The sequence below is a fragment of the Dendrobates tinctorius genome, unplaced genomic scaffold (genome assembly GCF_039654945.1).
Source record: "Dendrobates tinctorius isolate UK_male_01 unplaced genomic scaffold, ASM3965494v1 ptg000297l, whole genome shotgun sequence".
Lineage (NCBI taxonomy): Eukaryota > Metazoa > Chordata > Amphibia > Anura > Dendrobatidae > Dendrobates > Dendrobates tinctorius.
In genome coordinates, this window is record NW_027361964.1 from 649707 (window position 1) to 708652 (window position 58946).

The 58946-nt window shown below is 48.3% G+C and overlaps 2 protein-coding genes across 2 annotated transcripts in view; both read left to right on the top strand.

Moving 5' to 3' along the window:
• LOC141073124 (uncharacterized) overlaps positions 1-2202 on the top strand; it is an 8089-nt gene extending 5887 nt beyond the window's left edge. The window contains exon 4 of the mRNA XM_073560480.1: positions 1155-2202. Within this exon, the coding sequence (XP_073416581.1) occupies positions 1155-1663 (509 nt within the window). The 3' untranslated portion in view covers positions 1664-2202. The remainder of the gene's footprint in view (positions 1-1154) is intronic.
• Positions 2203-24319: 22117 nt separating this feature from the next.
• LOC141073162 (uncharacterized) lies at positions 24320-52428 on the top strand. The gene is made up of 4 exons (XM_073560548.1): positions 24320-24707; positions 26154-26277; positions 40366-40439; positions 51382-52428. Exons 1-4 carry the CDS (start codon positions 24392-24394, stop codon positions 51888-51890), a joined length of 1023 nt encoding a protein of 340 aa, XP_073416649.1. The 5' UTR covers positions 24320-24391; the 3' UTR covers positions 51891-52428.
• Positions 52429-58946: the final 6518 nt, after the last annotated feature.

The window sequence follows — 58946 nt, forward strand, 5'->3', positions numbered from 1 at the left end:
GCGCAAGGCAGCGAGTCCCTCCAGTGTGTAAAGCTGGCGTCCAGAACCGGCTCTCTTGAATTGCCTTCCATCCCTCTAGGGCCGTGACTCGTAGCTGGCCTCCATGTCCAGTCTCACTAATCTTATGTGTGAGGTGCGGTAGCAGACGTTTTCCCCATAGTGGCTGTGAGTAGCTTACTTCTGGATGACCATTCTTCCTGTGTACCAGGCATGTTTGCAGTGGCAGTCAGCTTGGCCTTGTGTGCTCGAGAGAACCAAGGTCTCCAGCCCAGTAGTAGACATGCAGATGCTTTCTCACACCTTTCTCCCATTAGCTACTCCATAACGGCCTGGCAGGAACAAGGGAATATTCTCCCTCACATGTTTTTCTTGAGCTGTGCTTGGGTTATACTTTACTATTAGGTTCTGAAGTGATCTGTAGACTCAAGCTATACTTGCCAAAACTTTTTAGTTTACTTTTAGAGATGAGGAAATCGAATCAACCCGAACATCCACAGGTTCGCTCATCCCTGTGTACCTAACCCACCCACCAAGCTATTTTCTTAACAACCTGACTTGGCGAGGAGATCTAACTGTTTCTTGTCCTAAAATCACCAAGTCCAGGAAATAAAGTGGCTTCAGGCACTCACCATCCCATACAGATCCTTTATTTGGTAAAATATAACAACAGCATGGAGGCAGAAAAGTGGAGACGCACTAGACGGCAGCTGTTTCGCGCACACAAACGCTTCTACCTGTATTTATCCCAGTGCCTTGGTTTACTGTAGTTGTGGTTGTTTTATGATGGAGCCGGGTCCATCCATATCCAGAAGTCATGCTGTGTAATCTGGGTGCATTGTGTCCTTTATTGTACTGTAATAAATACAAATGTTGTTGTGACATCTTCATTAACGATGTGTGAGTTAGTAAGGGTTTACTTTGCTGACATTTCACTACTCCGCACATTCTCGAATATGGAGCCGCCGTGGCCAAACATGACTCAATGAAGGCCGATCCGTAGTCCAGTATTTCAGCCGGCACTGACTTATACACGGGGCTGCGCCTCAGTCATTGAATGTGTGTGAATTAGTGAAGGAGGAAACGCTGAATATTCATCGATCCGTTCATCTGTACCTGGAATCAGTTCTGATGTTTCACTGTTACTTTTGTTTCAGAGGTTGTTCCCACCGTTGTCCTCACTCACCGGAATCACGAGAACTACACCGAGATGGAGAATATGTTCAGGGACATCGGAGTCGATAAGTTTTTTGGCGTTGAAAATTACACAGATAGGAATCCAAAGAAAAAAAGGGAAACTCACGAGGCGGTCATCCAGTTCCTCTACGAAGTCATCAGTGATGCCCAGTTCCGAGCCAACGAGCCCCGGGACGCCGATCAGGAGATGATTGATCGGAAGCTATTTGTGATGAATTATGTTCACCAAAGGGAAATGAAGATTCAGGAGGCAAATCTAGCCACACAGAAAGATGTGGAGAGCACTCGGATGGAGCAGGCCTTCAGACTACGGCTGCAAGAGGAGGAAGCGAGGAGGCAAAAAAGTAGAGAAGAACAGAAGGAAAAAATGGAGAGATTACAACGAGAGTCCGATAGACAGAGATTACGGGAACAGTACGAGCATGAGAAGAAATTGGAAGATATGAAGAAAAAAGGAAAGAAAAAGTAGAAGAAAAGCTAATAATGTGAAAATACCGTCCACATGGTGCAGATGGAGGACAGTGGTGAGCGTGAATATGGATCTGCGCCATGTCCCATAATGTCCCCATATGTATATTGCACACAATAATTCACCCAGAGAGCAGACTATGGTTATAAAGGATAAGATTTTTTTGAAGAAATCATGGACATCGGAGATCCACCACAGGCTACGTCAGCACAAGGAGAATTTGGTGCAAACATTTTACGACTGTTTCTTTATGGAGTCTCCAATGTATGAACATAGCCTAATAAAAAGCACAACATTGTGTGAAGTTCCCAGGGTGTAGACACAGGACTAATCATTGGTAAGGGCACTATGGCTACTATTGGCCCGATGTTCTTGAGCCCCCCTGGTTGTAGGATGACAGGGGCAGGTCATGTAGATGGGTGACAGACTGGAGCTTCAGACACCATCGCCTTTATTATACCCGGATCTGTACTTTGATTGGTATTTTTATCCAATTTACACTTATTGTATGTAATCAAATAAAATCAATCCACCTCCCATTTCTTGTGACATTTTCTGTCTCGAGCCATATCTGGAGGCCATTTCTTTATGACTGTATGGGGCTTGCGCCCATGTGGGTGTGGGCCATCATCCGAATATCCTTACCCCAGTCTATACACTCTTTAGTTTGTGGATAGAACCACACAGACAGGATGGAAGTCTGGATATAATACACACAAGACTGAGCACATTGGGGAGGGAGGAGAGTGTCAGTGTAGACCTGCAGAAGGGTGAGTAGGTGACCTTCTGTGACCATCATCAAATTCTACCCAAGGAGCGATGACGAAGAAGAATTATACAGGTGAGAATTAGATGACTGTGACACGTATGGTTGTGCTGAGCAGCTGAGCAGGGACGGACACTGACAGCTTGGGGGGCCCCTGTGTAAGAAATGTGTCTGGGCCCCCTCCTTTTATGTTGACAAAGCTACATATATATATATATGCATTTTACACACTGCTCCAAAAAATAAAGGGGACACCACTTCTGTGAAAATAATCTGAAGCAACCCCAATTGTGAATCAATTTTTGAATCAAGGGGTATGTAATGAATACAGATTTGCAACTGGAATATTTCATTCAGTGGTATCTAGGATATGGTACTTTAGTGTTCCCTTTATTTTTTTGAGCAGTATATATATATATAGCCACACACATGCATGTATATACCTTACATAGTCTCCTTTATTATGTATATTGCCGTCCCTTATTATACAGTCCCCTCTCTTGTTATGTACAGCAATGTCCCTTACATATCGGATTATATAGAGCCCTGTTTTTTATTACAGACCATCCTGTCTTGTTAGCTGTATAATGCAGTGATGGCTGATGGAGCATGGGAAAGATTCTTTTCTAATGGAGGAGCTAATGGACTGGTAGTCTGGTCACCGGCTGCTCCAAGAGCAGTCATTTTATATCTAACAAGAAAGGGGACTATGTAATAAAAAAGGGCGTTGTGAGTAACAAAAATAGCCAGAGTACACTATGTAAGAGACAGCACTGTACCTAACAGCAGAGGAAGCTATATAATAAGGGACGGCATCATATATAACTAGAGAGGATGGTACGTAATAAGGGACGGTTTTAGATATAGCAAAAGAGGAAACTATGTAACTAAGGATGGTGTTAGACATAATAAGTGAGTACACTATATACTAAGGGACTGTGCTATACATAAGTGACTACACTATATACTAAGTGACTGTGCTATAAATAAAAAGTGACTACACTATATACTGAGGGATGGTGCTATACATAAAAAATGAGTACACTATATACTAAGGAACTGTGCTATACATAAAAATTGAGTACACTATAAACTAAGGGGCTGTGCTATGTATAATACGTGAGTACACTTTATAGTTAGGGACTGTTAGACATAACAAGCGATAATAACGTCTTCCTCCACCTCCCCCTGTTCCTAAATCCATTATAAATCCCCCTTCCACCCATCCAAATCCCCCACACCCCTCATTGTCCTCCTCCTCCCGCATACCATTATTGTCCTCTCCCCCACCCCCATCATAGCCCTCTTCACCACCTCCATCTTGTTTTCTCCCCCACCACCCCATTATTGCCTATTTCACCACCTACTTCATTACCTTCTCCACTACCACCCCCACCATTGCCCATTCCACCACCTCCACCATTTCCTCCTCCCCACCACTACCATCATCATTTCCTCCCCCACCGCCACCATCGTTGCCTTTTGCCCACCACCTTCATTATTGCTTTATCCTCCACCACCCCCATCATTGCCCTATCCACCACCTCCATCATTGCCTTCTCCCCCACCACTTCCATCATTTTCTCCTTCCCCACCACCCCCATCATTGTCCTTTCCATTGCCACCATCATTGCCTTCTCCCCCACCACCTCCAACATTACCCACTCCACCACCTCCATCATTTCCTTCTAACCCACCACCCCCATCATTGTCCTTTCCACTGCCACCATCATTGTCTTCTCCCCACCAGCCTATCATTGCCCATTCCACTGCCTCCAGCATTTCCTCCTCCCCACACCCCATTATTACCCTTTCGACCACCAAAATCATTGTCCTTTCCACCATCCCCTTCATTGCTCTCTCTGTCAACCTCATCATTGCCTTCTCCTTATCACCCCCATCATTTCTCTCTCCTCCACCTACACACACAGACACACACAGCATCATTCACCTATCTGTACACACACACACACACACACACACACACACAGGGGTGGACACTGACAGGTTGGGGCCCCTGTGCAAGAAATTTGTCTAGGCCCCCTTTCTTTTCTGGCAACAAAGCTACATATATATATATTACACACTGCTCAAAAAAATAAAGGGAACACCACTTCTGTGAAATTAATCTGAAGCAACCCCAACTGTGAATCGATTTCTCCTGCTGTTGTGCAAATGGAACAGACAACCCCTATAAAGGGGTATGTAATGAATAAAGATTTGCAACTGGAATATTTCATTCAGTGGTATCTAGGATATGGTGTTTTAGTGTATAGCCATAACACACACATACATGTATATATATATATATATATATATATATATTACATACATAGTATCCTTTATTATGTACATTGCCATCCCTTATTACACACTGCCCTCTCTTGTTATGTACAGCTACGTCCCTTACATATTGGATTATATAGAGCCCTGTCTTTATTACGTGCCATCCTGTCTTGTTAGATATATAATGCAATGATGGCTGATGGAGCATGGGAAAGCTTCTTTTCTAAAGGAGGAGTTGATGGACTGGTCGTCTGGTCACCGGCTGCTCCATCAGCAGTCATTTTATATCTAATGAGAGGGGACTATGTAATAAAAGAGGGTGCTGTGAATAACAAGAATACACTATCTAAGAGATAGCACTGTACATAACAGCAGAGGAAGCTATATAATAAGGGACATCATTATATATAAATACAAATGATGGTATGTAATAAGGGATGGTGTTATGCATAATAAAAAAGGAAGGCAGAAACAAGAAAAAGAAGCACAGGATGAAGCGTACTCACAGCTGAATATCAATATGCAAAGACTTTTATTGTTCATACAATGCCAAGAAAACATAATAAAAACAGTTAAAAAACACCAATGAAAACAATGTGGGCAAGTGGATGTGGACATAGATATACATGCAAAGTATACATGATATAGCAATCACAAATATTCAAATAGCATAAGTTTGCAGCAAGGCTCTTTTTCTCCCAATGAATAATGAATAACAATAAATGTATATTAAATTTCTATATGTGATTTATTAGATGTCTCTTACCTTTTGAGAATATGAAAAAAGGACTAAGAACTAGTTAATGAATAGCTTGCACTATAAATAATGAATCTGTATCAATTGTGCATGCATTCTCAGAGAGGGTTTGTGCCTCCTGCAGATGAACAGGTGAAAAGAGCAATGCTAGTTCACATAATGGTAAAATACCCAGGGAAAGCCATGCAGATCTCAGATACCATCCCATGCATATGGGGAAAAAAGGGGGAACGAGAACAGATTGAGTCACGTCATAATTACCAAGGGTGACCACTCAGCCCACAGGCACCCGCGAATACTGAGTTACCGCGCATGCGCAAAGGATAGACCTGCGATTCAAACGCCAACAGATTATGCACTTGCGATCCAGGAATAAGAAGTTGTGCGTTCCAGGAGGTTTTAAATGACATAGCCGCAAACAATGCTGTACTGTATATAATGGCGTTACCGTTCCACAAGTAAGGGGGCGGACACAATCAAATGCTGTAAAAAAACCCGCTCCTCCACACCTCACCGTGTGTTAGAGAAAGTAACTGGAAAGTATATGACAATCAACCATGACGTCATTAGTAGCCAGATTAAACATCCAAGATGGATGAAAATACTCACCACCGGTGTGATGTACAATATCAACGATTTATCAACGATTTAGATGAAGGAATTGAGGGTAAACTGATTAAATTTGCTGATGACACAAAGCTAGGAGGGATAGCTAATACTAGAGAAGAGAGAGAGGATTCAAAAAGATTTAAATAAACTGGAGAAGTGGGCAGCAACTAACAGAATGGTTTTTAACAGGGAGAAATGCAAAGTACTACATCTGGGCAATAAAAATGAAAAAACCATATACAGAATGGGAGGAATAGGGCTAAGTGACAGCACATGTGAGAAAGACTTAGGTATACTAATAGATCACAGACTGAATATGAGTCAACAGTGTGATGCAGCAGCAAAAAAGGCAAATGCAATTCTAGGATGTATTAACAGAAGCATACAGTCTAGATCACGTGAAGTCATTATTTCCCTCTACTCCTCTTTGGTCAGACCTCATCTGGAATATTGTGTCCAGTTTTGGGCACCACATTTTAAAAAAGACATCAACAAACTGGAGCAAGTTCAGAAAAGAGCGACCAGAATGGTGACCGGTCTGCAAACCCTGTCTTATGAGGAAAGGTTGCAGGATTTGGGAATGTTTAGTTTGCAAAAGAGAAGACTGAGAGGAGACTTAATAGCTGTCTACAAATATCTAAAGGGCTGTCACATTGTAGAAGGATCAAATTTATTCTCATTTGCACAAGGAAAGACTAGAAGCAATGGGATGAAACTGAATGGGAGGAGACACAGATTAGATATTAGAAAAAACTTTTTGACAGTTAGAGTGATCAATGAGTGGAACAGGCTGCCACGAGAAGTGGTGAGTTCTCCTTCAATGGAAGTCTTCAAACAGAGGCTGGACAGACATCTGACTGGGATGATTTAGCGAATCCTGCTTTGAGCAGGGGGTTGGACCAGATGGCCCAGGAGGTCCCTTCCAACTCTACGATTCTATGATTCTATGATTCTATGTCTGCAAGATATGTTTTCTGTTGCAATGTGCTAACAAACCCTCCATTTTCTTTGAGAAGCTGCCTGCCAGTGTCTCAGTTACATTGCACACTACAGCAGCTTCCCTTCCCCCGAGTGCCATAAACCAATTTCCTGCCACACCATTTGGCTTCTCTCAGCCTCAGCTGAAAGAGAAAAAAAGTGCGGGAAATAAACTCTTTGTTTGAAATAAAGGTTAGTAGTAAACCTTTAAGAGATTGCCCTGCGAAAACCGTACCAAGTAGAGATATGAAAATCATATTTTTGTAATCCGGGCGGTCACAGCGTCGCTGCCGTGGTTCTGGCGAAGCGTAATCCTTTCAGAACCTGAGATATGTGTTCCAGCTAAATGGTGTATCAGAACTACTGCATATTTGGTCTTGAATTATTGTACTCAACAAATCACAGCCAATGATGCCCTATATGTGTCTGTGTGGGCTGCCCCCACAGAGTTATGATTAGTATAAGTTTTCTAGTGTAATTCTAAATCCAAAAGGGAGAGGTGGGATTAACCCAGCATGCATCTCTCCGTGATGTCACATAGCAAGTCTATAAAGCATTTCCTGGACAAAACCAGGGCAGAACAGCTCAAGTCGTCGTGCTAGAAAGACCCACAGATGAGCGGAGAAGAGCAGCTCCGCCTCCACCCCCCTTAAAGCTGCATGGTCTGCCTAAGGAACAATATGGAACTGTGAGTGTAATCTCTTTGTTTTCTCCACTTTTATTTTATAGTTGTACTGTACATATTTTATGTCTCAATTTTATAGCAACTTTTATCTGTAATCACTGTCCTCTTTCGGAAAATAAATGATATGATTATTTAGATCTGTCTCCATGCTCTAAGAATCGAACTATACGCCTTTGTTAGATAATCGCTACTAATTCAAGGGGTTTGCCACGGACCCTCTTAATTTAACACTGTGAATTAAGTAACCGTGACTGGTGGCAGCACGTTGTGCACGGCTATTGCGGCTTGCTGGCAGCCTAGAAGGGTCTTATATTGCTGAATAAGGGGTTGCAGCCACAGCATTGATAATTCCCTTACTGCAGAAGCCTAATTGCCGGTTCACAACAGGCAGTCCGTCCGGCGACTAATTATCCTAGGTGCAGTTCCCTGACTGACCTGAGGGTAAGGGGGGCGCCGGAGAGCTGCGAGTTCCAAAGTGAAAGTGGGATATACATAAATCCCCGCAGTACTTGGAAGATTGATAGCAGTGGTGGGGCATCCAAATTAAACTCCCCCTGCGGCAAATTGTAGAGCGAGATTAGCTTGCTGGATATTTTTGGTCACATGGTGCCAGTGTTGGGATAACTAAGATAAGCCCCACTGCGCCTGTGATAGCCGTGTGCCGGCATTGTGTCACGCCCCTCCGTCCGCTGATACACCGGTGTCAGTGGTGGGATTGTGACATAGTGGTGACACAGGGTCCGCTGTACGTCGCGTTTTGGTGGCAGCGGGACCCCCGTTAGTCGCCTCCGTATTTGGACGAACGGCCGTGGGCTGTTCGTCACATATTGGTGGCAGCGGTGGGATAATCCTAGAGCATTAGTGATTTGGTTTGAGCAATCATTCCTCTCACTAAAGACCTGCATGGTTCCTGCGGGAATCCTGCATCATAGGTTTTGGAGAACAGACTCAGTGGTTACTAGTCCTGAGACATTAGGGTGTACTTGCAAGTATCCCCCTCCCGTTTCTTCGTTTTTCTTTTTCTATCTTTTATTTGGCAACCATGGCGGCAAAAGGAGAACCTTGGTACAACCGGCAGACAAAGGAAGTTCTTGCTGCGTTATGCACGTACCAAGGCCTTGACGCCACGAACAAAAACAGAGCTCAAATGATCGCGGCTCTAGTGCAGCTGGACAACGACCAGAATCCAGCGAGCGCAGAAGTTGGCCCAAGTTGCAATGGGGCTGCAGCAGAGGCTCCACTCCTGAGCGCTGGCCCCACATTCAACCAGAACGGGGTGGACCCCTATCTGCAAATGGCCTTGGACGAACTCCCCGCCGAAGACAGGGATGGGCGGGTGAGGCTGATCCAGCAATATCGGCAGGAGGCCCAAGCCAAACGTGAGCGCCAAGCTGAGGCTGAGAGGGTCGAGCGTCAAGCCCAGGCTGAGAGAGCTGAGCACCATGCAGAAGCTCAGAGGGCCCATGAGCTGGAGATGCTCCAGCGGGGGTGGAATGCCCCCACAGCCCGAACCAGTGAGCCCAGCAGCATCCAGACTCCTAAACCCCGGCCAGAGCATTTTCCCGTGATGGAAAAGGACGGGGACTTGGACACGTTCCTGCGAGCCTTTGAGAAAGCCTGCAGACAGTACCAGCTGCCTAGAGACCAATGGGCAAGGTACTTGACCCCAGGGCTAAAAGGCAAAGCCCTGGAGGCATTTGCTTCTCTTCCGCCAGAAGCCGATGACGACTATGACGCCATAAAGCAGGCGCTGATCGCCAAATACCGGCTGACACCTGAGGTATACCGAAAGAAGTTCCGGCACCTCCAACGTGGCCCACATGATAGCTACAGTGATGTGGTGCAAGGACTCAGGACCCACTTTGACCAGTGGATCCATGGACTGTCCGTTGAAACCTTTGAGCAGCTACGGGACCTGATGATCAAAGACCAGTTCCTGCATCTCTGCCCAGCTGAGGTCCGACAGTTCATCCTGGACCGCGAACCAACGAACGGGGACAAAGCGGCGCAGATCGCCGACAACTATGAGGCCAACCGGAAGCCCGAGACGCGGAGACCAGTCGCCACCAGCTGGAGAGGGGGTAAGCCTGCACCCAACCCCAATGCCCCAGCTAGCCGTCCCTCCGGAGGCCCTGTCCCTGTTGCCAACAACAGGCCGGCTACTGACAGTCGCCTGTGTCACCACTGCAAGCGGCCTGGTCACTTCTCTTACACCTGTCCGGATAGGCCGAAGAACCCCCCAGCCAAGGCCCCCGGGCCCAACGCCTCTGTTCTTTTGGTGGGAGGTGTGGTTGGGAGGGCTGACGACAACGTTCAACCTGTTCAGGTGGGGGCCCGTCTTGCTACAGGCCTCAAGGACACCGGGGCTGAACGAACCCTCATCCGTCCTGGACTGGCGGCCCCTGAAGAGTTTGTTGAGGGGAAAACCCTGACTGTCACCGGGATTGGAGGCACCCGTTGTCCCTTGCCAGTGGCACGAGTTTTCCTGGACTGGGGTGCCGGGAGCGGGTTGAGGGAGGTGGGAGTGTCTGAAAACCTGCCCACTGATGTTTTATTGGGGACTGATTTGGGGAGGATGGTTGCATACTATGTCCCTGACACCCTTCCCCAAACTGATAATAAGGGTAACGTTAACCCTGATGATGTTGATGATGGGAAACTGAATGTGTTACCTGCTAATGCCTTGATGAGTAATGATGTAACTAACAACCATTCTTTCCCCAGGTATGATGCTGATGTGAATGTACCAAAGCAAACTGATAACCATTCTTCTCCTAGGAAGGATGATGATGATGTTGATGTATCTGTGCCGACTGAACCCGTTAACCCTTTCTTTGAAACGGTAGATGTGTCCACAGGTACCGAAGTGCTCAGTCCCGTCACTCTGCGGAGTGAGACGGCTGAGGAACCCCTGGCAGGAGTAAGCAACGGTGCTCAAGGAAATGGGGAGGTGCATGGGGACCATGAGGAAGGTAATGCCATGCAGCTGACCAGTGCCACCGAGGAAGGTAACTGGCCCATAAGTAGCCCTGCTCCTGAAGTGTTGGGGGTGGATGGGGAGGTAGAGCCCAGGGCAGCACCGGCTGGTGGGTCTGTATAAATCCCCAGGGAGACCGCATACATAGCAGCTGTCACACGCAGTCAGAGTGCCCAGATCGCAGGTAACGCACTGTCTTCTGGACCCTCTGCTGCTACAGGAGAGACTGAACCAGAGGTGAACCCAGAGCCGGTTCCAGAGGGTCCCAGTAAAGGAGGTACCCTGACGTCACTTCTGGCAGCCTCCAGCATGGAGTTCCAGGCTGCTCTGCACTCAGATGCCAGCCTGGAGAAATTGAGAGGTCTCGCCACAACGCCCACCACGGAGTCTGATAAGGAGAGGGTGTTCTGGGAACGAGGAAGGTTGTACCAGGAGACAGTACCCGGAGATCCTAAAAAGGAGTGGTTGAGGGAAAGACAGCTGGTCGTCCCCTATCAGTTCAGAACTGAGTTGTTGCGGATTGCCATGAGATTCCACTCGCTGAACACTTGGGGATCAGCAAAACAAAGGCACGGCTGTCTCAACACTTCTATTGGCCCAAGATGGGGACAGATGTAACACACTACTGCCGCTCCTGTGCCACCTGTCAAAAAGTGGGTAAGGCGGGGCCTGCTCTTAAGGCTCCCCTTATTCCTTTGCCTGTGATAGAGGAGCCTTTCCAGAGAATCGCGGTGGACATTGTAGGACCGCTGTCCGTCCCCAGCAGCTCCGGAAAGCGATACATTCTCACCGTGGTAGACTACGCTACCCGGTACCCAGAGGCAGTAGCTCTGTCTTCAACCAGGGCAGATAAGGTGGCTGACGCACTGGTGACCATCTTTTCAAGAGTAGGATTTCCCAGGGAGATGCTTACCGATCAACGGCCCCAATTCATGTCTCGCCTAATGGAGGCTCTCTGTGAGAAAATGCAGGTGACGCAGCTGGTATCAAGTCCGTATCACCCACAGACTAATGGTTTGTGTGAACGTTTCAACGGTACCCTCAAACAGATGCTCCGCATACTGGTTGAGACCCAAGGGCGCGACTGGGAGCGGTACCTCCCACACCTGCTGTTCGCTTACAGAGAAGTTCCGCAGGCCTCGACCGGGTTCTCCCCCTTCGAGCTCCTGTATGGCAGGCGAGTCCGGGGACCCCTTGGGTTGATAAGAGAATCCTGGGAAGATGAGCCAAACCCCACAGAAGTGTCCATCGTGGATTATGTCATGCGCTTCCGTGACAAGATGGAGACCTTGACGCAGTTGGTGCATGACAACATGACGCAGGCTCAGGCTGACCAGAAGCGCTGGTACGACCAGAACGCCCGGGAGCGGACCTAACAGGTGGGTCAAAAGGTGTGGGTGCTGGTCCCTGTACCAACGGATAAGCTTCAGGCAGCCTGGGAAGGCCCGTACATCGTCCACCAACAGCTCAACCCGGTCACCTACGTGGTCACGCTTGACCATGCTCGGGGTAGGCGCAAGGCCTTTCACGTCAAGATGCTGAAGGCGCACTACGAACGTGAAGCTTGCATCCTACCGGTCTGCAATCTGACAGAGGATGGGGAGGAAGATTCCCTCCTGGACATGCTGGCCCAGGCCAAGGCCAATGGGTCCATTGAGGACATGGAGATAAGTGGTTCGCTCACCGTGTCCCAGCGGTTGCAGTTGATGGCCACCCTGGAACTCTTCCGGCCCGTGTTCACCAACCAACCGGGGAGGACGGAGTTAGCGGTTCATGAGGTGGACACCGGGAATCACGCCCCATTACGGCGAACACCCTATCGGATCTCTGAGACGGTGCAACAAGTCATGCGCCAAGAGATCGATGAGATGTTAAGGCTGGGGGTAATTCGACGGTCAAAAAGCGCGTGGGCTTCACCTGTAGTCCTCGTGCCTAAAAAGGATCGAACCACCAGGTTCTGCGTGGACTACAGGGGGCTCAATGCCATCACAACCTCTGATGCCCACCCGATGCCGCGCATCGAGGATCTGCTCGAGCGGTTGATAAACGCCAACTACATATCCATCATGGATTTGAGTCGGGGATACTGGCAGATTCCCCTGAGCCCGGAGGCGCAGGAGAAATCCGCCTTTATCACCCCCTTTGGACTGTACGAGTCCACGGTCATGCCCTTCGGCATGAAGAATGCCCCTGCCACTTTCCAGCGGATGGTCAACCACCTGCTTCGGGGACTGGAGGAGTACGCGGTGGCGTACTTAGACGATATTGTCGTCTTCAGTTCCACCTGGGAGGAACACCTTCAGCACGTCCAGGAGGTGCTCAAGCGTCTTCACCAGGCAGGCCTGACCATCAAGCCGGGGAAGTGCCAGATAGGCATGCGCGAGGTCCACTACCTGGGGCACCGGGTAGGCGGGGGTTCCATGAGTCCGGAGCCAGAAAAAGTGGACGCAATCGTGTCCTGGCCCACCCCCAGGACCAAGAAACAGGTGAAGTCCTTCTTGGGCACTGCAGGGTACTATAGGCGGTTCGTACAGGACTATAGTGCCCTTGCCAAACCCTTGACTGACCTCACCAAGCAGAGGCTACCCCAAACAGTCAACTGGACAGATGACTGTGAGGCGGCTTTCCAAGCTTTGAAAGCAGCCCTGTGCAACTCTCCAGTGTTGAGAGCAGTCGACAGCAGTCGCCCGTTTCTGGTACAGACCGACGCCAGCGAGTTTGGCCTCGGTGCTGTGCTTAGCCAGGTCGACTCGGGGGACCAAGAGCACCCCGTGTTGTACCTGAGCCGGAAACTTTTGCCGAGGGAAGTGGCATACTCGACCATCGAGAAGGAGTGTCTGGCCATGGTGTGGGCACTGCAGCGTTTGCAGCCCTACCTGTACGGGCGCACCTTCACGGTGGTAACTGACCACAACCCTCTGAGCTGGTTGCACACAGTGTCCGGAACCAATGGAAGATTGCTCCGCTGGAGCCTTGCCCTTCAACAGTACGATTTTACTGTAAAACACAGGAAGGGCAGTGAAAACGGCAATGCCGATGGGTTGTCCCGCCGGGGCGAACCCGCTGAGGTGCGCATGGCCGATTACCGAGAAGTAATGCCTCCTTAGCGCCCAATTAAGGGGGGAGGTGTGATGTACAATGTCTGCAAGATATGTTTTCTGTTGCAATGTGCTAACAAACCCTCCATTTTCTTTGAGAAGCTGCCTGCCAGTGTCTCAGTTACATTGCACACTACAGCAGCTTCCCTTCCCCCGAGTGCCATAAACCAATTTCCTGCCACACCATTTGGCTTCTCTCAGCCTCAGCTGAAAGAGAAAAAAAGTGCGGGAAATAAACTCTTTGTTTGAAATAAAGGTTAGTAGTAAACCTTTAAGAGATTGCCCTGCGAAAACCGTACCAAGTAGAGATATGAAAATCATATTTTTGTAATCCGGGCGGTCACAGCGTCGCTGCCGTGGTTCTGGCGAAGCGTAATCCTTTCAGAACCTGAGATATGTGTTCCAGCTAAACGGTGTATCAGAACTACTGCATATTTGGTCTTGAATTATTGTACTCAACAAATCACAGCCAATGATGGCCTATATGTGTCTGTGCGGGCTGCCCCCACAGAGTTATGATTAGTATAAGTTTTCTAGTGTAATTCTAAATCCAAAAGGGAGAGGTGGGATTAACCCAGCATGCATCTCTCCGTGATGTCACATAGCAAGTCTATAAAGCATTTCCTGGACAAAACCAGGGCAGAACAGCTCAAGTCGTCGTGCTAGAAAGACCCACAGATGAGCGGAGAAGAGCAGCTCCGCCTCCACCCCCCTTAAAGCTGCATGGTCTGCCTAAGGAACAATATGGAACTGTGAGTGTAATCTCTTTGTTTTCTCCACTTTTATTTTATAGTTGTACTGTACATATTTTATGTCTCAATTTTATAGCAACTTTTATCTGTAATCACTGTCCTCTTTCGGAAAATAAATGATATGATTATTTAGATCTGTCTCCATGCTCTAAGAATCGAACTATACGCCTTTGTTAGATAATCGCTACTAATTCAAGGGGTTTGCCACGGACCCTCTTAATTTAACACTGTGAATTAAGTAACCGTGACTGGTGGCAGCACGTTGTGCACGGCTATTGCGGCTTGCTGGCAGCCTAGAAGGGTCTTATATTGCTGAATAAGGGGTTGCAGCCACAGCATTGATAATTCCCTTACTGCAGAAGCCTAATTGCCGGTTCACAACAGGCAGCCCGTCCGGCGACTAATTATCCTAGGTGCAGTTCCCTGACTGACCTGAGGGTAAGGGGGGCGCCGGAGAGCTGTGAGTTCCAAAGTGGAACTGGGAAAGTGGGATATACATAAATCCCCGCAGTACTTGGAAGATTGATAGCAGTGGTGGGGCATCCAAATTAAACTCCCCCTGCGGCAAATTGTAGAGCGAGATTAGCTTGCTGGATATTTTTGGTCACATGGTGCCAGTGTTGGGATAACTAAGATAAGCCCCACTGCGCCTGTGATAGCCGTGTGCCGGCATTGTGTCACGCCCCTCCGTCCGCTGATACACCGGTGTCAGTGGTGGGATTGTGACATAGTGGTGACACAGGGTCCGCTGTCCGTCGCGTTTTGGTGGCAGCGGGACCCCCGTTAGTCGCCTTCGTATTTGGACGAACGGCCGTGGGCTGTTCGTCACAACCAGCCATCTACATTATTAGAGTAATTTACAGAGACATATATATCAATCAACATATGAAAAATATTTAGATGGCCACATAAATGGGCCTGCCCATATGTACAGCCTGACATGTTCATAACTAAAAAAAGGGAAACGTCACTATATTCCTGAAGAGTGCCTCCTAGTAACACATGCAATTGCAAAGGCCAAAATTAAAATCACATGCAAATACAATTGGGGACCTCGGAGAGAAGGCCTGTATGTATCTAGATTTCTTTCTCCAGCCCTTAGTTTGGGATTACCATCTTATTTGAGGGATTCGTTGGATTCAATCCATAAAATAAATTCTATTCAAATACCAGAATCAGCGTTACTGAAAGATTCAGGCATCAAAGTGAAAGTAAAACAACACAATAAGTGGTTATGACTCTGGTCACTAGAGGGAGCCGAAAACACTGAAAACAATACAGTCTATGTAAGTTACAGCAAATATAACAGACAGACAATCAGAGATTATAAATTGAATGTCGGAGACAGAACAGTCCAAGTGTCATGTTTAACTGCCTGGCAGTTTGTAAAAATCTGCATAAAGTGCCTTCTCCTTGGCGCTGTAAAATATGTAGGAAATTGAACTTGTTAGCAATAAAACAACTAACTTAACCCTCCGTCAGGAACAATATTCGCACTAACTCGTAATGGAACAATGTGCCTGTCAAGCGCAGGCTAGAAAAATGCCTAGAATATCTAATTTTCTCAATTTCAGTGATCTAAAAGTGATCAGAGACCTTCATAGGGATGTAATAAAAGAGACTACACATTATCAGGTGCAAAACAAACCCATTTACTCAACATAGAAGTAATAACTTTGATATACACAAATTTCAAAACTCCCACCAAATAGCCCCCAATGATATCAAGTAACGGTTATTAAAAAGAGAAAATTTTGGCACAAAAACATTTTCTACGTCTGCTGCACTACCCGTCATGGGTCTCGTTCGTGGAGGTGCACTGGGCAAATGGTATGGGAGGAGGACAGTCTGTAAAGGGCTGGTGTCAGTGGCTGTAGTTGAGGAGATGGAGTCATCCTTCGTCCTGCTCTGTAGTCGCCTTCCCGCCAAGTCCCCTTCCTTTCCACACTCCACTCCTTTTAAGTCTCCCATGCCCCTTTCGGTCAGGTGCTAGACCTCTTCCCGCTGTTACACCCTCCGACGCCTCTCACAGTCCCCTGTCTGGCTTTACAGGGTCACGGCGCGTCAGAGGCCCGCGCATGCGCGCTCGCCCTTCCCCAGCCGCTGGGCATCCTGGGAGCGCGTGACCCGGTGGCTCCGCCCCATCATGGCGGCGCCCACCGGGTATTTCTGCTTGGCGTCTTGGCAGGTAAGACGCCTGTTTGTCTTTGTCCGTGGCGCTTGCAGTCCTTGTGCAGCATCACCCCCGGCTCTCAGGTCCCTGCGCACCTCCTGTGCTGCGCTCTGCCCTCTGCCCTGTCCGGTGTCTCCCTGCTATTTGTTCCTTCTCCGTTCTCCCATCCTACCTCCCTCTCCTGGTCCTCTGTTCGCCATCCTGTATTCTCCTGTGCCTGTTTCCCGCCTGTACCGCTGCCTCTGTAATTGTCTGTCTCCTGCGTATTGTGCTTCTTCCCCTATCTTGTGCTCTGCCAGAACCCCTAGGTCCAGTGTCTCCTAATCTCCTTGGGGCCTTCTTCCATTCCAGCTATTGGCCTCGGCTCCGTCCTGTTCCTTCCCGATTTCACAGCCTTTTTTCCTCCTGCCTTGTGTCTACTCAATCCCTCGTATACCCTCCCACGCTCTGATCTGCTCTCCTGTATACCCCCCCGGGTCGTCCCTTTGGTTCCAGCTGTCGTGGTTCCATCTCCCTTGGGCCTGCCCCTAACACTCCCTGTATAGGGGTGGTCATCACCTGGTCCGCTCACCCTCTGGGGCTCTGGAGCCACGACCCAGAGGGTCCACTCTCGGGTTTCTACCTAGAACCCTAACAGAACAAACAGGCCATGGACCCCGGTGGAGCCGCTGCAGCTCAAAAGGAGTTGCTCTTTTTGCGGGAGAATCAAACCCGTATCATGGCTTTCATGAAATCCATGGATTCTCGTCTCTCCGTGCTCCAGGCCTCTGATCCTGGGAATGCTTCCCAATTGGCTGGACTGCAGCAAGAGCTGGCACAGCAGAGAGATACCCAGACCCATATTCTCAGTTATATGGCCTCTATAGACGACCGCTTACTCTCCCTGCAGTCGGCCGCCGCATCTCCCGTTCCAGCTTTGGCTCCTCACCCACCGCCCCGTCTAGCTAAGCCACCTCATTACAACGGGGACCCCAAGCTGTGTCGGGGTTTCCTGAACCAGTGCCGCCTCCACTTCGAACTCCTGCCTCAGCAATATCCCACTGAGCGGGCCAAGGTGGCTTTCATTGTCTCCCATCTTGAGGGAGACGCTTTGGCATGGGTTAATCCTCTCTGGGAGCGGGATGATCCTGTGGTTTCCCAGCTAAGTACCTTTTTGAAACGTTTCGTCGAGTGTTCGACGAGCCGGGCCGTCTGGCCTCGACCACGGAATCCTTATTCAACCTTCACCAAGGGTCCCAAACCGTGGGTCAGTATGCCATCCGATTTCGGACCCTATCTTCTGATTTGGGATGGAACAACGAGGCATTAGTAGGGGCCTTCTGGCGAGGCCTCGCGGGTCGGATTAAGGATGAGTTGGCTGGACGTGATACCCCCACCACCTTAGAGGAGCTGATTTCGCTGGCCACATGTATCGATCTACGATTCCAGGAACGTGCTCGTGAGAGGAGGCTTCCTCGTTCTTCCCCAGCCATCCGTGGACCGCCCTGTCCTCGGTCCGGGATATCCGCTTCAGCTTCTATGCCAGAACCCATGCGGTAGACCGGCTTAAGCTATCTGGACAATGCCGGGAGGAGAGGCGCACCCAGGGTCTCTGTTTCTACTGTGGCAGTGACTCTCATTTGGTCCGTGCCTGCCCGGAACGTTCGGAAAACTCCTCCGCCTAGGTCAGGTAAGAGAGGCCTCCCTAGGTGTGTGTGATACCTCTCTACCCTTCACTCTGTCCATCTTGTTGCACGTTGGTGGTAAATGTTTTTCTTTGGCAGCCTATGTGGATTCCGGCACAGCAGGAAATTTTATTAGGCTCAAGGAGGTCCTTAAATTTTCGGTCCCGGTTAAGACTTTAGAGACTCCGCGAATCCTCGCTTCCGTGGACGGTAAACCTCTTTAAGAGGCCGTTACCCTAGTCACCCACGAGGTAGAACTCCAGGTAGGAGCCTTGCACAAAGAGAGGATCGCCTTTTATGTCCTAGCGGGCATCTCTCATCCTATTCTTCTTGGCCTTCCCTGGTTACGGGCCCACGAGCCTAACTTGGACTGGCATAAGGGCAATATTCTGCGCTGGGGGGATTCCTGTGGGGCGAGGTGTCTGCTGCCGGTGCGTCCCGTGGGTGGTTCCCGTCCCCTTTCCATGTCCCCCGGGTTGCCCATCGCTTACAGCTCTTTTTCGGACGTCTTTAACAAGAAGGAGGCCGAGAACCTTCCGCCGCACCGACCCTACGATTGCCCCATCGAGCTCATCCCTGGAGCCATCCCTCCGAGGGGTAGGATTTATCCGCTCTCGCCGGCAGAGACGCAAGCCATGTCGGAGTACGTTCAGGAGAACTTGGCCAAGGGTTTCATATGGAAGTCTTCCTCTCCTGCGGGCGCAGGCTTCTTTTTTGTCAAGAAGAAGGATGGTTCGCTCCGTCCGTGCATCGACTACAGAGGTTTAAAGAGCATCACGATAAAGAACAAGTACCCGTTGCCCCTCATCCCCGAACTCTTTGATCGCCTGAGAGGAGCACAAATATTTACCAAACTTGATCTTCGAGGAGCCTATAACTTGGTCCGAATTCGCGCTGGGGATGAGTGGAAGACTGCGTTCAACACGCGTGACGGCCACTATGAGTACCTAGTTATGCCTTTTGGCCTCTGTAACGCACCAGCAGTATTCCAGGAGCTCGTTAATGATATTTTTCGAGATCTCCTCTACTCTTGTGTCGTGGTTTATCTAGACCACATCCTTGTCTTCTCTCCGGATCTCTCTACCCATCGGCGGGACGTACGGCAAGTGTTACAACGTCTAAGGGAAAACCACCTCTTTGCCAAGTTGGAGAAATGCGTCTTCGAGCAACCATCCCTGCCGTTTCTAGGGTACATCGTCTCGAGGTCTGGTCTGAAGATGAATCTCGAGAAAGTGTCTGCTGTCCTGGACTAGCCTCGTCCCCTTGGACTCAAAGCCATTCAACGCTTTCTCGGCTTTGCAAATTATTATAGGCAATTTATTCCTCATTTCTCCACCTTAGCCAAGCCTATCTCTGCTCTCGTACGCAAAGGGGCAAATCCCCACCTCTGACCTCCTGAGGCAGAGGACGCCTTTCAAACTCTGAAGAAGGAATTCTCTACAGCGCCTGTTCTCCACCGTCCGGATGCCTGATAGACCCTTTATTCTCGAGGTCGACGCATCATCTGTTGGAGCAGGGGCAGTTCTCCTGTAAAGAACCTCCACTGCTCGGGCCGTCACATGTGGATTTTTCTCTAAAGCCTTTTCTCCTCCCGAATGCAATTATTCCATTGGGGACAAGGAACTACTTGCAATAAAACTGGCCTCAGAGGAATGGCCTTACCTTCTTGAAGGAGCCGTCCATCCCTTCACCATATTTACCGACCACAAGAATTTGGCCTACGTTCAGTCTGCTCAAAGGCTCAACCCTCGGCAAGCTAGGTGGTCCTTATTCTTTGGACGCTTTGATTTCGAGCTCCACTTTCGGCCGGGTAATAAAAATACCAAAGCAGATGCGCTATCGAGGTCATTTCTCCCTACCGATGAAAAGGAGAGCCCTGCCCACATCATCGATCCAGCGAAGATCGTCACCCTAGCTCCTCTAAGTTTGGTCAATCCACCACCTGGCAAGACCTTTGTATTGGACCATGATAGAGTAAGGGTTCTGCGTTGGGGACACTCCTCTAAAGTCGCCGGGCATGCTGGAGCCAAGAAGACTCTATCCCTCAGCTCCCACCATTATTGGTGGCCCTCGCTCCGCCAGGACGTCTTGGAGTTCACCGCTTCTTGCTCCTCCTGCGCCCGAAACAAAGTCCCAAGATAGTTACCCTCCGGGTCTCTTACATCCGTTGCCCGTACCTTCGGTCCCTTGGAGCCATATCGCCATGGATTTTGTCACGGATCTACCTCCATCTTCCGGCTGCACTGTCATTTTGGTGGTGGTGGATCGTTTTTCCAAAATGGCCCATTTTATCCCGCTGCCTGGTCTGCCTTCTGCGCCCGAATGGCGAAGATCTTCTTGCATCATATTTTCCGACTTCATGGTTTTCCCCAGCACATCGTGTCTGACCGTGGTGCTCAATTCACCTCTCGTTTCTGGAGAGCCCTCTGCGGCTCAATGGAGGTAGCCCTGGATTTCTCCCCTGCCTACCACCCGCAGTCCAACGGCCAAGTGGAGCGAATCAATCAAGTGTTAACCTCTTATCTTCTGCATTTTTCTAATGCACACCAGAGCAACTGGGTCTCGCTGCTTCCTTGGGCCGAATTCGCCCACAACAATCACCCCAACGAATCCTCTTCCAAGTCTCCTTTTTTGTAGTTTTTGGGCAGCATCCCGGCATTCCCTGTTATGAATGAGTCACCGTAGGAGGCAAAAACAGAAATACTAGCTAAGTCCAGAAAACCAGAGAAGTTGGCAGCTATCAGATTGCAGACCCCTGAACCTAACAACAACAACTAGCAGTAGCCGTGGGGGGTTCCTACGGTGCCCTAGACCTCTCGATCACAGCCGGAGAACTACATAGCCTAAAGACAGAAAGGGAAATCTAAACTGCCCCAGAACAGACCCCAAAGCAATAGGCAGCCCCCAACATATAATGACGGTGAAGTAAGATGAAAAAACACTCACACAGATAGAAAGATAGGCTGAGCAAATGATGGGGCCCAGGCTAACTAAATAGGACAGAATAGAAAAGCTGCTGTCTGCAATCCGCCAAAACCCTCTCAAAAACAAGAGCCAAAAGACTGATAGGGAAAAAAGCCCTGAAGATGCTAGGCTTCAAAAAGACTATATCAGTACTCAGGTATTATCTGAAGACAGACCAAAAAGGAATTCAGCTCACCCAGCAGGGAAAGGCAGAAATCCAGAAAAACAAGGCAAAACAAAACCAAAACACATATGCAAAAAGTAGAGCAGAAAACTTAGCTTTTGAGGAGCAGGAATCAGACTGGTCTCCAAGAATCCCTCAGAGAAATCACCCGCAAGGCAGAAGGGCGTCAACTGCCTTATATCCAGTCAGCAATCCCAGTCACCCAGTCATCATCATTCTGCTCAGGTGCTTTGTATTCAGCCTCACTACCTTCCTTCACCAGAAGAGGGAGTTCATCAGACCTCAATGGTGAAGGGGAAAATGAACTCACAACAATTCCCCTTCCCGTTTCCCCCGCTTTGGGCGTGCCGGCGGCAGACTCCTTGTCCTCAGAATTCTCTAAAATTTGGGAGGAGACAAAAGGGGCCCTTGAGAGAGCTAGCAATCGGATGAAGAGGTACGCCAACAAGAAACGCCTTGACGCCCCCCCTATCATCCGGTCGACAAGGTCTGGCTATCCTCGCGTTTCATCCGACTTAAAATCCCCTCTTATAAATTGGGCCCGCGTTATATTGGTCCCTTTGAGGTTTTAAGTCGCATCAATGACGTGGCCTGTAAACTAAAACTACCTGCCTCTCTGCGGATTCCCAATACCTTCCACGTCTCGCTCCTCAAACCTACAGTATTTAATCGCTTTCACCAAGCTTCATCCCACGCTCCTCCTCCTAGCACCGCTGAAGATACCTTTGATGTCAAGGACATCTTGGCAAAGAAGACCGTCAGGTGTAGGACCTTTTTCCTTATTGATTGGAAAGGGTTCGGCCCTGAGGAGAGGTCTTGGGAGCTCCGGGAAAACATCAATGCTCCTCATATCATGAGAAGGTTTCTGTCCCACCTTAAGAAGGAGGGGATTAAGAGAGGGGGTACTGTTACACCCCCCGACGCCTCGCGCTGTCCCCTGTCTGGCTTTACAGGGTCACGGCACGTCAGAGGCCCGCACATGCGCGCTCGCCCTTCCCAGGCCGCTGGGCATCCTGGGAGCACGTAACCCGGTGGCTCCGCCCCATCATGGCGGCGCTCACCGGGTATTTCTGCTTGGCGCCTTGGCAGGTAAGACGCCTGTTTGTCTTTGTCCGTGGCACTTGCAGTCCTTGCGCAGCATCACCCCCGGCTCTCAGGTCCCTGCGCACCTCCTGTGCTGCGCTCTGCCCTCTGCCCTACCCGGTTTCTCCCTGCTTATTTGTTCCTTCTCCGTTCTCCCGTCCTACCTCCCTCTCCTGGTCCTCTGTTCGCCATCCTGTATTCTCCTGTGCCTGCTTCCCGCCTGTACCGCTGCCTCTGTAATTGTCTGTCTCCTGTGTATTGTGTTTCTTTCCCCTATCTTGTGCTCTGCCAGAACCCCTAGGTCCAGTGTCTCCTAATCTCCTTGTGTCCTTCTTCCATTCCAGCTATTGGCCTTGGCTCCGTCCTGTTCCTTCCCGGTTTCACAGCCTGTTTTCCTCCTGCCTTGTGTCTACTCAATCCCTCGTATACCCTCCCACGCTCTGATCTGCTCTCCTGTATACCCCCCGGGTCGTCCCTTTGGTTCCGGCTGTCGTGGTTCCATCTCCCTTGAGCCTGCCCCTAACACTCCCTGTATAGGGGGTGGTCATCACCTGGTCCGCTCACCCTCGGGGGGCTCTGGAGCCACGACTCAGAGGGTCCACTCGTGGGTTTCCACCTAGGACTCTAACACCCGCCCAGGCAAGTCACCCCCCTGCAACAGTGATGACGGCCCCGATAGTTCCGGCTCCAGAGCGTATTTCGGACCGATTACACTGTTCCTGTTCACCCCCTTACAAAATAATCGACAAAAGTGACGAGCAGTAAAACAGATTAACAAAGAAGACAACACATTATGGCAAAGAACACTGAAAACCAAGTATTCTAAAAAAATTATGTTCAACCACCTGAGAGGAGACGTCAGAGGACTCCTGGTCCTACAACTTCTACTACAGAAAATGTGTGATTGTTGTGGGGATTCACGCTCTTTAGTAGTCACCAAGTCCACAAGGACATGACGTTTCCTGGTGCAAAGAGGTAGATCTCCAGCATAAAAGAAAAGTCAAGAGCTTTTTCTCCATCATAAAGGATAACAAAATGAACAAACTGCCCATTCAGCAGTACAGGATATTAGAGCAGGTTCACCTGTTCAAAGTTAGGTCCAGTCTTAGTCAGCCTTTGGCAGATATTGACCAGCATACAAACAGGTCTTTCCAGTTCCACATACAGACCACTTTAGAGCTGCCCATTTACACCAGCTGCAGCACCTGGATTAGAGTGTGGGAAGGATCAGTCCCGCCCAGCTCTTCCAGCCATTCCTAGAATCTGGACCCAAGACCCAGGACCATTAAAAACACCTTTCAGCACTATATATATTTACCACACCAGAACAGAAGGTCTAACAAGAAAGAAATCCTGGAGGCAAATTGAATTATTATCTTTAATATTCTCGGAGTCTCCAGAGTACAGGAGCTGTAGGGTGTAAAAGAAAAAACAAAATCCTTTCACTAAAATTCTTAAGAATGATTTATTGCTAAAGCCATTTTACTTTCTCACCTCTATATTACATACTGTGTAGGAAGCTATTGTACAAGGAAGTAGAAACATATTCCGTTCAGAATTCACACATTGCCCCCTGTCTTAAAATCCACTTGAAAGTCCAATCTTAGGAAAAAAGTCAAGACCTAAAGTAGGAGCAGATAAAAGCTTAAGCAACTTTCAGATAGAAGAAGCTGTAAAAAGAAGACTTTGGCCTAACATCTTGGTGGCTTATTCTGAGTGTAGAGCGTTGAAGGTGCAGACATCTCACCAGCCATGGACGATGAAGGACGGAGGAGGAAGATTAGAGATTTTACCTTTGACAAATGTAAAAGGGGCAACCAGGGTTTTCAGAGAATCCTCCTGCAGGTGTTTGGGTACAGCGGTCATGGGAAGTCGTCATTTATCAACACCGTGATGTGTGTCTGGTTCATCAGTGACTACAAAAATTGGGCAAATGCAGCGGATACAGATGAGGAAAACACAACAGAGAGGTTGACTTACCAGCTCACCAAGAACATTGTCCTGGTCGATAACAGGGGCTGCTCCAAAATGGACACATATGAAATTGGGGAAATCTTCGCCCAACTTGGTAAGTGTAAGCAGCCTCGGACTGGCCCACAGGGCAACAGGGGAATCCCCCGGTGGGCCCCTGTGCAGATCTGGGCCCCCAACACCATTATATGGATAGTACTTGGCATAAGTCACTTGATTTACTCTGTACAGAAAAAAAGCAGCATCTCATCATTCATTAACCAAACTACCCAGCTTATTATTTAGCAATATAGGTACATTTGTGAGTGAGGGGAGTGTAGTATTTGTATGCAGGTGAAAAGTGGGCCCCCAAAGTCAATGTTACTGGTGGGCTCTTGGCACCTCAGTCCGACACTGGTGGTAGAACAAAGGACATCTAGATTGTTCCATTGCTGAATTGGGGCAATGAAATATTTAATGACCTCCATACATTCACACTCTTGATATATACAATATGGCACCGGAAATCCAGATTACTAAAATATAAAAGAAGAATCATTACAGTGATAACGTGAGTACGTCAGTAAGAAGCCAGGTCCACCCTCGCACCTTCCTGTTTAGATCTTACACGCAGTGTCGGACTAGGGTGCCAAGGGCCCACCAGTAACATTGACCTTGGGGGGCCCACTTTTCACCTGCATACAAATACTACACTCCCCTCGTTCACAAATTTACCTGTATCTCTATATCATAATACACTGTATAGTTTGGTTAATGAATGATGAGATACTTCTTTTTCTGTACAGAGTGAATCAAGTGAATTATTCCAAGTACTGCCCATAGAGTGGGGTTGGGGGTCCAGATCTGCACAGGGGCCCACCGGGGAATTCCCCTGTTACCCTGTGGGCCAGTCCGAGCCTGCCTATAGGTGACAGATACAAACGCATCACCATTATCATTTTAAAGCTTTTTACGGCGCTTTGGTAGTGCTCTCTTGTTTTCTCTCTCCCCCTTTTTAGCTTCCTGCTTTCTTAATCCCCATGACAATGGTAGTGATTATCTGAGCATTACTGTATACGGGCTATTCTTATTGCTATATTTATCATTGCACGTCTTTTTTCCCCGTGTCCGTCCTCTAGCTGTTTAGTGTGACAGTATCCAGTATGTATACAGAGAGATTATTATGGCTGAAAATTCAGAATTGATCGTCTCTGAAAGATAATTGACATAAATTCTGCCGTCAGGGTGCGGGTTATTTCTTACTGCCCCTTGTATTGTTTATATCCGGGTTACAGCGCAGGGTTTATCTCATGTGTAATAGATGCAGGTGTTCACTTTGGGACCTGCACCATTGTCCAGAATGAGGGTCCCCCTGATCCCCGGTTCTGACTGTTGCAGCGGCCTCAATGACCGGAGCGGTGGTCACACGTCATGAAACATCCGCTATGTATCCGAAGTAACTGAACAAAGAGAATGTGATGATGATGATGATGAATTCAATGCCTTCTGATTGTATCATTTATAGTTGTTATCACTTATTTGATGCCTAATTGTAACTTTTCAGCTAATTTGCTGCCTCTGGACAAGTCGGTGGATTGGAGCAAAAGATTTCAGCTGGTGGACAGGATTGTGGAGGCCGAGACCGATGTGAAAGCCTCTGATTTCACTATTCCTATATTCGTGTACAGGTAGGAGCTCTTCTCCCCAATATCCCGATCTCAGTAATAAGACATTTCTTATATACACCGCTCAAAAAATAAAGGGAACACTTAAACAACAGAATATAGCTCCATGTAAATCAAACTTCTGTGAAATCAAACTGTCCACTTGTGGGGAAGGTGACTTGACGGACAGATGTGACTGGTAGAAGGAGGGGACAGTTTGTGCACTAGGGACAGAGATTGACAGGTTAGAAAGGTAACAGCAGGGAAAGACAGAAAAGGGAGTGCAGTACCGTGAAATGACCACAAGATGGCAGGGGAGAGTAGTACAGGACTTTACTTCAGCTTAGGGCTATAGAAACTGCATAGTCATGGGGGCGGGGAGATAGGAGCCCGGTGGGAAATTCCCCTGTGAGAGAGGGGATAAACAGAAGAAGGCGGGGCTCCAGGAGAGTTTAGTCCCGGGAGGAGCTCAGAAGAAGATTGGAAAAGGGAGAAGAGCTCAGCCAGGGGGACAGACAAAGGAGAGACAGTCAGGGGGGTGGCCCTGACCCGACGGTCCGCAGGACAGGCAAGGAGAAGAGACAGTCAAGGGGAGACCCTGACTCAATGGACCGCAGGACAGATGAGGCCCCGGGGGTACCGATTGGAAGACGACCATGGGCAGGTGAAGCGCTGGGGGTACATTGGTCTAGGACAGCCCCCAGTGAAAGATCCGCGAGGTGCATTACTGCGACTGGAGCTGAAGAATAGGTACCCGGGCCTGGCAATACAGTGGTGTAAAGAAGCTGCATGTTTGGTGGTCGTCAGGAGGACGACAAATAAATCCAGAACTGTTACACAAGTGGAAGCTGTCTCCGTCTTGTCTTTGCCTCGTCTGGTAAGCAGTGGTCCACCCCCCTAGCCCGGCCCCCTACCACACACTTAGGAAGCAACACTGACTGACAATCAATTTCACATGCTGTTGTGCAAATGGAATAGACAACAGATGGAAACTATTGGCAATTATCAAGACACCCTCAATAAAGGAGGGGTTCTGTAGGTGGGGACCACAGACCACATCTCAGTAACAATGCTTCTGGCTGATGTTTTGGCCACTTTTGAATGTTGGTCGTGCTTTCACACTCGTGGTAGCATGAGATGGACTCTACAACCCACACAAGTGGCTCAGGTAGTGCAGCTCATCCAGGATGGCACATCAATGCGAGCTGTGGCAAGAAGGTTTGCTGTGTCTGTCAGCGTAGTGTCCAGAGGCTGGAGGCGCTACCAGGAGACAGGCCAGTACATGTACAGAGGGCCATAGGAGGGCAATAACCCAGCAGCAGGACCGCTACCTCCGCCTTTGTGCAAGGAGGAACAGGAGGAGCACTGCCAGAGCACTGCAAAATGACCTCCAACAGGCCACAAATGTGCATGTGTTTGCACAAACGGTTAGAAACCGACTCCATGAGGATGGTCTGAGGGCCCGACGTCCACAGATGGGGGTTGTGCTCACAGCCCAACACCATGCAGGACGCTTGGCATTTGCCACAGAACACCAGGAGTGGCAAATTCGCCACTGGCGACCTGTGCTCTTCACAGATGAAAGCAGGTTCACACTGAGCACATGTGACAGACGTGACAGAGTCTGGAGACGCCGTGGAGAGTGATCTGCAGCCTGCAACATCCTTCAGCATGACCGGTTTGGCAGTGGGTGAGTAATGGTGTGGGGTGGCTTTTCTTTGGAGGTCCGCACAGCCCTTCATGTGCTCACCAGAGGTAGCCTGACTGCCATTAGGTACCGAGATGAGATCCTCAGACCCCTTGTGAGACCATATGCTGGTGCGGTTGGCCATGGGTTCCTCTTAATGCAGGACAATGCCAGACCTCATGTGGCTGGAATGTGTCAGCAGTTCCTGCAAGATGAAGGCATTGAAGCTATTGACTGGCCCGCCCATTCCCCAGACCTGAATCCGATTGAGCACATCTGGGACATCATGTGTCGCTCCATCCACCAACATCACGTTGCACCACAGACTGTCCAGGAGTTGGCAGATGCTTTGTCCAGGTCTGGGAGGAGATCCCTCAGGAGACCATCCTCCGCCACATCAGGAGCATGCCCAGGCATTGTACAGTAGGGAGGTCATACAGGCACGTGGAGGCCACACACAATACTGAGCATCTTTTCCTTGTCATGGCGCATTTCCACTGAAGTTGGATCAGCCTGTAATTTGATTTTCCACTTTGATTTTGAATATCATTTCAAATCCAGACCTCCATGGGATATTCATTTTGATTTACATTGATAATTGTTATGTTTTATTGTTCTGAACACATTCCACTATGCAATGAATACATATTTGCAACTGGAATATTTCTCTTCAGAGATATCTAGGATGTGGGATTTTAGTGTTCCCTTTATTTTTTTGAGCAGTGTATATATTCAGAAGCTGCTACATGTATCAGCTTAGAAAGAGCCAGTAGCAAAATCTGTACCAGAGCCAGCAACGTCCCATGTGTACAAGGGTTAATGTATGTGGAGCTGAGACACATGGGCTCCCCAAGGTACAAGGACTAGAGGTCAGCAGAACGATCTCCGGAGGATCAATTTCAAATTAAATTTCCTGAAATTCGAGGTTTTACACCAAATTAAATCACTTTAAAATTTCATTTGAAGTTCACAAAAAATAAAATCTTGCTCAGTAACATGACCCTGCTGCTGAAGCATTAGAAACCTCGAGCTCCTCCATAATGTCCTACAACTATGACACCTTACAGATTACCATAACTTGTGCAGTGGTGGATACTACCTGGGCTATCAGAGATCAGCGCTTCCCCGTACTGCAAATTCATTTTCTATCTCCAGAGTCACCGGGTATTTCTCTCTCTTCTGTAGTGTAAGCTCTTATGGCAACGGAGTCCTCTCTCTCTCTTCTGAAGAGTGTAAGCTCTTATGGTCAGTGGAGTCCTCTCTCTCCTGCAGAGTGTAAGCTCTTATGGTCAGTGGGGTCCTCTCTCGTCTGCAGAGTGTAAGCCCTTATGATCTGTCGGGTCCTCTCTCTCCTGTAGAGTGTAAGCTCTTATGGTCAGTGGGATCCTCTATCTCCTGTAGAGTGTAAGCTCTTATGCTCAGTGGGGTCCTCTCTTGTCTGCAGAGTGTAAGCCCTTATGATCTGTCGGGTCCTCTCTCTCCTGTAGAGTGTAAGCTCTTATGGTCAGTGGGATCCTCTCTCCTGTAGAGTGTAATCTCTTATGGTCAGTGGGGTCCTCTCTCTCCTGAAGAGTGTAAGTTCTTGTGGTCAGTGGGGTCCTCTCTCGTCTGCAGAGTGTAAGCCCTTATGATCTGTCGGGTCCTCTCTCTCCTGTAGAGTGTAAGCTCTTATGGTCAGTGGGGTCCTCTCTCCTGTAGAGTGTAATCTCTTATGGTCAGTGGGGTCCTCTCTCTCCTGAAGAGTGTAAGTTCTTGTGGTCAGTGGAGTCCTCTTTCCTGTAGAGTGTAAGCTCTTATGGTCAGTGGAGTCCTCTCTTTCCTGTAGAGTGTAAGCTCATATGGTCAGTGGGGTCCTCTCTCTCCTGTAGAGTGTAAGCTCTTATGGTCAGTGAGGTACTCTCTCTCATTTAGAGTGTAAGCTCTTATGGTTAGCGGAGTCCTCTCTCTTCTGTAGAGTGTAAGCTCTTATGGTCAGCGGAGTTCTCTCTTTCCTGTAGAGTGTAAGCTCTTATGGTCAGTGGGGTCCTTTCTCTCCTGTAGAGTGTAAGCTCTTATGGTCAGTGGGGTCCTCTCTCTCTCCTGTAGAGTGTAAGCTCTTATGGTCAGTGGGGTCCTCTCTCTCCTGTAGAGTGTAAGCTCTTATGGTCAGTGGGGTCCTCTCTCTCCTGTAGAGTGTAAGCTCTTATGGTCAGTGGGGTCCTCTCTCTCCTGTAGAGTGTAAGCTCTTATGGTCAGTGGGGTCCTCTCTCTCCTGTAGAGTGTAAGCTCTTATGATCAGTGGGGTCCTCTCTCTCCTGTAGAGTGTAAGCTCTTATGGTCAGTGGGGTCCTCTCTCTCTCTCCTGTAGAGTGTAAGCTCTTATGATCAGTGTGGTCCTGTCTCTTTCTCTCTCCTGTAAGGTCTTATGGTCAGTGGGGTCATCTCTCCTGTAGACTGTAAGTGTGGCGCACCTGAGGCTCAGTCGCCATAGAGGTACTGCACCTCCTCCTGAGGTGTGGTGCCCCACCATCCAGGTGAGATGGAGGCTCTTGACCACGCTCCAACATTCCCACCCCACACAACAGAGTAGTTCAGCAAAGCCACATTGCGGCTTCCTGCTTGGAGTGTAGCAGAGCAACTTTGGTGGCTTCCTGTGTAGGGAAGGTGACCCAGTGGTGGGATTCAAATTTTTAACAACAGGTTCTGTGTTTGTGTGTATGAAAACCACCCCTATTTTAAGCCACACCCATTATTAAGCCACACCCATTATTAATCCACACCCATTTACACGCACCTTTTCCTCAAACATATACAAGTAGGGGCGCAGTCAAACAGTTGAAAAAAAAATAAATTGGAATGAGATCAGAACAGTGCACATTCTGGCCAGCGGCTCTCCTGACCCGAGAGTGACAGCTGCATATATTTCTATGCAGCTGTCTCACTTGACTGTCCGGCTGGCCAGGCTGTGCACTACATGTCTGCGTCCTAATGGAAATTAAAAGTAAAAATCACCATACCCTTCCTGCAAACTGGTGTTACTCAAGTCCCATCTATGTCAAACAATGTTGATTTTAATTGCAGGGTTAAATTGGCATATTTCCACAACTAGAACACCACAAAAAGAATGGTTCATGAAAATATCACAACCACAAGTACAATCGACAGAGTAATAATAATTTATTAATGTATAGTACTTATAAAATCACATCAGAACTACAAAGTGCCAAATCCCCAATAGGCAGGCACAGGTCCCCAATAGGCAGCATTGTTCCCTAATAGGCAGGCACAGGTCCCCAATAGGCAGCATTGTTCCCTAATAGGCAGGCACAGGTCCCCAATAGGCAGCATTGTTCCCTAATAGGCAGGCACAGGTCCCCAATAGGCAGCATTGTTCCCTAATAGGCAGGCACAGGTCCCCAATAGGCAGCATTGTTCCCTATAGGCAGCACACGTCCCCAATAGGCAGCACAGGTCCCCAAAAGGCAGTCACAGGTCCCCAATAGGCAGCACAGTGCTGCACAGGTCCCCAATAGGCAGGCACAGGTCCCTATTAGGCAGTACAGGTCCCCAATAGGCAGGCACAGGTCCCTAATAGGCAGTACAGGTCTCTAATAGGCAGTACAGGTCCCCAATAGGCAGCACAGTGCTGCACAGGTCCCCAATAGGCAGGCACAGGTCCCTAATTGGCAGTACAGGTCCCCATTAGGCAGGCACAGGTCCCTAGTAGGCAGCACTGCACAGCACGGGTCCCCAATAAGCAGCAGCACTGCACATATACAACTGACCTGGTGTTGGCCTGTGTGTACCGCAGGCTGAAGTTGAACTGAAGACTGAAGTAAATAATCCCGCGGTGAGGCAGGCGGGCGGCGGGCCACGGTCACCACACACAGACTAGTGTCCTCCTGTCCAGGCTCAGGCTCAGGCGCTCAGCTCACTGGGCAGCCACAGCGGCGGGTAACTCCTGAGTCCAGTCCAGCGAGCTCCAGAGTCTAGTTACCCGCGAATTATAGCCGCACTGCGCCGCAGGAATCAGTGCACGGGCAGCGGGGGCCACCGGGGTGTGCTGTGCTGCTCTGTCCAGTAGTCAGCAGACAGAGAGCAGCACATCAAGTATCAATGCGCGCGCGGTATCCGGCAGGAAGCAGAGCAAGAGTCCTGCTCTGCTCCTTGCCTGCAGGCAGCGCCGCCAGCAACATCAGAGGACCGGATTGCGGCTCTGGATCTCCCCGGTTCGGGGAACCGGCTGCTTTTTTAACAACCAGTTCCACCGAACCGGGGAGAACCAGCTGAATCCCACCCCTGAGGTGACCTGATGGACGGACTTATCAGAATAGAGAGAGGAAGGTTTGCACAGTTTAGACAGGTGTCAGTTATTACAGTGGGGAAACAGCTAGGAAAGTGTAGTGGACGTGCAGTACCGTGGGCTGACCATTAGAGGGCAGGGAGGAGTGTGACATAGGACTTGACATCAGCTCAGGGCTTAAGAAACCATTGGTCATGGGGGTCGGGGTTAGAGAGAACCGGGAAAGATATAAATTTGACAGGAGGGTTCCAGAAAGTTCCAGTCCCCGGGGGAGCTCGTGATGAGGACACTGTAAAAGTTGTGGCACTGTGAGGAAAACCCAACCAGGGGACTGAAGAGATAGAAAGTCAAGGGGGGTGGTCCTGACACGAAGTACCGCAGTTTAGACGAGTCTCCGGGTGTGGGACACCGTGTTTGGAACGACGTGGGACCAGTAACATTACTGTTGGTGTGCAGGCCTACGGCAGCTACAGTGACGGAGCTGTCAGGAGCGTCACAGAGTGAAGAAGGGGGACGGTACGTATATAGACGTCCCTGGAGTAAGCACGGTGTCCCCTTGTATATTTTAACTGGAGTGCTGTGAAGGAAGTGCAGTGTACTGTGAGGCCGTCTAGCGGTCGGCGAGAGAGAATAAATTTGGACCTGTTGCACCCGACACTTGCCTCCAGCTTGTGTCTGTACGTCACTGCGCGGTATACAGAGGGACCACCCTCCAGCGCGGCCCACCAACCCTACACCTACTTGGAACACGAAACGTGCTGGGAGGCGGGTGGAGTTGAGAATACATAAAAGAGCGGGAATGTTTAGGATTACAGGTCAGTCTAAGAGAGGAAGCCACTCAGAGAGGAGTGAGGAAAGAAGATCCCTGAGAGAGGGATGGAGGAAGGAGGTGCTGCAGCAGTCCCCGAGGTTGTATGGACAGTAATGGTCCTGCAGCAGACACCGGTGGAGTAGTGGGCTGTAAATGCACTACTCCCATCTAAGACTTGGGGGCACAACAGCAACTTGGATAGTGAGCCGGGACTCAGGAGTAAGGAGTCTCCGAAGCAGGCTACAGCTGTCTGCCGTACAAGGAGAGTTCTTGGGAACATCTGTCAGGAGGAACTCCAGTGTAACTCAGTACTAGGAGATCTTCACACTTAAAGGCGCTATAAAAGGAGACGTTCAGAAAGGTACATGTTGGCGGAGCTTTGGAAGGGAGCATTCCATCTGACCTGGAGGTTGATTGGGACTCTGACACAGAGGACATGGCACAGAGGCAGGCACCTGTGTGTACTACAGACTGTGAGTAAAGCTTTGGAACTAGAGGCCCTAGTGTCCTCCATTGATTCTTGCGTCAACACACCCAGCACTGCTACATCTGGATACCAACTTCCATACCGCTTGTGCCTCTCCTCTTCCCCCACATCTATACTGCCCTGGGGCTACAGCTCCACCTGTGGGGAGCTTCACCATCTTGGCTGCAACACACCACCAGCCCCAGAGGATCTGCATGCAGCGTCGGCCTAACACCTCACTTGCCGAACACCACAGGTGGCGTCACAAACTATTCCATTAACTACATTCCACCATTCAAACTCCCCCTATTAATTGGGTGCCCAGGGCCAAGGACTGGGTCACTGCTGCTGTGACACATCCCGCTGACACCGGCCCGGTACCGAGTACCCTACGGCACTGGGAGGGCGACCCATAAGCTCTTATGGTCAGCGGAGTCATCTCTTTCCTGTAGAGTGTAAGATCTTATGATCATTAGGATCCTCTCTCTCCTGCAGAGTGTAAGCTCTTATGGTCAGTGGGGTTTTCTTTCCTGTAGAGTGTAAGCTCTTGTGGTCAGTGGAGTCCTCTCTCTCCTGTAGAGTGTAAGTTCTTATGATCAGTGGGGTCCTCTCTCTCCTGTAGAGTGTAAGCTCTTATGGTCAGTGGAGTCCTCTCTCTCCTGTAGAGTGTAAGATCTTATGATCAGTGGGGTCCTCTCTCTCCTGTAGAGTGTAAGCTCTTATGGTCAGTGGGGTCCGTTCTCTCTCCTGTAGAGTGTAAGCTCTTATGGTCAGTGGGGTCCTCTCTCTCCTGTAGAGTGTAAGTTCTTATGGTCAGTGGGGTCCTCTCTCTCCTGTAGAGTGTAAGCTCTTATGGTCAGTGTGGTCCTCTCTCTCCTGTAGAGTATAAGTTCTTATGATCAGTGGGGTCCTCTCTCTCCTGCAGAGTGTAAGCTCTTATGGTCAGTGGGATCCTCTCTCTCCTGTAGAGTGTAAGCTCTTATGGTCAGTGGGGTTTTCTTTCCTGTAGAGTGTAAGCTCTTGTGGTCAGTGGAGTCCTCTCTCTCCTGTAGAGTGTAAGTTCTTATGATCAGTGGGGTCCTCTCTCTCCTGTAGAGTGTAAGCTCTTATGGTCAGTGGGGTCCTCTCTCTCCTGTAGAGTGTAAGCTCTTATGGTCAGTGGGGTCCTCTCTCTCCTGTAGAGTGTAAGCTCTTATGGTCAGTGGGGTCCTCTCTCTCTCCTGTAGAGTGTAAGCTCTTATGGTCAGTGGGGTCCTCTCTCTCTCTTGTAGAGTGTAAGCTCTTATGGTCAGTGGGGTCCTCTCTCTCCTGTAGAGTGTAAGCTCTTATGATCATTAGGATCCTCTCTCTCCTGTAGAGTGTAAGCTCTTATGGTCAGTGGGGTCCTCTCTCTCCTGTAGAGTGTAAGCTCTTATGATCATTAGGATCCTCTCTCTCCTGTAGAGTGTAAGCTCTTATGATCATTAGGATCCTCTCTCTCCTGTAGAGTGTAAGCTCTTATGGTCAGTGGGGTCCTCTCTCTCCTGTAGAGTGTAAGCTCTTATGGTCATTGGGGTCCTCTCTCTCTCTTGTAGAGTGTAAGCTCTTATGATCAGTGGGGTCCTCTCTCTCCTGTAGAGTGTAAGCTCTTATGATCATTAGGATCCTCTCTCTCCTGTAGAGTGTAATCTCTTATGGTCAGTGGGATCCTCTCTCTCTCCTGTAGAGTGTAAGCTCTTATGGTCAGTGGGATCCTCTCTCCTGTAGAGTGTAAGCTCTTATGATCAGTGGGGTCCTCTCTCTCTCCTGTAGAGTGTCAGCTCTTATGGTCAGTGGGGTCCTCTCTCTCCTGTAGAGTGTAAGCTCTTATGGTCAGTGGGGTCCTCTCTCTCCTGTAGAGTGTAAGCTCTTATGGTCAGTGGGATCCTCTCTCTCTCCTGTAGAGTGTAAGCTCTTATGGTCAGTGGGATCCTCTCTCCTGTAGAGTGTAAGCTCTTATGATCAGTGGGGTCCTCTCTCTCTCCTGTAGAGTGTCAGCTCTTATGGTCAGTGGGGTCCTCTCTCTCCTGTAGAGTGTAAGCTCTTATGGTCAGTGGGGTCCTCTCTCTCCTGTAGAGTGTAAGCTCTTATAGTCAGTGGGGTCCTCTCTCTCCTGTAGAGTGTAAGCTCTTATGGTCAGTGGGGTCCTCTCTCTCCAGTAGAGTGTAAGCTCTTATGGTCAGTGGGGTCCTCTCTCTCCTGTAGAGTGTAAGCTCTTATGGTCTGTGGGATCCTCTCTCTCCTGTAGAGTGTAAGCTCTTATGATCAGTGGGGTCCTCTCTCTCCTGTAGAGTGTAAGCTCTTATGGTCATTGGGGTCCTCTCTCTCTCTTGTAGAGTGTAAGCTCTTATGGTCAGTGGGGTCCTCTCTCTCCTGTAGAGTGTAAGCTCTTATGATCATTAGGATCCTCTCTCTCCTGTAGAGTGTAAGCTCTTATGGTCAGTGGGATCCTCTCTCTCTCCTGTAGAGTGTAAGCTCTTATGGTCAGTGGGATCCTCTCTCTCCTGTAGAGTGTAAGCTCTTATGATCAGTGGGGTCCTCTCTCTCCTGTAGAGTGTAAGCTCTTATGTCAGTGGGGTCCTCTCTCTCCTGTAGAGTGTAAGCTCTTATAGTCAGTGGGGTCCTCTCTCTCCTGTAGAGTGTAAGCTCTTATGGTCAGTGGGATCCTCTCTCTCCTGTAGAGTGTAAATTCTTATGGTCAGTGGGGTCCTCTCTCCTGTAGAGTGTAAGCTCTTATGGTCAGTGGAGTCCTCTCTCTCCTGTAGAGTGTAAGCTCTTATAGTTAGTGGGGTCCTCTCTCTCTCTTGTAGAGTGTAAGCTCTTATGGTCAGTGGGGTCCTCTCTCTCCTGTAGAGTGTAAGCTCTTATGATCATTAGGATCCTCTCTCTCCTGTAGAGTGTAAGCTCTTATGGTCAGTGGGATCCTCTCTCTCCTGTAGAGTGTAAGCTCTTATGATCAGTGGGGTCCTCTCTCTCCTGTAGAGTGTAAGCTCTTATGGTCAGTGGGGTCCTCTCTCTCCTGTAGAGTGTAAGCTCTTATAGTCAGTGGGGTCCTCTCTCTCCTGTAGAGTGTAAGCTCTTATGGTCAGTGGGATCCTCTCTCTCCTGTAGAGTGTAAATTCTTATGGTCAGTGGGGTCCTCTCTCCTGTAGAGTGTAAGCTCTTATGGTCAGTGGAGTCCTCTCTCTCTCTTGTAGAGTGTAAGCTCTTATGGTCAGTGGGGTCCTCTCTCTCCTGTAGAGTGTAAGCTCTTATGGTCAGTGGAGTCCTCTCTCTCTCTTGTAGAGTGTAAGCTCTTATGGTCAGTGGGGTCCTCTCTCCTGTAGAGTGTAAGCTCTTATGGTCAGTGGAGTCCTCTCTCTCTCTTGTAGAGTGTAAGCTCTTATGGTCAGTGGGGTCCTCTCTCCTGTAGAGTGTAAGCTCTTATAGTCAGTGGGGTCCTCTCTCTCTCTTGTAGAGTGTAAGCTCTTATGGTCAGTGGGGTCCTCTCTCTCCTGTAGAGTGTAAGCTCTTATGATCATTAGGATCCTCTCTCTCCTGTAGAGTGTAAGCTCTTATGGTCAGTGGGATCCTCTCTCTCCTGTAGAGTGTAAGCTCTTATGATCAGTGGGGTCCTCTCTCTCCTGTAGAGTGTAAGCTCTTATGGTCAGTGGGGTCCTCTCTCTCCTGTAGAGTGTAAGCTCTTATAGTCAGTGGGGTCCTCTCTCTCCTGTAGAGTGTAAGCTCTTATGGTCAGTGGGATCCTCTCTCTCCTGTAGAGTGTAAATTCTTATGGTCAGTGGGGTCCTCTCTCCTGTAGAGTGTAAGCTCTTATGGTCAGTGGGATCCTCTCTCCTGTAGAGTGTAAGCTCTTATGGTCAGTGGAGTCCTCTCTCTCCTGTAGAGTGTAAGCTCTTATGGTCAGTGGGGTCCTCTCTCTCCTGTAGAGTGTAAGCTCTTATGGTCAGTGGGGTCCTCTCTCTCCTGTAGAGTGTAAATTCTTATGGTCAGTGGGGTCCTCTCTCCTGTAGAGTGTAAGCTCTTATGGTCAGTGGAGTCCTCTCTCTCCTGTAGAGTGTAAGCTCTTATGGTCAGTGGGGTCCTCTCTCTCCTGTAGAGTGTAAGCTCTTATGGTCAGTGGGGTCCTCTCTCCTGTAGAGTGTAAGCTCTTATGGTCAGTGGAGTCCTCTCTCTCCTGTAGAGTGTAAGCTCTTATGGTCAGTGGGGTCCTCTCTCTCCTGTAGAGTGTAAGCTCTTATGGTCAGTGGGGTCCTCTCTCTCCTGTAGAGTGTAAGCTCTTATGGTCAGTGGGGTCCTCTCTCTCCTGTAGAGTGTAAGCTCTTATGGTCAGTGGGGTCCTCTCTCTCCTGTAGAGTGTAAGCTCTTATGATCAGTGGGGTCCTCTCTCCTGTAGAGTGTAAGCTCTTATGGTCAGTGGAGTCCTCTCTCTCCTGTAGAGTGTAAGCTCTTATGGTCAGTGGGGTCCTCTCTCTCCTGTAGAGTGTAAGCTCTTATGGTCAGTGGGGTCCTCTCTCTCCTGTAGAGTGTAAGCTCTTATGGTCAGTGGGGTCCTCTCTCTCCTGTAGAGTGTAAGCTCTTATGGTCAGTGGGGTCCTCTCTCTCCTGTAGAGTGTAAGCTCTTATGGTCAGTGGGATCCTCTATCTCCTGTAGAGTGTAAGCTCTTATGGTCAGTGGGGTCCTCTCTCTCCTGTAGAGTGTAAGCTCTTATGGTCAGTGGGGTCCTCTCTCCTGTAGAGTGTAAGCTCTTATGGTCAGTGGGATTCTCTCTTTCCTGTAGAGTGTAAGCTCTTATGGTCAGTGGGATCCTCTATCTCCTGTAGAGTGTAAGCTCTTATGGTCAGTGGGGTCCTCTCTCTCCTGTAGAGTGTAAGCTCTTATGGTCAGTGGGGTCCTCTCTCCTGTAGAGTGTAAGCTCTTATGGTCAGTGGGATCCTCTCTTTCCTGTAGAGTGTAAGCTCTTATGGTCAGTGGGATCCTCTATCTCCTGTAGAGTGTAAGCTCTTATGATCAGTGGGGTCCTCTCTCTCCTGTAGAGTGTAAGCTCTTATGGTCAGTGGGATCCTCTCTCTCTCCTGTAGAGTGTATGCTCTTATGGTCAGTGGGGTCCTCTCTCCTGTAGAGTGTAAGCTCTTATGGTCAGTGGGGTCCTCTCTCTCTCCTGCAGAGTGTAATCTCTTATGGTCAGTGGGGTCCTCTCTCTCTTGTAGAGTGTAAGCTCTTGTGGTCAGTGAGGTCCTCTCTCTCCTGTAGAGTATAAGCTCCTATGGTCAGTGGGGTCCTCTCTCCTGTAGAGTGTAAGCTCTTATGGTCAGTGGGGTCCTCTCTCTCCTGTAGAGTGTAAGCTCTTATGGTCAGTGGGGTCCTCTCTCTCTCCCTCCTGTAGAGTGTAAGCTCTTATGGTCAGTGGGGTCCTCTCTCTCCTGTAGAGTGTAAGCTCTTATGGTCAGTGGGGTCCTCTCTCTCCTGTAGAGTGTAAGCTCTTATGGTCAGTGGGGTCCTCTCTCTCCTGTAGAGTGTAAGCTCTTATGATCAGTGGGGTCCTCTCTCTCCTGTAGAGTGTAAGCTCTTGTGGTCAGTGAGGTCCTCTCTCTCCTGTAGAGTATAAGCTCCTATGGTCAGTGAGGTCCTCTCTCTCCTGTAGAGTATAAGCTCCTATGGTCAGTGGGGTCCTCTCTCTCTCCTGTAGAGTGTAAGCTCTTATGGTCAGTGGGGTCCTCTCTCCTGTAGAGTGTAAGCTCTTATGATCAGTGGGGTCTTCTTTCTCCTGTAGAGTGTAAGGTCTTGTGGTCAGTGAGGTCCTCTCTCTCCTGTAGAGTATAAGCTCCTATGGTCAGTGAGGTCCTCTCTCTCCTGTAGAGTATAAGCTCCTATGGTCAGTGGGGTCCTCTCTCTCTCCTGTAGAGTGTAAGCTCTTATGGTCAGTGGAGTCCTCTCTCCTGTAGAGTGTAAGCTCTTATGGTCAGTGAGGTCCTCTCTTTCCTGTAGAGTATAAGCTCCTATGGTCAGTGGGGTCCTCTCTCTCCTGTAGAGTGTAAGGTCTTGTGGTCAGTGAGGTCCTCTCTTTCCTGTAGAGTATAAGCTCCTATGGTCAGTGGGGTCCTCTCTCCTGTAGAGTGTAAGCTCTTATGATCAGTGGGGTCCTCTTTCTCCTGTAGAGTGTAAGGTCTTGTGGTCAGTGAGGTCCTCTCTCTCCTGTAGAGTATAAGCTCCTATGGTCAGTGAGGTCCTCTCTCTCCTGTAGAGTATAAGCTCCTATGGTCAGTGGGGTCCTCTCTCTCTCCTGTAGAGTGTAAGCTCTTATGGTCAGTGGAGTCCTCTCTCCTGTAGAGTGTAAGCTCTTATGGTCAGTGGGGTCCTCTCTCTCCTGTAGAGTGTAAGCTCTTATGGTCAGTGGGGTCCTCTCTCTCTCCTGTAGAGTGTAAGCTCTTATGGTCAGTGGGGTCCTCTCTCCTGTAGAGTGTAAGCTCTTATGGTCAGTGGGGTCCTCTCTCCTGTAGAGTGTAAGCTCTTATGGTCAGTGTGGTCCTTTCTCTCTCCTGTAGAGTGTAAGCTCTTATGGTCAGTGGGGTCCTCTCTCTCCTGTAGAGTGTAAGCTCTTATGGTCAGTGAGGTCCTCTCTTTCCTGTAGAGTATAAGCTCCTATGGTCAGTGGGGTCCTCTCTCCTGTAGAGTGTAAGCTCTTATGGTCAGTGGGGTCCTCTCTTTCCTGTAGAGTGTAAGTTCTTATGGTCAGTGGGGTCAGTAGCTGCCTGTAGTCGTTGCCCAACGCTCACACTGCTGTCTACATAATTGCTCTGTATTCATGATCATTGGGATCGGTTGATTGATTTTTTTCTGTTTTATTTAGGGTGACAAATTCACCAAGTCTTGAGCTAAAGGAAGAGCTAAAAGAAATATTTCATACTGCCATACAGCTAACAAGTAAGTGTCCTCCGTGTACATACAGATCCATCATACATGTATTGGTAGGTAAGAACCTCGTTAACTCCAAAAAGATAGAAAGAAGAGTCAAGTTCCCACAGGAGCGTTTCTCTGCCGCATTCCTTCCTTTCTCATCTACATTACTCTGATATTGGTGCCAAATGTAAACCTATTGCAACATCCGGAGCGCAGGTGTGAGACCCTCCAGTACACCGGCATGGGTCGGATCTTCTTCTTCCTGTCACACAGCTGATGGTGGCCGTGCCCCGCGCCTGGCGCTCCAGAGGCCCTGTAAGGAGGCACATGGCTGTGGGTGTGTGAGCTGGATGCAGGATGCAGTAATGGACAGGAGGCAGAGCAAGAGTTACCGTATTTGTTTACTTAACAGAGATTTACTGCAGGCAGGGAGGAGAGGGGTTAGCAGGGTATGATAAGTGGCAGAGTAACAAGGGGAGAATAAAGGGCTGAGGGAGTTTATTGGATAGCAACAGTTCTTAAGGGTTAACTTATCAGTTTGACGGTTTCCTAATGAAAGGGTCCACAGTGGAAACGATGGCGCCAACGCTGGCAGCACGAGGTGAATCCGGCGTGGTCCAGGAGAGGGCGACGATCTTGGTCCTGATGGTGGCGTTCTGCTCATACCGTCCGCGACAGGGTCCTTGTCCCAGAGTGTTCTGTGCCGGGTGAGGTGCAGTCCAAAATACTGTCCGAGCTAAACGGGGTTCGACAGTCGTCAGGGATTTGAGCACAGTTCACAGTGAGTCACCCGGCCTTTACGAGGCAGCACGTGGGTGCCCACAAGCCTGGAGCATCCGACACCTTGCTTTACAGGAGCCAGTGGGCACACGTCATGAGTCTGCTCACTGTCACTGGAAGTCATCACCGGGGTACGCGGGCAGAGTACTGCGCTGCTAATAGGCTCAGGAGTCGGAGCCTCAGCTCCTCCCTGCTACGCGCAGCTTTTCCCCACCAAGACTAACGGCTTCCACACGCGCTCAGCTCCTTCTTGCTTAGCCACGCTGCCCGCTGTACAGTGTGTAGATTGGTCCGGGTTCCTAAGTCTTCCCCCGGACATCAGAGGGGACAGTATCAACAGTTCCGGACCCAGCGCAAGAAAGGTACCCCCGGTCCGGTTCTTCCTCTTACAGGTGTGCGGGAGTTAAATGTCGCTTTTCACTGTTCCCTCTTAACGTGATGGTGCTCCCCATGGTGCAGAGGAGACAGAAGAGTCAGGAATTGAGATGAGCGAATAAGTTCATAAAACAATCGCCAAACATAAATTTGGCACAAATATAGCACATTCGAATTCGTGATCAGAAACAGCAGCATTTTTCTTAAAATCGGGAAAAGTTGGTAAAATTCTGTAAAAGAGCAGGAAAATAATTGCGTTGCCACTAAAGTATTTAAAAAAATAGAAAGATAAAAGGCCGGTAATTCAGCAGCCGCGGTAGTGTAAAAATCACAGCAGGAGCAAACAGGATAGAAGAGATGGATTACATACAGTAAATACACATAGAATAGGTAGATACAGTGTATACATGTCAATACAGTGTGTGTGCAAAATACTGGACATGTATTTCATTATTAAAAGATTATTTTTCTGAAAAAAATGGCGTGGGCTCCAGTGTATTTTTTGTAACTAGAAGAGGGAAAGCCGATGGCTGGGGGCTGGGGGTCAGTTTAGCATAAGTATGCTATTGATTAGACTCGTCTTTATTTTCTCAGATGGTAAAGCTACCCGCTCTTCTTGGCAAAAAGCCTCCAGTTCCTGTAAATTTCTGGGCTGTCTAGCATGAACTGAGCGCTTGAGATTTCCCCAGAGTGGCTCAATGATATTGAGGTCAGGAGACTGAGATGGCCACTCCAGAACCTTCACTAAGTTTTGCTGTAGCCAATGACAGGTCGAATTGGCCTTGTGTTTTGGGTCATCATGTTGGAATGTCCAAGTACGTGATGATGATTGCAAATTTGCCTCCAGTATTTTCTGATAATGTGCTGCATTCATCTTTCCTTCAACTTTGACCAAGTTTCCTGTGCCTTTGTAGCTCACACATCCCCAAAACATCAGCAATCAACCTCCGTGCTTTACAGTAGGAATGGTGTTCCTTTCATCATAGGATTTGTTGACCTCACTTCAAATGTAACATTTATGGTTGTGACCAAAAAGTTCAATTTTGGTCTCATCACTCCAAATTACCTTGTTCCAGAAGTTTTGAGGTTTGTCTCTGTGCTGTTTTGAGTATTGTAGGCGAGATATTTTTTCTTCTGGCAACTCGACCATGCCGCCCATTTTTCTTCAAATGCCTTCTTATTGTGCATCTTGAAACAGCCACACCTCTAGTTTTCAGAGAATCCAGTATTTCAGCTGATGTTATTTGTGGGTGTTTCTTTGCATTCTGAACAATTTTCAACAAACTAAACTACTATACAACAAGGGTTGGAGATGTAACAAGGTGGCCCGGGGTGGTAGCCATGGGAGAGTCCACTAAACGACAGTCAGTGAACACGCTTGCACCTTGCTCATGAAAAGTCATATAAAGTTCTTTGTACTGCATGTGTAACATGCTCCTCAGCACACTCACAGGCTCTGTCATATTCTTTTCAGCTGCTACCATGCAGGCTCTGCAAATAACTTCAAAAACGGGGTCTTTTTCCAACAGTTGAACTTTAATAAACAACAAGGCATCCATCAAATCAGCAGCACAGTTCACACAGAGTGGCATCTCCTCACTCTCCCTGTCCTTCAGACAGTCCTAGTCCTAATTCTTCCTGACAATTTCTTCCATCTCCTGCACTTACTTTATTTCACACGTGCTCCAGGCTCACCAGCTCCTTTCTGGTCCAAGGTCCGGCTTCCTTAGCAAGAGGTGCTAGGTACGCTCTCACAGCTCCACCTGCCCTGGTCATAAACCTCAAGTCCTCCTTGTGCTGACCTCTGATCACTGGAGGCCGTCCACACTGGTCCCTCTCCTGGGACTCCCTCCAGCTATAGCCGCTCCATTCGTCCGGCTATATAAATCCTATAAGCTAAATGCATCTTGCCTTCAGGCAGAATGCCCGGGAACTCCTCACTACCACTAACCAGGAAATGTTTCTCCTATACCCCCCTGCGGCTGCTGCTCTGTGCCCCTGCCATCTACTTAACTCCTATACTGCCTGGAATTAATTAACACTCTTATCTATCCTGTGCTCTATCTCTAATGTGCCCCCTTTATTCTACTCCCCCTACAATCCTGCACTACCTACTAATCTATCCCTAAGCTAAGGCACAATACACAACACATTACAAGGCATGGCAAATACATTACATTACATGGGTACTCGGTACCGGGCCGGTGTCAGGGGGATGTGTCACAGCAGCAGTGACCCGGTCCGTGGCCCTGGGCGCCCAAGTAATCAGGGGTATTGAATGGTGGTTTGTAGTTAATGGAATAGTTCGTGACGCCACCTGAGGTGTTCGGCATGTGAGATGTTAAGCCGATGCTGCATGCAGATCCGCTGGGGCTGATAGTATGGTGCAGCCAAGATGTAAAAGCTCCCCACAGGTGAAGCTGTAGTCCCAGAGTAGTGTAGATGTGGTTGGCACGGGGATGTAGCAGTGCCGGAAAAGTAGGAAGCAGACAGAGACACAGCGGGGTGCAATTTCTGTACCTTTACTTGATAAATGCAGTCCAGGGTCCTGATTACAGATGGTACTGGAGCAGGCTAGCCTGGAAGCAGTTCGGGGATGCTCTCTCAGCAGATGGGCTGTGCAGTCTTCTTCCTAACGCTTATTCGAATTAAGTACTCCCAGTACTGAGTTACACTGGAGTTCCTCCTGTCAGATGTTCTCAAGAACCTTACTTGCACGTCAGACAGCTGTAGCCTATCTCGGGGACTCCTCTCTCCTGAGTCCCGGCTCACTATCCAAGCTGCTGTTGTGCCCCCAAGTCTTAGATGGGAGTAGGGCATTTACAGCCTCCTACTCCTCTGTTGTCTGTTGCAAGACCGTTAGTATCCGTACAACCGTGGAGACCAGGCTCCAGTCCATGTGCTCTCACTGGAGATGAGCCTTTCCTCTCTGCTCAATCTCCGCGCTTCTCCACACGTCTGCACACATGGACCTCCTCACACTCACTACTCACTCCTTCCTTCTGGCCCTCAAAGAGCACTCCTCCCCTTAATTCCGGTTCAGAGTCCCCCCTGCTGGCCTGGAGTGGAACTGTGTTGCATGTATAGGTTAACTGCGAGAGAGACCCTTTACTGCTTCCAAGCCTGGCATTACCCTCCCTGGAGGAAGGCAAAGCCACTGTGGCGGCCATACTCCTGGGGGCGCCACATACACATTTCTGCAACACACAATACATTTACATTACAGTATAAGAATAACCATCAAGGTGCCATATTAGACACATGTGAACAACATCAAGAAGGGGGAGGCACGTGACGCACCTGATGACCCCCTTACAGAGAAATAAACTGCTAAACATCTAGGATTGTAGAACAAAACCACTAGACACTATAAGATGGAGAACTAAACTAATAGACAACAGGGGTTGGAGAACTAAACTACTAAACAGCTTGGGTTGGAGAACTAAACTAGTACACTCCAGGGCATGGAGAACTAAAGCAGTAGACACCATGGTGCCACTTGACACCAAGTCTTGGAATCTCCATGGCTTGCGGAACAATGTAACAGTTCCTCCAGTGCTTCTGACTCCTCTGCCTCCTCTAGGGCCTCCATCTGCGCCCTCAACCTCTGTTTAAATGAAACACACATTCCAACACTTCAGAGATAATTCCACCACCTCCGTACTGTGCAGCCAGGGCTCACAGCAATCAGGCAGTGTTTAAATTAATATGCCTAGCTAGCTATTCTATCTGACTGATATACAACCGCCTAGCTAACTAGCTAAAATCTTGCTGCTAACAGTGGCAGCGTCAGGAGCAGCCTCTCTGCGCTGTTACAGTGTCAAAATGGTGCTAAAACAAGATGTCCGCTATTTATATGGAGAGGGACATGTGATTTCAGCAGCCAATGAAACAAGCCGCTGTGTCAGGACCTTGTAGGGGGTTTCCTGCGCTCTGATTGGCTAGCCACAATGTGCACACATAAAGTTAGGGGGAAAGAATGTTTACCAGAACACCGCACCTCTGAGCTCTGCAAACCCCCCTCATCAAACATGTGCCAAACGCTCATCATACACCACCATTATCGTTGCTAAAGTGCAGAAAATCCTTTTGTAAAGAATGGTATAGTGTGTGCACTCTGTCTTGTCGAGGCAAGGTGCTGGTGGAACTGACTAAAAAAAACCTTCAAATCAACAGTCAATTTTCGCCGCACACTCAAATTGGTTTCTTGTAAAAGTGTGAATATTTATTGTAGATTATGCAAATTGTCTCTTCAGAGAGGAAGAGGACTAGAACTCTAGTGCCACCTATTGGAGGTAGCAATCCTAAAAGTCAACGTTGACCCTTTAACGAGCCTAGTTACATGACTTAGGATAAAAGCCAAGCCAGAATCTCCATTTGCAGACACTGTGTATCGGGGTACTGCCCCTCATCAGTGCAAAGTGGGAGATCTGGTTTGGCTGTGAGAGAGGCGTCTGACCGATATCCAAGAAGTATCATTTCTCCTTGCGGAGAATGACATGTCTGCAAATGGAGATTCTGGCTTGGCTTTTATCCTAAGTCATTAACTAGGCTCGTTAAAGGGTCAACGTTGACTTTTAGGATTGCTACCTCCAATAGGTGGCACTAGAGTTCTAGTCCTCTTCCTCTCTGAAGAGACAATTTGCATAATTAGCATATTTCCCAGAGGAGCATTGCGGCTTTAAGTCTCCTCACCTCAACATGCTTAGCATGTCATTCTCCGCAAGGAGAAATGATACTTCTTGGATATTTATTGTAGAAAAACATGATTTAACAAAGTAGTGGGAGCAAAATAAAAATGTGACACAAAGCAACTGAAAATACCAACGTTTCAATCAGTCCCAGGTCTTATTCATAGAGTCGCTTAGTCCAGGAAGTTTAAAGGATAAGTGATACAGAGTGTAGGGATCAAATTCCCCATGGGTCCACAATGTCTAAGGTTGGTAGTCGTGGAAGGAGACAGAGATCTTGGATGACTAGTATGTACGGTGGCGCTCCTGCAAATTTTTTTTCCTCACTTTTTACCGAATGTTACCTATTTTATAAAATTTTGCTCGGGTTTCCGATCACAAATCCGAATGTGCCATATTCGCTCATTACTAGTGTTGACAATGCTTGGCTTTGGTGGCGGTTTAGGAGTCAGGTGAAAATTGCAGACAAATTAAGGTTGACTCATTGTAACTAATAGAGGATGTAAAACCTCATGGTGGTGACCAGGCTCGGCTTTGGTGGCCTCAAGGACGTTGTAATGGTAATGTCAATCAGGGGCGGGCACAGTGGTTCAGCATAGGAGTGAGGATAATGGGTTCATTGGTGCCCTGAAAGTTTACTGGCTCTGCTTGAATAGTCCAAGTGCGTGCCGCCCCTTTATGGCTTTCTGTCCTGGTGCCGCCCCATTATGGCTGTCTGTCCTGGTGCCGCCCTTTTATGGTTGTCTGTCCTGGTGCTGCCCCTTTATGGCTGTCTGTCCTGGTGCCGCCCCTTTATGGCTTTCTGTCCTGGTGCCGCCCCATTATGGCTGTCGGTCCTGGTGCCGCCCCATTATGGCTGTTTGTCCTGGTGCCGCCCCTTTATGGCTTTCTGTCCTGGTGCTGCCCCATTATGGTTGTCTGTCCTGGTGCTGTCCCTTTATGGCTCTCTGTCCTGGTGTCGCCCCTTATGGCTGTCTGTCCTGGTGCCGCACATTTATGACTTTCATTCCTGGTGCTGCCCCTTTATGGCTGCCTGTCCTGGTGCCGCCCCTTTATGGCTCTCTGTCCTGGTGCCACCCCTTTATGGCTGTCTGTCCTGGTGCCACCCCCTTTATGGCTGTCTGTCCTGGTGCCACCTCTTTATGGCTGTCTGTCCTGATGCTGTCCCTTTATGGCTGTCTGTCCTGGTGCCGCCCCTTATGGCTGTCTGTCCTGGTGCCGCCTATTTATGACTGTCTGTTCCAGTGCTGCCCCTTTATGGCTGTCTGTCCTGGAGGCAGGTGCCGCCCATTTATGACTGTCCTGGTGCTGCCCTATTAAGGTTGTCTGTCCTAAGCCACCCCTTTATGGCTGTCTGTCCTGGTGCTGCCCCTTTATGGCTGTCTGTCCTGGTGCTGCTCCTTTATGGCTGTCTGTCCTGGTGCTGCTCCTTTATAGCTGTGTGTCCTCGTGCCACCCCTTTATGGCTGTCTCTCCTGGTGATGCCCCTTTATGGCTGTCTGTCCTGGTGCTGCCCCTTTATGGCTGTCCTGGTGCCACCCCTTTATAGTTGTCTGTCCTGGTTCCACCCCATTATGGTTGTCTGCCCTGGTGCCGCCCCTTTATGGCTGTCTGTCCTGGTGCCGCCCCTTTATGGCTGTCTCTCCTGGTGATGCCTCTTTATGGCTGTCTGTCCTGGTGCCGCCCTGTTATGAATGGGTCACCGAGGAGGAACAACAAAAAGCTAAGTCCCAGAAAACGAGAGAGGTTGGTAACTATGCAGATTGTGGATCCCTGATCTTAACAACACAACTAACAGTAGCAGTGGAGCGTACCTACGATGTTCCTAGACGCCTCATCACCGCCGGAGGACTACATAAACCTAAAGCAAGAAAAGGGAAAACTAACTGCCCCAGAGCAGACCCCAAAGGAATAGACAGCCCCCACACGTGTATTGACTGTGAAGCAAGATGAAAACACAAACACAGGCAGGAAAATAGGCTGAGCAAATGATGGGGCCCGACTAACTAGAAAGGACAGGAAAGGAAAGCCACTGTCTGCAATCTGCCAAAAAACCCTAACAAAATAATGTCCAACACGTCTGATAGCAAAAATAACCCGGAGTCACTAGACTTCTCCCACTATATCAGCACTCTGATATATTCTGAAACAGAGCAAAAAAGAGGTCAATCTAATAAGGGACAAAAAAGGCAAATTGGCAAATACAAATAAATAGGAGTGGAAGTTCAGCATAGCCCCAGCAGGGGCAAGCTGACCACACAAGAAACTGAATTGACCAACAAGCGCAAGTGAGAACATTAGCAAAAAACAAACTTAACTTGAGAAGACTGGAAGAGAGCTGAAGTCCAAGACCTGAGAAGCAGACTGAATCACCAGCACCAGGATAGGGCGTCGGCTGTTATATCCAGTCTGATACTCCAGAGATCCAATCGTTATCCTCCTCATCAGGTGGCAGATCACTACCACTTAAACCAACCTCACTACCTCCTGTCACCACCAGAGGGAGAACAGAAGGAGAACTCTCAACTGGTGCAGCAGAAAATGAGCTCATAACACCGCCCCTTATGACTGTCTGTCCTGGTGCCACCCCTTTATGGCTGTCTGTCCTGGTGCCGCCCCTTAATGGCTGTCTGTCCTGGTGCCTCCCCTTTATGGCTGTCTGTCCTGGTGTTGCCCCTTTATGGCTGTCTGTCCTGGTGCCACCCCATTATGGTTGTCTGTCCTGGTGCTGCCCCTTTATGGCTGTCTGTCCTGGTGCCACCCCATTATGGTTGTCTGTCCTGGTGCCACCCCATTATGGTTGTCTGTCCTGGTGCAGCCCCTTTATGGTTGTCTGTCCTGGTTCCACCCCATTATGGTTGTCTGTCCTGGTGTCACCCCTTTATGGCTGTCTCTCCTGGTGATGCCCCTTCATGGCTGTTTGTCCTGGTGCCGCCCCTTATGGCTGTCTGTCCTGGTGCCTCCCCTTTATGGCCGTCCTGGTGCCACCCCTTTATGGCTGTCTGTCCTGGTGCCACCCCTTTATGATTGTCTGTCCTGGTTCCACCCCATTATGGTCTGTCCGGTGCCTACCCTTTATGGCTGTCCTGGTGCCACCTCTTTATGGCTGTCTGTCCTGGTGCCATCCCTTTGTGGTTGTCTGTCCTGGTGCCACCCCATTATGGTTGTCTGTCCTGGTGCTGCCCCTTTATGGCTGTCTGTCCTGGTGCCAACTCTTTATGGTTGTCTGTCCTGGTGCCGCCCCTTATGGCTGTCTGTCCTGGTGCCACCCCTTTATGGTTGTCTGTCCTGGTTCCACCCCATTATGGTTGTCTGTCCTGGTGCCTCCCCTTTATAGCTGTCCTGGTGCCACCCCTTTATGGCTGTCTGTCCTGGTGCCACCCCATTATGGTTGTCTGTTCTGGTGCCACCCCTTTATGGTTGTCTGTCCTGGTGCTGCCCCTTTATGGCTGTATGTCCTGGTGCCACCCCTTTATGGTTGTCTGTCCTGGTGCCGCCCCTTATGGCTGTCTGTCCTGGTGCCTCCCCTTTATGGCTGTCCTGGTGGCACCCCTTTATGTCTGTCTGTCCTGGTGCCACCCCTTTATGGTTGTCTGTCCTGGTTCCACCCCATTATGGTTGTCTGTCCTGGTGTCACCCCTTTATGGCTGTCTCTCCTGGTGATGCCCCTTTATGACTGTTTGTCCTGGTGCCGCCCCTTATGGCTGTCTGTCCTGGTGCCTCCCCTTTATGGCTGTCCTGGTGCCACCCCTTTATGGCTGTCTGCCCTGGTGCCACCCCTTTATGGTTGTCTATCCTGGTGCCACCCCTTTATGGTTGTCTGTCCTGGTGCTGCCCCTTTATGGCTGTCTGTCCTGGTGATGTCCCTTTATGGCTGTCTGTCCTGGTGCCTCCCCTTTATGGCTGTCCTGGTGCCACCCCTTTATGGTTGTCTGTCCTGGTGCTGCCCCTTTATGGCTGTCTGTCCTGGTGATGTCCCTTTATGGCTGTCTGTCCTGGTGCCGCCCCTTTATGGCTGTCTGTCCTGGTGCCGCCCCTTTATGGTTGTCAGTCCTGGTGCCTCCCCTTTATGACTGTCTGTCCTGGTGCCACCCCTTTATGGCTGTCCTGGTGTCACCCCTTTATGGTTGTCTGTCCTGGTGCCGCCCCTTTATGGTTGTCAGTCCTGGTGCCTCCCCTTTATGACTGTCTGTCCTGGTGCCACCCCTTTATGGCTGTCCTGGTGTCACCCCTTTATGGCTGTCTGTCCTGGTGCCGCCCCTTTATGGTTGTCAGTCCTGGTGCCTCCCCTTTATGACTGTCTGTCCTGGTGCCACCCCTTTATGGCTGTCCTGGTGTCACCCCTTTATGGTTGTCTGTCCTGGTGTCACCCCTTTATGGTTGTCTGTCCTGGTGCCGCCCCTTTATGGTTGTCAGTCCTGGTGCCTCCCCTTTATGACTGTCTGTCCTGGTGCCACCCCTTTATGGCTGTCCTGGTGTCACCCCTTTATGGCTGTCTGTCCTGGTGCCGCCCCTTTATGGCTGTCAGTCCTGGTGCCTCCCCTTTATGACTGTCTGTCCTGGTGCCGTATGTCAGACAGCTAGGGAGATCTTAGGACTTGTGAATATACTAGCACTTCACCTGACTCCTCCTGGTATTGCTTTAATCCTGTGATTTAAATAAAGCTGTGGCCATTTTGACAAGTAACATAATGTGTTTTGTGTATTTATCCCAGTGCCTTGGTTTACTGTAGTTGTGGTTGTTTTATGATGGAGCAGGGTCCTTCCATATCCAGAAGTCATGCTGTGTAATCTGGGTGCATTGTGTCCTTTATTGTACTGTAATAAATACAAATGTTGATGTGACATCTTCATTAACGATGTGTGAGTTAGTAAGGGTTTACTTTGCTGACATTTCACTACTCCGCACATTCTCGAATATGGAGCCGCCGTGGCCAAACATGACTCAATGAAGGCCGATCCGTAGTCCAGTATTTCAGCCGGCACTGACTTATACGCGGGGCTGCGCCTCAGTCATTGAATGTGTGTGAATTAGTGAAGGAGGAAACGCTGAATATTCATCGATCCGTTCATCTGTAACTGGAATCAGTTCTGATGTTTCACTGTTACTTTTGTTTCAGAGGTTGTTCCCACCGTTGTCCTCACTCACCGGAATCACGAGAACTACAAAGAGATTCAGAATATGTTCATGGACATCGGAGTCGATAAGGTTTTTGGCGTTGAAAATTACACAGATAGGAATCCAAAGAAAAAAAGGGAAACTCACGAGGCGGTCATCCAGTTCCTCTACGAAGTTATCAGTGATGCCCAGTTCCGAGCCAACGAGCCCCGGGACGCCGATCAGGAGATGATTGATCGGAAGACATTTGTGATGAAGTATGTTCACCAAAGGGAAATGAAGATTCAGGAGGCAAATCTAGCCAGACAGAAAGATGTGGAGAGCACTCGGATGGAGCAGGCCTTCAGACTACGGCTGCAAGAGGAGGAAGCGAGGAGGCAAAAAAGTAGAGAAGAACAGAAGGAAAAAATGGAGAGATCACAACGAGAGTCCGATAGACAGAGATTACGGGAACAGTTCGAGCATGAGAAGAAATTGGAAGATATGAAGAAAAAAGGAAAGAAAAAGTAGAAGAAAAGCTAATAATATGAAAATACCATCCACATGGTGCAGATGGAGGACAGTGGTGAGCGTGAATATGGATCTGCGCCATGTCCCATAATGTCCCCATATGTATATTGCACACAATAATTCACCCAGAGAACAGACTATGGTTATAAAGGATAAGATTTTTTTGAAGAAATCATGGACATCGGAGATCCACCACAGGCTACGTCAGCAAATAGAGAATTTGGTGCAAACATTTTACGACTGTTTCTTTATGGAGTCTCCAATGTATGAACATAGCCTAATAAAAAGCATAACATTGTGTGAAGCTCCCAGGGTGTAGACACAGGACTAATCATTGGTAAGGGCACTATGGCTACTATTGGCCCAATGTTCTTGAGCCCCCCTGGTTGTAGGATGACAGGGGCAGGTCATGTAGATGGGTGACAGACTGGAGCTTCAGACACCATCGCCTTTATTATACCCGGATCTGTACTTTGATTGGTATTTTTATCCAATTTACACTTATTGTATGTAATCAAATAAAATCAATCCACCTCCAGTTTCTTGTGATATTTTCTGTCTCGAGCCATATCTGGAGGCCATTTCTTTATGACTGTATGGGGCTTGCGCCCATGTGGGTGTGGGCCATCATCCGAATATCCTTACCCCAGTCTATACACTCTTTAGTTTGTGGATAGAACCACACAGAGAGGATGGAAGTCTGGATATAATACACACAAGACTGAGCGGCATTGGGGAGGGAGGAGAGTGTCAGTGTAGACCTGCAGAAGGGTGAGTAGGTGACCTTCTGTGACCATCATCAAATTCTACCCAAGGAGCGATGACGAAGAAGAATTATACAGGTGAGAATTATGGCGACAAAGATATATATAATATAATATACACTGCTCCAAAAAATAAAGGGAACACCACTTCTGTGAAAATAATCTGAAGCAACCCCAATTATGAATCGATTTTTCCTGCTGTTGTGCAAAGGGAACAGACAACCCCTATAAAGGGGTAAGTAATGAATAAACATTTGCAACTGGAATATTTCATTCAGTGGTATCTAGGATATGGTACTTTACTGTTCCCTTTATTTTTTGAGCAGTATATATATAGCCACACACATGTACATGTAAATATCTTATGTAGTCTCCTTTATTATGTATGTGGCGCCCCTGAGGCTTCAGTCGCCACAGAGGTACTGCACCTTCTCCTAAGGTGTGGTGCCCCACCATCCAGGTAAGGTGGGAAATCCTGACCACGCTCCAACACCTGCACCCCACACACAGGATAGTTCAGCAGGGACCCATCCATGCTTTATGCTGGAAAGGTCATATGGTGCCTTTTGTGGTCCCTGGCTTTGCAACACGAGAGGTGCTGGGGAGGCGGGTGGAGTTAGATATAAAAGAGTGGGAAGAGTGAGAGTTAGTTGGTTAGTTGGAGAGAGGGAGAGAAGAGAGATGGGTGGCTGAAGGACGTGCTGCAGCAGGTCCCAGTGATCTGGGCTGCTGGCACGAGAAAGACCAGAGAAAGAGATTGATAAGATTGATAACCTAACCTTCCATAAGAGAGATAGAACAGATTGGAACGAAGGAGAATAGAAGGACGGTGGGAAGCAGGTTGAGAAAGATAGAGAACCCTTCCACTCCAGAGCGCAAAGGTCGGGTCCCGGTCCCCGAGGTTGATTGGATCTTTATGTCCGGCAACAGACACCGGAGGAGTAGTGAGCCGCTAACGCCTTGCTCTCATCATAGACTTAGGACACAACAGCAACTGAGTAGAGAGCCAGGATGTAGAGTGGAGACCCCGAAGCAGGCTACAGCTGTCTGTCATACAAATAAAGACTAGGAACACCTAGAGAGAGGCATTCCAGGTTAACTAAGTACTGGAGTGCTTCGCACCTAAAGGCGCTTTGGAGGAGTCGTTCAGTAAGGTACATGTTGGTGGAGTGTGGAGGGGAGAATCCTATCCTGCCTGGAGGTTGGCTGGAGCCCTGACCTGGAGAACACAGTACGGAGGCAGGCAGTTGTGTGAACTGCAAACAGTGAGTAAAGCTTTGGAACCGCATACTCTGGTGTCCTCCAGTTATTCCAGCACCACTACACCTGGGTACCAGCATCTATACCATTCTGCGCCTCTCCTCATCCATTGCACCTACACTGCCCTGGGACTACAGCTCCGCCTGTGGGGAGCTATACCATCTCTGCTGCACCACACCATCAGTCCCAGCGGATCTGCATGCAGTGTTGGCTCAACATCTTACTTGCCAAACACCACGGTTGGCGTCACAAACTATTCATATAAACTCTAACACCATTAACATCACCGCCATTGATATTGGGCGCCCAGGGCCACGGACCGGGTCACCACTGCTGTGACACATTCCTGCCTGGACACCGGCCCGGTACCGAGTACCCCACAGCCCTGGGCGAGCGTGGGCGACCCATGTATATGGCTGTCTCTTATTATACAGTGCCCTCTCTTGTAATGTACAGCACAGTCCCTTACATATTGGATTATATAGCACCCTGTCTTTATTACATACTGTCCTGTCTTGCTAGCTGTATAATGCAATGGCGACTGATGGAGCATGGGAAAGCGTCTTTTCTAATGGAGGAGCTAATGGACTGGTAGTCTGGTCACCGGCTGCTCCATCAGCAGTCATTTTATATCTAACAAAAGAGGTGGCTATGTAATAAAAGAGGGCACTGTGAATAACAAAAATAACAAGAATACACTATGTAAGAGACAGCACTGTACGTAACAGCAGAGGAAGCTATATAATAAGGGACGACACCATATATATAACTAGAGAGGATGGTACGTAATAAGGGACAGTGTTATGCATAACAAGTGAGCACACTATATACTAAGGGACTGTGCTAAACAATAAGTGAGTACACTATATACTAAGGGACTGTGCTATGAATAAAAAGTGACTACACTATATACTGAGGGATGGCTCTATACATAATAAATGAGTACACTATATACTAAGGGACTGTGTAATACATAAAAAGTGAGTACACTATATACTAAGGGGCTGTGTTATGTATAATAAGTGAGTACACTTTATTCTTAGGGACTGTGTTAGAAATAATAAGCGATAATAATGTCTTCCTTCACCTCCCCCTGTTCCTAAATCTATTATAAATCCCCCTTCCACCCATCCAAATCCCCCACATCCCTAATTGTCCTCCTCCCCCTGCATACCATTATTGTCCTCTCCCCCACCCTTATCGTTGCCCTCTTCACCACTTCCATCTTGCTTTCTCCCTCACCACCCCACCATTGCCCATTCCACCACCTCCATCATTTCCTCCTCACCACCACCATTGATGCCTTTTCCCCACCACCTCCATCATTGCTTTCTCCCCCACCTCCCCCATCATTGCCCTCTCCATCACCTTCATCATTGCCTTCTCCCCCACCACCTCCATCACTGCCTCCTTCCCCACCACCCCATCATTGTCCTTTCAACTTCTACCATCATTGCCTGCTCCCTCACCATCTCCAACATTACCCATTCCACCACCTCCATCATTTCCTCCTCCCCCACCACCCTCATCATTGTCCTTTCCACTGCCACCATCATTGTCTTCTCCCCACCACCCTATCATTGCCCATTCCACCGCCTCCATCATTTCCTCCTCCCCACACCCCATTATTACCCTGTTGTGCGGTGGGAATGGATGGATATGTGTGGTTTAAGATTGTGGAAAGAGTGTGAGAGTTACTGTATGCATTGGAGACGTGATGAGAGAGGTACTGATATGGATGGAGTGCACAGAGTGTGGGAAAGGGCGGTAGATATGAGTGACTGCAGCAGCTAGAACATAAATGATACAAATACATAGTGTGAATACATTTTGCAGCACCATTGAACTAGGATCAATTTGTTTGAATGTCTTGTATGGTTTATCTGTCTCCAGCTTTGTCCAAGAGTCATGTTTAACTGCCTGGCACTTTGTAAAAATCTGCATAAAGTGCTTTCTCCTTGGCTTTGTAAAATATACAGTATAAATTGAACTTGTTAGCAATTACCAACTAACTTAAGAGCAATAGACAATAAGATACAAAGACAAACAAGCTTGCAAGCAAACATGGATCATAAAGTCTTTGAGCAAGTGAGAAGACCTTACAGCATCATGGAACAGACTCAGTAACATGAGTGAAGATATACTATTGACTGAGGTTGCCAAAGATGAAAAGTGAAGTAAGACTCTAAAAGGGTCATAGCTAGAGTTGAGCGATACCGTCCGATACTTGAAAATATCGTATCGGACGGTATCGCCCGATCTAAAAAAATTATCGGCTATCGCCGATTCCGATACCGGAAGTCCCATTCAAGTCTATGGGACTTCCGGTATCGAAATTGGAAAAACCCTTTAATGCCCCCGTACAGCCTCTCGGGGGTCTGTACGGGCCTTCCGGGGGTCTCTGCCGGCCAGCCGGGGGGCTGTGTGGACTGCCCGGGGTCTGTACCGGCCTGCCGGGGGGCTGTGCCGGCCTGCTGGTGGTCTGTGCAGCCTGCGGGGGTCTGTACCGGCCTGCCGGGGGGCTGTGCTGATGTCCGGGGGTCTGTGCAGGCATCGTCCGATGGGACTACAAGTCCCATCTGGCGATGCCTGCTACCATGACAGTGATTGATACATTAGCCAATGATGGGACAGTAGTAGTCCCATCATCCGGCTAATGTGTTAAATGTTAAAAAAAAAAAAAATTTACATACTACATACATGCTACATACATACTACATACATACTACAGGCATGCTACATACATACTACATGCTACATACATACTACATATATACTACATGCTACATACATACTACATACATGCTACATACATACTACATATATACTACATACATACTACATGCATGCTACGTACATACTACATACATACAACATGCATGCTACATACATACTACATGCTACAATCATACTACATACATGCTACATACATGCTACATACATACAACATATATACTACATACATACTACATGCATGCTACATACATACTACATGCTACATACATACTACATACATACTACATATATACTACATGCATGCTACATACATACTACATACATACTACATATATACTACATGCTACATACATACTACATACATGCTACATACATGCTACATACATACTACATATATACTACATACATGCTACATACATACTACATATATACTACATACATACTACATGCATGCTACATACATACTACATGCTACATACATACTACATACATACTACATGCATGCTACATACATACTACATGCTACATACATACTACATACATACTACATACATGCTACATACATACTACATACATACTACATACATGCTACATACATACTACATATATACTACATACATACTACATGCATGCTACATACATACTACATGCTACATACATACTACAGACATACTACATGCATGCTACATACATACTACATGCTACATACATACCACATACATACTACATGCATGCTACATACATGCTACATACATACTACATTCATGCTACATACATACTACATGCTACATACATACTACATACATACTACATGCATGCTACATACATACTACATGCTACATACATACTACATATATACTACATACTACATGCATGCTACATACTACATGCTACATACATACTACATACATACTACATGCATGCTACATACATACTACATGCTACATACATACTACATACATACTACATGCTACATACATACTGCATACATACTACATGCATGCTACATACATACTACATGCTACATACATGCTACATACATGCTACATACATACTACATACATGCTACATACATACTACATATATACTACATACATACTACATGCATGCTACATACATACTACATGCTACATACATGCTACATACATACTACATATATACTACATACATACTACATACATACTACATACATGCTACATACATACTACATACATGCTACATACATACTACATACATACTACATGCTACATACATACTACATACATACTACATATATACTATATACATACTACATGCATGCTACATACATATTACATATATACTACATACATACTACATGCATGCTACATACATACTACATGCTACATACATACTACATACATACTACATGCATGCTACATACAATGCATTCATACAATACATACATAGACATACAGTACATATAACATAGAGTACATACTTACCAATACTTGTCACATTGTTCCCCGAAGCCATTGTCTTCTGCGGAATAAATATTAAAATAACAAACCACCAAAATACTCACCCATGATCCACAGCAGTCCACGAGTGTGTCCCACGACGATCTTGGATAGAGAACAGCAGCATCAGCTGATGCTACCGTTCTCTACGGGCTCCAGGAATCCAATGACGGAAGGTAGGTATCCTTCCGCACTGTATTCCTTCGCCACTTAAAAAAAAAGTCCCTAGTCTCACTTTATGGTAAAAGCTGTGTGGGAATTTATTCCACAGAAGACAATTGCTTCAGGGAACAATGTGACAAGTATTGGTAAGTATGGACTCTATGTTATATGTACTGTATGTCTATATATGTATTGTATGAATGTATTGTATGTAGCATGCATGTAGTATGTATGTAGTATGTATGTAGCATGTAGTATGTATGTAGTATGTATGTAGCATGTATGTAGCATGCATGTAGTATGTATGTAGCATGTAGTATGTATGTAGTATGTAGCATGTATGTAGTATGTATGTAGCATGTAGTATGTATGTAGCATGCATGTAGTATGTATGTATGTAGCATGTAGTATGTATGTAGCATGTAGTATGTATGTAGCATGCATGTAGTATGTATGTAGTATATATGTAGTATGTATGTAGTATGTATGTAGCATGCATGTAGTATGTATGTAGTATGTATGTAGCATGTAGTATGTATGTAGTATGTATGTAGCATGTAGTATGTATGTAGCATGTATGTAGTATGTATGTAGTATGTATGTAGCATGTAGTATGTATGTAGCATGTATGTAGCATGTAGTTTGTATGTAGCATG

Excerpts from the sequence above, each read along its gene's own strand:
- LOC141073162 (XM_073560548.1), top strand. The coding sequence starts at position 24,392 with ATGGACGATGAAGGACGGAGGAGGAAGATTAGAGATTTTACCTTTGAC. Across the intron at positions 24,708-26,153 it reads GGAAATCTTCGCCCAACTTG|CTAATTTGCTGCCTCTGGAC; the intron begins GTAAGTGTAAGC and ends GTAACTTTTCAG. Across the intron at positions 40,440-51,381 it reads TACTGCCATACAGCTAACAA|AGGTTGTTCCCACCGTTGTC; the intron begins GTAAGTGTCCTC and ends CTTTTGTTTCAG.